Consider the following 72,089-nt stretch of genomic DNA (forward strand, 5'->3'; position numbering starts at 1 on the left):
ATCTGTCAAGAAAGCTCAAGCGCAAGGCCTGCTTTTAACAGGATAATAGTTGAAAAACGTTTTTTAAAAATTCCACTGATTTATCATTTAAAAATACTTTAAAGAAAGTTACGTTTATTTTAAGCTGCGTTAAAAACTTTAATTTTTTTTCAAAAATTAAGATTTTTGTTTAAAATACTTAATTTATGTAATTTAATGTCCTTTTAAAAATGTGATTTTTTTTATTTATTTGAAGTTTTACTAAGTTTTTGGGGGTGATCTCTATTCATATATTTGACAGGTCTTCCTGTCAAATGTATGAATGGAGATTCCCTTCTCTGATTGGCTCCCCATGGCCCACGTGAACCCAGGGATGCTGCGAACCGCCTGCACCTCTGGGATACGTGGGCCGTGCGCACCGGCAGTTTGGAGAGGCCCAGGAACGGAACTCTGCAACTCCGGGAGCCCTCCTGTCCAGACGCAGATTTTTCCAGATCGCAGCCCTCCGCCCGCGCGAGGCCTGCGAATGGAATTTCTGGGCCCTAGTATCAGTAATGCTGACCATGAAACTATTGGATTTTCATGAACCTATCTGCTTCACTAACATCCTTTATGGAAGGAAATCTGCTGCCTTTATCTGGTCTGGCCTATATGTGACTCCAGCAATGTGGTTGACTCTTAACTGCCATCTGAAATGGCCTAGCAAGCCATTCAGTTGTAACAAACGCTACATAAAATAACAATAATGGCCCAGAAATTCGTGTCGGGGGCTTCCCGCGGGTGCAAGCCCCCGACCTACACTTACCTAGCGCACCGGCAGTTGAGGCCTGGGCCTGCGTGGGTTTCCTCTCTGTGGCCCGGTCCATCTCCCGGCGCGCTGTGCTTGCGTGATCCAGTGGCGTAGTTAGTGCGATGCATCCGCTGGGATCACGTGAGCCATGGGCAACCAATCGGAGGAGGGAAAAGCCCATTCATGAGATTGACAGAAAGAACTGTCAAACTTATGAAAACTCCGGCCCCCAAAACAGTAGTTAACCTTCAAATAATTTTTTTTTTTAATTCACACTTTTTAAATAAACTATAAAAAACATTAAATAACTATTTTAAACAATAATTTACATTTTTGAAAAAAATAATTTTATAAAAAAACGGGGCTAAAAATACACTTACCTTACTTTAAAGTATTTAAAAATAATAAACCTGTGGAAAAAATGTTCTAATTTTAATTAATTGACCACTTAATTTTTAAATGAATTGCATACGCCTGGTTTTTAAATGTGTGAAATGTAGAGACTTACATGCACGGAAAAACCTGTAAAAAAAAAAGGAAGTTCAACGCGCACGGGCACGCGCAGTCTCCAGCGCGCACGCATTCTACCTCTGAACCCCTTCATTCAGAGGATCGGAAATGCCGGTTTCCCGCGCATGCGTAGTGCATGCAAGAAACCGGCACTTCCATCGGGTCCATGCGTGAGTACTCCGTGCGTCCTCATGCTTTGGGACCCGAATTTCTGGGCCATTAAGAATAAAACTGGACAGTCCACACAGCATCGACCTCCACATTTACTTTGGACACGGCAATGGCACAGGCACACCCAACCCAGTCAATCAGGCAAAGTCCTCATCACCAGCAACTGGGAACTTGTGTCAAATTGGGAGTGTTGTCATGCAGACTATTCAAGCAACAGCCTGACATAGGCATAATCACAGAATCATGCTTTTCAGCCAATGGCCCAGACTCCTCCATCACCATCCCTGGGTATATCCTGTCCCACGGGCAGGACAGACCCATCAGAGGGGCGGTACCGTCGTATACAATCGGGAGGGAGTGGTCCTGGGAGTCCTCAACATTGACTCAAGACCCCATGAAGTCTCATGGCTTCTGGTCAAGCATGGGCAAGAAAATCTCCTGCTGATTACCACCTACTGCCCTCCCTCAGCTGATGAATCAGTACTCCTCCATGTTGAACATCACTGAGAAGAAGCACTGAGAGTAGCAAGGGCACAGAATGTACTCTGGGTGGGGGACTTCAATGTCCATCGCGTTGTGTGGCACTACCACCGTGCTAAATGGGATACATTCTGAACAGATCTAGCAGCTCAAAATTCGCCATCCACGAGGAGCTGTGGGCCATCAGCAGCAGCAGAATAGTAATCCACCACAATCTGTAAAGTAATGTCCCGGCATAATGCTCATTCCACCATTACCATTAAGCCTGTGGACCAATGCTGGTTCACTGAGGAGTGTATAAGAGCATGCCAGGAGCAGCACCAGGCATACCTAAAAATGACGTGCCAACCTGGGGAAGCTGCAACAGACGACTAAATGCATGTCAAAAAGTGAAAGCAGCATGCTATAGACAGAGCTAAGTGATCCCACAACCAATGGATCAGGTCAAAGCTCTGCAGTCCTGCAACATCCAGTTGTGAATGGTGGTGGACTATTAAATGACTAACACGGAGGAGGCTCCATGAATATCCCTATCCTCAATGATGGCAGTGCCCAGCACACGAGTGCAAAAGACAAGGCTGAAGGGACTGCAACCATCTTCAGCCAGAAGTGCCGAGTGTATGATTCATATCAGCCTACTCCTGACGTCCACACCATTGCAGAAGCCAGTCTTCAGCCAATTCAATTCACTCCACATGATATCAAGAAACGACTGAGTGCACTGGATATAGCAAAATGTATAGGCACCAACAACATCCTGGCTATCGTGCTGAAGACTTGTGCTCTAGAACTAGCTGCACCTCTATCCAAGCTGTTCCAGTACAGCTACAACACTGGCATCTATCTGACATTGTGGAATACTACCCAGGTGTGTCCTATCCACAAAAATCAGGACAATTCCAATCCAGCCAATTACCGCCCAATCAGTCTACTCTCAATCATCGGCAAATTGATGGACGGTGTCATCGACTGTCCTATCAAGCGGCACTTACTCACCAATAATCTGCTCAACAATGCTCAGTTTGGATTCTGCCAGGACAACTCGACTCCAGTCCTCTTTACAGCCTTGGTCCAAACATGGACAAAAGAGCTGAATTCTAGAGGTGAGGTGAGAGTGGCTGCCCTTGACATCAAGGCAGCATTTGACCGAGTGTGGCAGCAAGGAGCCCTAGTAAAACTGAAGTCAATGGGAATCAGGGTGAAAAATCTCCATTGGCTGGATTCATACCTATCACGAAGAATGATGGTTGTGGCTGCTGAAGGTCAATCATCTCAGCCCCAGGACATTGCTGCAGGGGTTCCTCAGGGCAGTACCCTAGGCACAAAAATCTTCAGCTGCTTCATCAATGACATTATCTCAACCATAAGGCCAGAACTGGGGATGTTCGCTGTTGATTGCAGTGTTCAGTTCCATTCACAAATCCCCAGAAAATGAAGCAGTCCATGCTCGTTTGCAGCAAGACCTGGACAACATTCAGGCTTAGGCTGATAAGTTGCAAGTAACATTTGCGAAACACAATACCAGGCAATGAGTATCTCCAGCAACGAGAGTCTAACTAACATCTCTTGACATTCAACGGCATTACCATTGCCAAATACCCCACAATGAACACCCTAGGGGTCACGATTGACCAGAAACTTAACTGGAACAGCCACATAAATACTATGGCTACAAAAGCAGGTCAGAGGCTGAGTATTCTGCGGCGAGTGTCTCACCTCCTGACTCCCCAAATTCTTTCCACCATCTACAAGGCACAAGTTGGGAATGTGATGGAATACTCTCCACTTGCCTGCATGAGTGCAGCTCCAACAACACTCTAGAATCTCGACACCATCCAGGACAAAGCAGCCCTGCTCCTATCTTCTATGTTTCTATGTAATTAGTAAAACTCGATTTTCCTTTAACAAGTTAACTTTCATTTATTAGCCCATACTTTTCCAAGTGCCAATTAATTTTGTCCCGTATTATTGTCTTTAAAGGTTTCCCCACCACCGACCTTAGGCTGACTTGTCTATAATTACAGGGTTTATCCCCTCCCCTTTTTAGAACAGGGAAATTGCATTTACTCTACTCCAATCCTCTGGCACCATCCCCATATCTAAGGAGGGTTGGAAGATAGTGAGCAAAGCCTCGCCAATTTCCAAGCTTACTTCCCTCAGTAAGCTAGCAGGTATCCCATCTGGACCACATCCCAATCATCCCCTTGTATGAGTCAGGCTTCCGGTATTGCCGCTATATCATAATCCCATTTGGTAATTTGTGCCTGCAGCTCACCGACCTTATTGATCACGTTCTGTGTACTTATGCACATGTACTCCAAATCCCAATTTGTAAGCCTCTCATTTCCTTGTCTCTGATACCTCCTGTTTCAGAGCTACTACACAGGATTACATAAGATATACGGTAAAGAAACAGGCCATTTGTCCCAACCAGTCCATGCCGGCGGTTATGCTCCACTCGAGCCTCCTCCCGTCTTTCCTCATCTAAATCTATCAGCATTACTCTCTATTCCCTTCTCACTCAGGTGCTTGTCTAGCCTCACCTTAACTGCATCTAAACTATTCGCTTCAAGCACTCCCTGTGGTAGCGAGTTCCACATTCTCACCACTCTTTGGGTAAAGAAGCTAAATCTGAATTCCCGATTGGATCTCTTGGTGACTAACTTATATGGATGGCCTCTAGTTATGCTCTTCTCCACAAGTCGATCATTCTGTCTGTATCCACTCTGCCAAAATTTTTCATAATTTTAAAGATCGCTATTAGGTCACCCCTCAGCCTTCTTTTTTCAAGAGAAAAGAGACCCAGCCTGTTCATCCTTTCCTGATATATATACCCTGGCATTTCTGGTATCATCCTTGTAACTCTTGCCTGCACCCTCTCCAGTGCCTCTATATCATTTTTATAATATGGCGACCAGAACTGTGCGCAGTATTCTAAGTGTGGTCTCACCAAAATTCGATACAGGTTTAGCATAACTTCCCTACTTTTCAATTCTATACCTCTAGAAATAAACCGTAGTGCTTGGTTTGCTTTTTTATGACTTTGCTAACCGGTGTCGCAACTTTTAGTGATTTGTGTATCTGTACTCCGAGATCCCTTTATTCCTCTACCCCACCTAGACTCACACCCTCCAAGTGAGAAGTTACCTCCTTAAGTTCTTCCTAACAAATGCATTCCTTTTACGACAATTGAATGTCATCCTGTTTATATCAGAAAGCCTGTTACTTTAAGCTACAAAGAAGTTCGACTGTTAACCCTTAACTCCCCAAGATTTCCAACATACCTCTCTCCAGGATGTCTAACATTTCCACCACTTTTTATTTCTTCTTCTAATGCATGATCATATAATGAGCTAGGCTGTTTATACAGTATAATTCTAGTCCATGGTTGCTGAACTATGTTTTAATCTTTTACCCACCATTCATGATTTCCAAAGGTGGATGTCCCCTTTTTAATGTCAGCATTACATCATATCATATACACTCTCAGTCATTTAATGTTAGGGTTTTAAACTACGGAGGTCCTGTCTAAGCTTAACTTGGCTAATATTACTCATCATAACACAAACAAAGAATAGCATAATCCATTGTACAGAACACTACAGCTTATCAAGTAATCATGGACTTAAAATAATTCTGCAGTGCTCCTTTTACAATTATGCATCTTGTGGACAGTTTTGCTAAGTATCATTTACCACTAACTTTCAGTTATTCCAAATTCACAGTTAACTCAAAGGAACTCAACCCTGAAATTTAGAAATCCAAATCTTATGTCCCACTTTATTTTACTTTTACTTCCCTGATAGGTACCAGTGCATTTAGCTCTAAATTGTTTCATTAAAAGGCAGTTTCGCTATGGAGTATATGTGCCTTGATTAAAAGTTGTCTCAATCTCCTGAACCACATTAACCATTTCATGTCATGATGTTGTCAAATAACTGAGCATGTCTGAGACCCGCTCTTCAGTGTATCTTCACCATGCATTTATGCATGCTAGTTGCCTCATACGCAACATATCACCTTTGCACACACACTGGCATCTAAATATTACGCCAAAATTGGCATCAGATACGAGCCATTCCTGGGCTTTTAAGTTATCAGATCAAAAGATTGGAGGTCTTTTCTCATCTCTCCCTTCATGGTCCCAATGTCTTGGGTAGTGGCCAGGCTATCAAATACATTTTCCTCATTGTTCTGTATAGGCAAAGACAAAAACATTTCAAAGAGAAACCTTTCAATGAATGATTCTCACCAACACTTTTCTGACGTTCAATAGAATGTACCTTGATACCAAATTGAAATCTATTCAGGTATCATGTTACTCAGGGATGCACTCACACATCTTTTCTTAACCCCTGTTTGAGTTCCTGAAATTCACCCAGCAAAATGATTTTAGATAAAATCCCATTATATTACGATTTCATCTCATTCATGAGCCCTGGAGAAACTTTAAAGTCCAATACAATATAATCATTACCATTTAACAAATGTTCCCAAATCAATCCAAGTTATCAACACATTTTTGTTCATTCTACTTAAAACTCTTATTGAACTTTTCATTCCTCAAAATATCCCAGAGAGCAATTCAGTCTGCAAGATGAGAGATTTTAGTTACCTTTAACACAACAGTCTCCCCCTAAAACTTCTTCCTTAACACACAGGTTGGACAGAACCATGTAGACCTGTGAGAGTTTTATGAGGTTGCAGGCATTGGGGTGAAGATCGCCAGTGCAGTTGAGGTCAGTGACAGTCGGGGAAATGATGGCTTGATGTTCTGTGGTGGGGTCATGGTCCAGGGTAGGAAGGAGGAGATGTCAGTGAGTTTGTGTTTAGGCTCCACAAGGTATTTTCTTCAAACAACAACAGCGACTCCCGTTTCAGCAGATTTAATGATAATGTCAGGTTTCTACCTGAGAGATTGGACTACTGCAAGTTCACAAGGACATAGATCAGAGTGAGTGAAGCGATGATTTTCTTAAATCACTCCTGCCCTCCAACTTATCCCAGACCTTCAGCCTTTTGATCTTTCCATGCCTTCTTTCCCCTGGCTCGTTATTTGTTAAAAGCTGTTAATCTCGAACAACTTCGATTTCTGAAGAAATCATTGACATGAAACGTTAACTGTTTCTCTTTCCACAAATGCTGCCTGGGCTGCTGAGTGTTTCCAGCATTTTCTGCCCTCTAAGAGGATTAAACAATTCCCACCAACACACGATACAATCAAATGTCGTTCTTTTACTACTCAGAATTTCGGCCTCTGCTGGTAGATACTTGCCATTGCAGGGGTTATACTGATGGAATAAGCATCGCCACCTGCTGGCGGATACTGAACGGTGCAGCTGTTTTGCTGATTCAGTGACCATTCCTATCTGCGTCTAAATAACTGAAATATTTAGCTTTTAGAATTAAAGTCCAAAAACAGTAGCCGAGAAACTCTGATTAGATTCTCATGGTCTCCCGCCATACGCCGGAATCCCCAGGGATAGGTCTAGCGCAGTAAAACAACATTCTGCTGTATTTAGGACTTGGGGTATGTTTACTAACTGGGACATAGTAAAGACATTAACATCGACAAAGGCACACATTTCAAATATAATATTTAATAAATGCATTTTTTATTTTTAAGCTCTATGCACATCACCACTTCAATTATGAGACTGCAGCAGTCTCTGTACATCGAGTATATGCGATGCAGGGACCAGTTACAATAAAGGGAGATAAAACAGACAGACCATTCGTTTGATCCCCTGCGGGTTCTGAACCATTTAAAATAGAGTATGAAAAGTGAAGCGTTTATAAAATGAAGTTCCTATAAACCCTTCATTATTAAGTATAGGTTCTTAATATCTGTTACAGATTTGGTTAATCCACGCATAGCAGTGTCTTACAGTATTAATATAGACAGAGCAATGATCCGAATACGTTCTTTCTGTTTTACAATTTTTAATTAAGCAGAACGCTGACACTTTCAGACAATATACAGAGACAAGCTAAATCTAGTTATTTCAACATATTAATGTGGCGATTGATTCAAATAAAGTGCTGTTTAAACGTGAAGAAAAGCACATTCAGCATGTCCACACTGTTGGAAAAGCTAATGGGCATTCTCTCAGATTTAACACATAATATTTCCCGCTAATCTGTGACACGCCCCGGGACATCGCATCCTGGATTTTGCGTTGAATATTACCTGAAATGAAAAAGAAACACCTTAAGAGAGAGGATGAAACAATTCCCACCAACACACGATACAATCAAATGTCGTTTCTTTACTGCTAAGAATATTCTCTCTTATATATCAGTTCAATTAAACTGTCATGTAAATAATAAAACAAAGGGCAAGGGACTGCACATGGGGGAACAGCAACGCGTAGAAATGCAGTCACTATAGGAGATTCCATAGTTAGGGGGACAGACAGTGTTTCTGTAACCGTCACCGTGAGTCCCGCATGTTGTGTTGCCTCACTGGTGCCAGGGACATCGCGGAGAGGGTGCAGAATATTCTGCCCGGGAAAGGGAGTGAGCCAGAAGTTGTGGTACACTTCGGCGCCAGCGACACTGAGAGGGCAGGTATTGAGGTTCTGCAGTCAGACTGTCAGGAGCTAAGGAGGAAGTAAAAATGTAGGACCTCAAAGGTAGTAATCTGTGGATTATTCCCAGTGCCACGCAATGCGAGAGTAGAAAAAGGAAGAGAGGGAGGATCAATGTGTGGCTTCAGGCATGGTGCAGGAGGGAGGGTGTCAGGTTCTTGGGGCATTGGGATCAGTTCTGGGGCAGGAGACCCCTATTCAAAAAGGACGGGTTGCACCTCAATAGGACTGGGACCAATGTCCTCGTGGGGAGGTTCACTAGTTTAGTTGTGGAGGGTTTAAATTAAATTGGCAGGGGTGTGGGCACCAGCAAACAGAGGTAGAAAAGAGGAATGCAGTGCATAAAGGAGGGAGATTCTTGGATAGCACTAGAGAAGGAAGTAGTACCATATTAGATAGGAGCAGGCTAAGGAGGAATACAAACACATGTGTGGAATGCATGTATGTAAACGAACAAAGTGTAGTGAATAATGTTGGTGAGCTACAAGCACAATTAGCCGTGTGGGAATATGATCTAGTGGCAGTAACGGAAACGTGGCTCATAAATGGTGAGGACTGGATGCTTAATATTCATGGATACAAGGTGTTGAGAAAAGATAGGGAAGGAAAAAAGGGAGCTGGGGTCGCAGTACTGATTAGGGAAGACATTGTAGTTTTGGAAAGATAGGATGTCCTTGAGGGGCAAGGACAGAATCCATTTGTTTAGAGGTGAGAAGCAAAAAGGAGATGATCACGCTATTGGGGGTAATCTATAGGCGCCCAAATAGTGAGAGAGAGAGAGAGGAACAAATCTGCAGGGAAATCACAGAGATTTACAAGAACTAGAGTGGTGATAGTGGGCCCTTTAATTACCAAAATATCGATTGGGATAATATTAGAGTATAGGGAGAGGAGGGGGTGCAATTTCTGAAATGTGTTCAGGAGAACTTCCTTAACCAGTATTTTCTCGGCCCAACTAGGATCTGGTGCTGGGGAATGAAGTGAGCCAAGTGGTCCTAGTGTCTGTAGAAGAACACTTGGGTGAGAGTGATCATGGTATCATAAGGTTTAGATTAGTAATTGGGAAGAGCAAGGAACAATCTAAAGTAGAATTTAAATTGGAAGAGGGCTAACTTCAATGGGATGAGAGAGGATCCAGCCAAAGTGAAATGGAACAAAAGACTGACAGGAAAAACTGTAACAGAACAATGGATGATCTTTAAGGAGGCGATGTGTCAAGTACAGGCTAGGTACATTCCAACAAGAGGGAAAGGTGCGGGAACCAAAGCTAGGGCTCATTGGATGACGAGGAAGATAGAGAATATGGTGAAACCAAAACAGAGGTTGCATGATGCATGTCAGGTGAAGTTTTCAAGTGAGAACCAGGCCAAATACAATAAGTTGAGAGGGGAAGTGAAGAGGAAAATAAGACTGGCAAAGAGAGAATATGAGAATAGAATGGCAGTTAACATAAAAGGGAACCAAAAAATCTTCTACAGGCATGTAAATAGTAAGCGGGTAGTAAGAGGCGGGGTAGGGCCTATTTAGGGACTTCGAAGGTGATATATGCTTAGAGGCGCTGGGCAAGGCTAGTATACTTAATGAGTACCTTGTATCAGTGTTTACTAAGGAAGAGGATGCTGAAAAAATATCGGTAGATGTGGGGATGGTATAGGTAATGGATGGTGTGAAAATTGATAGCTAGAGTATATTTGAAATGCTGGATATGATTATAGTGGATAAGTCGCTTGGTCCGGATGGCTTGCTAAGGGAAGTGGGGATGGAGATAGCGGAAGGGCTTGCCATAATATTCCAATCTTCCATAGATATGTAGGGTAGTGCCAAAGGATTGGAAAGTGGCAAATGTGACACGCTTGTTCAAGAAAGGGTGTAAGGACAATCCTTGTAACTACAGGCTGGTCAGTTTAACATCAGTGGTGGGTAAAGTTTTAGAAGCAATGATCAGGGAAAAAAATTAACGGGCACTTGGAGAGGTTTAAGTTAATTAGGAGAGCCAGCACGGATTTGTAAAAGGCAGATTGTGTTTGACTAATCTAATTGAATTTTTTGATGAAAAAACAAAGAAGGTTGATGAAGGAAATGCAGTGGGTGTTGTCTGTGTGGGTTTTAAGAAAGTTTTGACAAAGTACCACATAAAAGGCTGGTTAACAAAATTGAGGCCCATGGAATAGGAAGGTCAGTGTCAGCTTGGATAAGAAATTGGCTTAAGGACAAGAAACAGCGAGTCTTGGTAAATGGTTGTTTTTGAGACTGGATGATGGTTGACTTTGGTGTTCCCCAAGGTTCAGCGCTAGGACCACTGTTTTTTTATATATATATAATTCAGAGTAACATTTCAAAACAGTGCAGAGAATAACAATCGACTGCAACAGGACATGGATAGGCTAGCAGAATGGGCAGACAAGTGGCAGATGGAATTTAATACAGAGAAGTGTGACGTGCAGCATTTTGGCGGAAAGGATAGGGAGAGGCAATATAGACTTAAATTCTAAAGAGTTTGCAGGAACAGAGGGACCTGGGGGTTCATGGGCATAGATCTTTGAAGGTGGCTGGACATATTGAGAGAGTAGTTAGCAAAGCATATGGGATCTTGGGCTTCTTAAATAGAGGTATTGAGTACAAACGCAGGGAAGGTATGCTCAACCTTTATAAAGCGCTGGTTAGGCCACAACTAGAGTATTGTATCCAGTTCTGATCACCACACTTTAGGAAGGATGTGAAGGCCCTTGAAAGGGTGCAGAGGAGATTTACCAGAATGGTTCCGGGGATGGGGGATCGTAGCTACGGTTAGGTTGGTGATGCTGGGCTGTTCTCTTTGGAGCAAAGGAGGTTCAGGTGATGTTTGATAGGGGTGTACAAGATTATGACGGGTTTGGATAAGGTAGACAGAGAAAGGCTGTTCCCATTGGCTGATGGTACAAGGACTAGGGGACACAGATTTAAGGTTTTGGGCAAGAGATAGAGATGTGAGGAAGAAATTTTACTCAGCGAGTGGTAATGACCTGAAACTCGCTGCCGACGCGGGTGGTGGAAGTGGAGACGATCAATGATTTGAAAAGGAAATTGGATAGGCACTTGAGGGAAATAAACTTGCTGGGCTATGGGGACAGAACGGGGGAATGGGACTGACTGGATTGCTCTACAGAGAGACGCATGGACTCGATGGGCCGAATGGCCTCCTTCTGTGCCGTAATAACTCTATGACTCTAATAAATAAATAACACGTTCTCTCTGCTAGTTTCAGTATCACTAACTGTTGAACGCACTGCCCATCGCCACACAGTAGAATCCACCCGGGACTGGACACTCCCCCAGCACTGGGGTAAAAACAATGGAACAGATAATAAAACATTGCTCTTACCGGCTTGACGTAGATGTAACATTTTCAACCACACAGTCACTGCCCATCGGTGGCGGAATGTCCGGGGTTGTGAACGTGTCACAGTGAACATGGTCATTGTTACCAGGAGTGGAAGGAACCGGTAAACCGGGATCAGTGCGGGTCTGAGAGCTGTACACTGTGGGAGAGACAGATTATGGATTAATGATGGCATTAAAACCCGCATCAGTGTGGGTCACATATATCTGTCAATTTGGTGAAGGGGCTGGACTTTGTTGGTCTGTGAGTGGAAGAGAATTGTTTTCTACCCACACCCCCGTGCTGTGTGTTACCGCTGGGTGACAGCAGACGAGGTGCATCTAATATCCGAGAATCGGGCGGTTCAGTTTGAGCACTGGAATGATTCCTGGTGCGAGTATTAACAAGGAAGATAATCCACACTGAACAGCATCAGGATCTCTTTTCTGGAACATCTCTTTTCTAGAACACTTCATTTCCTGTAATCACGCCATGGACTTAAACCAACCATCGCTCTGTGTCACCGCCGACTGAAAGGGAATTTAAAACAGCGCCTGTCCATTCCTACACAGAGGGCTGGTCAGAGATGTAACTCACCGAGAGTGGAGAGATCACGGCCGGCACTTCTGAGCGTGAGGAGATCATCAGGACCACCGTCCAGCAGCAAGTGACCGCCCTGAGTGTCAGTGACTCCAGTCTCAACATCGTCATAATCGCCCGGAACCGGACCTGGAAGGAAATAGAGATTTCCACTGAAACCAATGCCAGCACTGAGTACTCAGAATGATATTATTATAAATCTATCTATCCGGGCCTTGCAGGGCGGGAGAGTGGACCAATATGGTCTTCTGGTGAAGTGGGGCTAGCTGGGGCAATGATTGGTCTGTGTGGTTTCGAGGTAGCTTAGACTCCGTTTTAAAATCACACATGGTGTCACAGGGTCATAACAGAAGGAGGCCATTCGGTCCATCGAGTCCGTGCCGGCTCCCTGTAGAGCAATCCAGTCAGTCCCATTCCCCCACTCTATCCACGTAGCCCTGCAAGTTTATTTCCCTCAAGTGCCTATCCAGTCTCCCCTTGAAAACATTGAGTGTCTCCGCTTCCACCACTTCCACCGGCAGCGAGTTCCAGGTCCTCACCACTCGCTGCATAAAAAAGTTTTACCTCACATCCCCCCTGTATCTCTTGCCCAAAACCTTAAACCTGTGTCCCCTAGTCCTTGTACCATCAACTAGCGGGAACAGCCTTTCCCCGTCTAGCCTATCCAAACCCGTCATAATCTTGTACACCTCTATCACATCACCCCTCAACTTCCTTAGCTCTAATGAAAACAAATCCAGCTTCTCCAACCTGTCCTCGTAGCTAAGATCCCACTGAATCACCCACCCAACCTGTACATACATTTCACATTTCGCGGCCCATGGAGCCGTGTAAGGAAACACAGTGAGCTGAGTGTTTCCTCCCATTATAGTATTGGGGGAAATCGATATGATTTTGTTTCAAATCCAAAGTATTTCTGCAATGCTTTGTAACTAAAATCATTGTCCAGTACTACGGGTCCTTGGCAGTGTCATTTTTCGGCGAGTAATCTCTAAAAGCTTTAGTTGTTGGTTTTAGGTAGTAGAGTTTGTGAAGTCAAAAAGAGAGAGTTTAGGAAGTGAAAATGTACCCACCCTGAATGCTGGAGGAGTTCCCTTCAGGATTGCCTGATACCGGATCAGAGTCACCCCAAATGTCACTGGTGTAATATTCAATATAATTCAGGGAGTCAATGGAACCCGAAACTGTCAAACACAAAAATGGTGGTTATTGGAGAGATTGATTAGCACGAAGAAGCAGACACCATAATAACTGCATCGTCCCTGTGACAATATCCTGGAATTTGGCACAAGACCCCATTGTGGGAGATCTTTCACTACAAGGGCTGCAGCGGTTCAAGCGAAGGTCCACCTTTACCTTGTCAAGGCAACTAGGGATGAACAATACATGGGCTCAGAACACCATCGCCACAAGGACTGCAGTGGTTCAGGGGGAAGGCCCGCCACCGGAGAGCAACTCGGGATACCGTAAATGTCGGCCCTCGCAGCGAGCAGGCAAACTAATACACAGTACAGCCCGTCAATACAGGTCATATCTCAGGTATCAGAGCAGAGATGATTGTGTATAAAATAGTAGGTTAATAGAGAGTGAGCGGGGTTTCCTGATCCAGATTCTCCCCCACCCCCTTCCTAAACCCCGTCTCTTACAATTTCAGAGACCGCGGTGCCGACAGAAACCGGACCCCGGGATAAGGGCTAGAAAAAAGTGTAAGGAGGATAATATCGGATTATTTCATACTTCTGTTATTTTTAAACAGAGAGATTTGTGTTAACGGTTAAAAACCTCCCTAAAAATTACGCAACACAAAGGTTTCGTCGATTCGATAAGCCCTAGTATCCTAAAACACAATTTGCAAATTAATGTTAAATATCAGAATACAACCTGTTATAATAAGTCTTTTGAAAGAACCAATCAGAGGTAAGGATTTCCTGCGAGGAACGTGTTCCAGATACAGGAATCCAGTCACCGAGAGAAATGGAATCTGGGACAATGGCTCGTGAAAACAGCGAGTATTTATGGGATTGATTAAAGGGAATAAAATGAAACGTTAGTGACAGAGACCCCAAGGCAGCAAACACAGACAATATTATAAAGGATGGGCGATAGTGAATGAATGAAGATGGTTTCAGTCGGTTTGTGACTTCAGGTGATGTTTGAGAGAATATAAAATAAAAGAATACAATCAGCCGATGGGTTTATTATTCCTGGGCTCAGATAGCTGAGCCGTGTGGAGCCGGGTGGGAAATGGAAACAGCGATTCTGCTCGTTATTTACAACCAACCCGAAAACCCGTTCTTTGAGCAATACCGACCAGTGGGAACCTTCCCAAAACCATTGCTCGTCTCACTATACACACGGTCACAGAGGCACTCTCACTGTGATAGGACTCCTTCACATGGGGGCAGTGATCGTGTCCAGTCAGTACATTGACCATTAAAAGGGGTATTTAAGGGGAGGCGATATTTGACCAGTGAAGATTCGGTATCAAACGGAAAATACAGACCTGAACCCTGGGACTGAGCGGAATCCTCGCCGGGTGGAATATTCCCAATCACTTCATCAATTGCTTGGTACAAACCAGCAGGTGACTCTCTGCCGCGAGTGACAGCACCTGTTGGAGGGAGGGCGGGGAGATTAACATTTTCTTTCACTCCACACGCGCTTCACAGGAATTCATCTGCGAATAAATCCAACTAACAGAAATACTGATTGTCAAGGGACAGAATCAGTTAGCGTGTATGTGGAGATGTGATTCCGTGTGTGTGTCTGTGTCTCTGTACAGACACATGTTCAGCTCCAGCAGACTGCGGCCAGTTGTATTGACCTCGGGAAGAGGGAATGAGGGGGTATCAGGAGAAATGAGCTCCAGTTGATCGCTCGGTTACGGGGCCACACGGGAGTTCAGCTGAAGAGAAGCTGGGTGATGTTGAACAATCTCTGCGGACAGCATCAGTTTGGAAGCGCGAGTGAGGAGCTGATGGTTCTTTGGCATGTCCCGTCATTGTGAGAGGAGCCTTGCCGTGTACACAGAGCAGGAGTGTGTTGGATGGGTGAGACATGAATGGAATGCTGTGTTGGGATGTAGAATAATCACCGGAGTTTGCAGAAAGTCCTATAAAACTGTCTCCTCTCAAAATGGTGGACAGAATCCGGTTAGAGAGTTCGAGATTGGGCATCCGGACCCAGAAACTGAAGGGGTGGAACGGATACCCAATGGGTAAAGGAAGAATAACAGACCAATAAATAATTGAGCGCACAGCGCAAACAGTTCAATAAACTTTCTGTCCCATTGTTGCAGCAAATAAATTCTTCAGGAATCTCATGTACCGGCTGATGAACTGGGGCAGTGAATGTGGACACTTCAAATAACTCTCCATTTTAAATGTCCCATTTTACTAATTCTGGCAGCTCATGGAATGGAACAATTCGCCAAAAGCAGATTACGATTTATTGCTAACAAGACCACTTGACACCCGATGGAGAATTGCAATAAACTAGCGACTCGCCAGGTTTTGAAGCGATCTGAAATCAAGTGTTAGTTCAGCGGTAAGATTTGAGCCTTACCTCTTCTTGTTGACTTTCTCTGTATTACCGCCATCAGTGCGATCAGCTCACAGATTAGTAGGACTCCGAGGGTTATGCAGACGGCAACAGAGATGGAGGGGGTTTTACCCCTCTGTCCTTAATCACAAGATTACAGAAAGATTTGACACAGACACACCCGCCTTGTATTTTTAATGATGTTCCAGTCAATTTGAAACCGTTCACATTATCTTCAGAGATTAACAGAACCAAGAAAATGTCAATAACACTAATACCACTAATACAGACGCTAACACTGAAACTAATAATAGTACTAATAATGGTACGTACCTGCAGGTGTGGACGGAGAAGCAGTAGGAAGCAAATCGAGTCCTGTTGAATATATTGTACAAACATTTCATGAAATTCAAACATTAGAATTTTATATTAAAAATATAAACGTTGTTCTTAATTTGCGAAATCCAAGAGTCATGTTCACAGAACGAGGAAACCCCTGCGACCCTTACCGGAACAAATCACACCGGCATCTTCCTTGTGATCACAGTCATGTTGACCTGGCGGTGAGGAACGACAGTCGGACAGAAAGGATTCACTTCCGGTGCACTTCACCTCATCCAGCCAGATAAGACCGGCACCCTGGGCAAATGCGGCCCCTCCTGCGGCCAATAGAGCGGGGCCGCAACCCAGCTGTCTGCAGATAACATTGGCATCGGCCATATCCCAGGAGTCATCACACACCGTGCCCCAGCTGTTATTGGACAATATCTCCACTCTCCCGGAGCAGTTGGTGTTGCCTCCAACCAGGCGCAATGGTTTTCCCGAGTCTATCAAAGAGAATCATTTATTGTTATGTATTTAGTACAAGCCTGGAATACAAGTCAAATAGTTGGTATAATGAAGAGGAGAAAGCACCTGGTGAGCCAGATTCTCGATCGCAGACCCTTGAACTGTGGGACCTCTGCGGCACTTTGGCTTCTGTTGAGAAGAGAAATATGCTGACTGTATTGGAGATCAATGTTTGAAATGACACCCGCCCATTGAGCGGTTCCTTGTGTTACCTGAACAAACAACACCAGCATCCTCCCCGTGATGACAGTCGTGTTCCCCCCACGGGTCTGTCTGACACAGCCAAAGGAAGGACTCGTGTGACTTACACTCCATCTCATCGAGCCAAATGGGTCCGGATCCCGCTCCGAATAACCGAGTGTCATACTCAATAGATATGAGGGGGCCGCACTGTAACTGTTTACAGATCACCTTTGCATCATGTCCATCCAGTTTATCAGAGCACACTGTTCCCCAGGTCTCATTGTAGAACACTTCCACTCTTCCCTCACAGCGATGTTTTCCATTCACCAGCCGCATCTCTTTGTGCTCTGTCAGTGAAACAAGAAATATCCAGGTGGTTCGATTGATAACTCGCTATGTGTTCATACTACACAACAAATGTTGCACCGGTTGTGTTCACTGGTGTCGATAATTATTTCAGAACTGTAACAGAAATACAGCTAGAAATCGAACATATAACAAACACAGGTCATGCTGGAAATACTCAGCAGGTTAGGTAGCATCTGTGGAGAGAGAAACAGAGTTAACGTCCCATCGTCAGAACTTGAAAAAGTTTGAGATGGAACAGGTTTTGAGCAAGTGCAGGAGAGCGAAATTTGGGAGTGGAGGAAAGAGCAAAAGGGAAGACTGGATAAGTTGAGAAAAAAACGTCGAGATAGGAAGAAATCATTCCCGTGGGGCAAGAACAGGCTGAAACGTTGAGTCTGCCAGGGTAGTCCTGTTTGTGGACCTTGGGAAGGAGGTAGAATCGGGCTGTGCGGGATTGGGGGACTATGAGGTTGGAGGCAATTGAGGGAAGATGAGGTCAGTAACCATCTTGGAAACGATGGCTTGATGTTCGGTGGTAGGGTCTTGATACACGGGGAGGTCGGAAGTGGCTTCAGAGACTGGGCGTTCAGCCTCTGCAAGTTAGAGGTCGGTCTGCCAATCAACAACAGTGCCACTCTTGTCAGCAGTTTAATGGCATATAAGGATTAAATCCGAGAGAACGGATCGCTGCAATTTCAGAGGGAGGTAGGTTAGACTGAGTGAGTGGAGCAGAGAAATTGAGACGGCCGTTGTCATACTGGCAGTTCCCAATGAAAAGTTCCAGAGATGGTAATAGGCCAGAGGGAGGGCTACAGGGGGAACGAGAATTCTGAAGATGGGATAAAGGATCCACTGTGTGGGGGGCAGATTCTGGCCAGAGAAGTGGGTGCGGAGGTGAAGGTGATGGAAGAAGAGCTCAGCATTGTGCCGATCTCGAAATTCATTGAGGTAGGGGCTTAAGGGGATGCTGATCATATGGGGTCAGAGAGGGGTAGGTCAGACCAGATAGTGAAAACAAGGCAAGGAGTGAGATTGGAAGTTCGATGTCAGCTCGAGGAACAGCTACTCATCTGTTGATCGGACACTTTACAGCCTTCCATATTCAACATTGTGTTAAACAATTTCAGATCATAACTGCATGAAAATTTTCAGATGGCAGCCATTGCTGATGATTCTGCTATTCCCATTTACACCTCCTCTAGACCCAATCTTTGTTTTTTTACTTGTCCCATTACCATCTCCTTTTGCTTGGTACCATGATCTCTTTTGTCATTCAATCTCTCCTGACTTCCCGTTTCTTCTTTGCTCCCCTCCCAGCTTTCCCACTTTCCCTACTTACTTAAAACCTGTTACATAATTTTCCAGTTCTGATGAAAGGTCATCGACCTGAAACGTTAACTCTGTCTGTGTCTCCACAGATGCTGCCTGACCTGCATAATATTTCCAGCATTTTCTGTTTTTCATTGCAGATTTCCAACGTCCTTACACTTACCCCGCGCTACTGCCGATCAGCTCCAGGGACGCCTGGAATTGGTGTTTCCAGAAGAAGAATCCCGGGCAGCGTATGACGTCACGCCGCCCAGGCGTGCAGCCAGCGCGAAGCCAGGAGCGTGCAGTGCAAGTGAGACACGCCCCTTGAGGTCTCAGTTTCACTGGACACGCCCCCAATGTTTCTGTCAAGCTGCTAACCATTTTTACATGCAAAGCAGCAGTTTAAATAGGCTTTTGGAAGTTTTTTGAAGATTTTGGTAACTTTTATAAACTTTTTAAAATGTTTACATTATTTTGAGTAATCTGAAGTAGTTTTAAACAGAATTAAAGCAATTTAAAGACTTTTAAAAGCCCTAAAAGAATTTTTTTAATTGCATTTATTTATTTAGCAATGTCGTCGTCATACGTGTCTTCACACTGTTCCCTTTGGGGAACTGTATGAAGTGGTGGAAGGATTTATGGCCATGATTGACGCTCATTCCGTGACCGTAACCATCTTTGAACCAGGCATTAGGGCGGTTAGTCCTATGGCGGGAGGGTTTTACGGGCTCCCACAAGCTATACAAGGAGGGGGGGCCACCCACACCCACGGACGCAAATATCCCACTGGATGTCAACCCAGAATTTAGAGCCGGAGCTCCGACTCCACTTGCCGGGATTGTCTGGAGCGGGGTTCGAAACCCTACCCTGATCTGGCCCAGCGGTGGGGATCCTACTGCTATGACAAAGGCCCAATCCGATTAGCAACGTGAAATGGCAGCATAGGGCTCCAGTCACGGGGAGGGAAAAGGCGCAGGAAACGTATGGGTGTCACCTTTTGTGCGGAGTGGGCCTTTTGCGTAGCAGTAAGCATCCCCGCCGCTGGGCCAGAAGGAGTAGGGTTTTGAACCCCACTCCAGACAGTCCCGGCAAGTGGAGTCGGAGTTCCAACTTTAAATTCTGGGTGGACATCCAGCGGGATACTTGCGTCCGTGGGTGTTGGTGCCCCCCCCCCTCAGATGGGTTGTGGGAGCCTGTAAAACCCTCCCGCCATAGGACTAACCACCCTAATGGCTGGTTCAAAGATGGTTACGGTCACGGAATGAGCGTTAATCACGGCCATAAATCCTTCCACCCCTTCATACAGTTCCCCAAAGGGAACAGTGTGAGGATACGTACGATGATGACCTCTTGCACAATGCACCTCCTTGGACCCTCAGTCGCAGATGCGAGGGGGCAAGTCGTGCAATTGTTAAATTTTTCATTTTATTGACATGTAAAATGTTGGCCCAGTAATTCCCTTCCAAATGCGCGAGTACGGTCGGGGTACTTACGCATCTGGCTGGATGAAATGCCGGTTTTCAGCATGCACAGTGCATGTGGGGAAAACCGGCATTTCCTGTCCTCTGAACGAAGGGGTTCAGAGGCAGAATGCGTGCGACTGCACAGGCAGCGCGTGCGCAGTATAATTCGCCACTGTCATTAATGCTTTCAGTGAGGTCAAGTCATTACAACTTACACATGAAAAAAGCATGGGTACAGTTGCTCCAGAGGCTGCGGAGGAAGATATTTATTATCGTGGAGCTTCTGAAAGTATGTATGTCTGTATATATTCCTTTGCGTGTTATGTATATATTCCTTTACTTATGTGTATGAATGTATTATTTAATTATGACTTTCAGAGAAAGTAACTTATTGGAAAATCATAATTAAAAACATACATTCATACACATTAGTAAAGGAATATAAAACATACATACATATACGTAAAGGAATATATGTGGACATACATACATAACTCATTCTCACATTCCATTCACACAGCCACAATTGCTCCTTCTACCTACCGTTCTGAAAACCCTTTAAAAAAGAAAAAATTTTAACTTTAAAACTTACTTAAAATTTCTTAAAATAACTTCCCTCCCTTTCCCAAACAAAAATATTGCATTTCAGAAGCTCCACGATAAAATGTTTCTTCCTCCGCAGCCAATGAACCACTTTACACTTGCTTTTTTCAAGTGTAAATTCTGAGGACTTGCCCTCACGGATTTCATGAATGAAATCTACGAAGTTCACTGCGCAAGCGCTGCCTGTGCAGTCGCACGCGCTCGAGGTCTGGAAATGCCCGGCGTTCCCCGCATGCGCTGTTCATGCTGAACGCCGGCATTTCCAACGGCCAGATGCGTGAGTACCCCGAGCGCACTCACGCCTTTGGCCGCGAATTTCTGGCCCAAAGATTAGTCAACACGGATTTCAAAGGGAAAGGCTTGCTTTGCCAACGTAATAGAATTATTTGAAGAAATTACAGAAAATGTGGACAAGGGTAATGTAGTCGATGTAATATACATGGATTTTAAAAATGCCTTCGATAAGGTAGCACATCGAAGAATCATGACTGACGTCAGATGTTGTGGAGTCTGAGGACAAGTAGCAGAATAGATAGCTAGCTGGTTACAAAACAGAAAATAGAGATTTGGGGTTAAATGTAGTTACTCAGACTGGTGGAAGTTCAGAACTCGTGTTCCACAGGGATCCGTGCAGGGTTTGCTGCTGTTCACCATTTACATAAACGTTTTGGACTCGGGATTTGGAAGTACAATTTTAAAATGTATGGAGGGCACCAAGTTGGGGGCTATAGTTAATACCGAGGAAGATTGAGACAAAATATTAGATAAACTTGCAGAATGGACGTGTAAATGGCAAATGAATTTTAATATAGGGAAGTGTTAGGTGTTAGATGGTGCACTTTGATAGGAGGCATAAATAGGCCACAAAATTCTTGGAAAATAAAAGTTTAACTGTGATAGAGGAACAAAAGATACACTTTAACTAATAATTAAATGTAGCAACAGAAGTTAACAAGCCCACAAAAACACAGAGAAAGCACAGAGCTTCAATTCTAGAGGAATATAATTGAAAAGTAAGGAAATTACGTTAAACTTTTATGGAACACTCTTAGAGTAATGTATACTATACTGGTCACCATGTTACAAAAAGGATATACAAGCACGGGAGAAAGTGCAAAAAATGATTTACAAGAATGATACCAGGATTCAGAGGTTGGAACTATCAAATAAGACTTAACAGGCTGCGGAGCTTTTCTCTAGAAAAGAGAAGGCTAAACGGTGTCCTAATAGAGGTCTTTAATATTATGAAGCGGATAGATAGGGTAGGTATAGAAAAGATGTTTCCAATTGTGGGGCGTCCAAAACTAGGTGTCATAAATATAAAATAGTCACAATTAAATCCAATAGGGAATTGAGGAGAAATCCTCTTTACCCAGAGAGTGATTAGAATGTGGAACTTGCTACCACATAGAGTAGTTGAGGCGAATAGCGTAGATGCCTTTAGGTGAAGCTAGATAAGTACACGAGGGAGAACTGAACAGAAGGATGTGGAGATAGAGTTAGATGAAGTACGGAGTGAGGAGGCACGTGCGGAGCATAAACATCACACACACCAGTTGGGCCAAATGGCCGGTTTGTGTGCTGCAGATTCTATGTAAAATCTCCCGAGTAAAGCCTCGCGTATAACCCTGCAGAAAATGAGCAGATAAAAAGCGCCCTTACCTGAACACACCACCCTCACATCCTCTTTATGAGCACAGTCATGGTTACCCCACGGCGCTGAGGGACATTCCCAGAGAAACGATTCGTTACCCGAACAGCGCAGTTCATCCAACCAAACTGGGCCTGAGCCTGGCCCACAAGCAGCAGCAAGTTCCACGTCCAATGCATTTCCGCAGCCCAGCTGTTTGCAAACCACGTCGGCGTCGGCCAGGTCCCAGGAATCATCACAGACTGAGCCCCAGGTCCCATTGTAATAAACCTCCACTCGCCCAGCACATGGTCTTCCCCCGTCGGACAGTCTTAACTGCACATGTTCTGTTGGAGATCAATACACGAGGATTATACTTCCAATATCTTATCACTCAATCCAACCATTGCTGCTTCACCAGTTTAAGAAAAAAACGTGCTTTTAATGTGTCTGTGACAGGTAAATGATATTATATCCCGGAACATCTGTCTGCACTTACATGTTACATAGAATTATATAGAATGTACAGCACACAGTCAGGCCATTCGGCCCAAATGGTCCAATCCGGTATTTATGCTCCAGATGAGCCTCCTCCCACTCCACTTCCTCTAATCCTTTCAGCATAACAGTCTATTCATTTCTCCATCGTTCGATGTATTGCCTCCAGTTCTCCCGTTTGGTTTCGAATGCTGTGCACATTGTTGTACAGACAATTTAATTTGTTTTTATTAGTTGTTCCACTCACTTTATTTTTAACAGCCCATTTATAATTACTCTTTATAAGTGTATCTGAGGAAGGATGTTCTTGCCATGGAAGGAATTCAGTGAAGATTCACAAGGCTGATCCCTGGGATGGCAGGAATGACGTATGAGGAGAGATTGGGTCGATTGGGCTTATACTCGCTGGAGTTTAGAAGAATGAGAGGGGATCTCATCGAAACTTATAACATTCTGACAGGTCTGGACAAACTAGATGCAGGTAGAATGTTCCCGATGGTCGGAGAGTCCAGAACCTGGGGTCATAGTCTAAGGATAAGGGGTAAGCCATTTAGGACAGAGATGAGGAAGAATTTCTTCACCCAGAGAGTGGTGAACCTGTGGAATTCTCTACCACAGAAGGCGGTTGAGGCCAAGTCTTTAAATATATTCAAGAAGGAGTTAGATATATTTCTTAGAGCTAAAGGTATCAAGGGATATGGGGAGAAGGCAGGTACGGGGTACTGAGTTTGGATGATCAGCCATGATCCCATCGAATGGCGGAGCAGGCTCGAGGGGCCGAATGGCCTACTCCTGCTCCTATCTTCTATGTTTCTATGTATCTGTTCCCTAACCGTTAATGTTACCCGTATTCATTACCTTGGTCTGACATTTACTAGCATCTCCCATTTCTTTTATCTTCAGGCTCACGTTAATTTCGCCAGAATCCTCCCCCGTCTTACTGTTCTCTAAATTTGGCCTCTTGTACATCACCCACTTCCTTCTCCTACAATTGGCGGCCGTTCATTTCGCAGTCTAGGTCCCAAGATCAGGAATTCTCTCCCTTAACCTACTGCCTTTCCTGGTGTAAGACCACCTCTTGAAACATACCCCAACGACCAGGCTTTTAGTCACCTGTCCTATTGCCTTTTTATTTGGCTCTGTGTCAATTTTCTCCCTGTGTAGCACCTTACATAGAAACATAGAAACATAGAAGATAGGAGCAGGAGTAGGCCATTCGGCCACTCAAGCCTGCTCCGCCATTCAATGAGATCATGGCTGATCATGCAAATCCAGTACCCTCCTTCTTGAATATATTTAATGAATTGGCCTCCACTGCCTTCTGTGGTAGAGAATGCCACAGGTTCACCACTCTCTGGGTGAAAAAATTCCTCCTCATCTCTGTCCTAAATTGCTTATCCCTTATCTTTAGACTGTGACCCCTGGTTCTGGACTCCCCGGCCATCAGGAATATCCTTCCTGCATCCAGTCTGTCCAGACCTGTTAGAATTTTATAAGTTTCAATGAGATCCCCTCTCATTCTTATAAACTCCAGCGAGTACAAGCCCAATCGACCCAATCTCTCCTCATATGTCATTCGTGCCATCCCAGGTATCAGTCTGGTGAATTTTTTGCTGCACTCCCTCCATGGCAAGAACATCCTTCCTCAGATAAGGTGACCAAAACTGCACACAATACTCAAGGTGTGGTCTCACCAAGGCCCTGTACAACTGCAGCAAGACATCCTTGTTCTTGTACTCGAATCCTCTCGCTATGAAGGCCAACATACCATTTGCCTTCTTAACCGCCTGCTGCACCTGCATGCTTACCTTCAGCGACTGGTGCACAAGGACACCCACATCTCGTTGCACTTCCCCTTCTCCCAATCTATTGCCATTTAGATAATAGTCTGCCTTCCTGTTTTTGCCACCAATGTGGACAGCCTTGCATTTATCCACATTATACGGCATCTGCCATGCTTCTGCCCAATCACTCAACCTGTCCCAATCATACTAGAGTTTCTCGGCATCGTCCTCACAGCACACACGCCCACCCAGCTTTGTGTCATCTGCAAACTTGGAGATATTACATCTAGTTCCCTTGTCTAGATCATTTATATATTGTGAATAGCTGGGTTCCTAGGACCGATCCCTGCGGTACGCCAGTAGTCACTGCCTGCCACTTGGAAAAAGAGCCGTTTATTCCAACTCTTTGCTTCCTGTCTGCCAACCAGTTCTTTATCCAAGTCAGTATCTTGCCCCCAGTCCCATGTGCCTTAACTTTACACGCTAATCTCTTATGCGGGACCTTATCAAAAGCATTCGGAAAGTCCAAATACACCACATCCACTGGTTCTCCCTTATCTATTCTACCAGTTACATCCTCAAAAAATTCCAGTAGATTAGTCAAGCATGATTTACCTTTTGTAAATCCATGTTGACTTTGTCCGATCCTGTCACTGTTTTCCAAGTGCTCTGCTATTACATCTTTTATAATGGACTCTAGCATTTTCCCCACTACCGATGTCAGGCTTACTGGTCTATAATTCCCCGTTTTCTCTCTACCACTTTTTTGAATAGTGGGGCAACATTAGCTACCCTCCAATCCATGGGAACTGTTCCAGAGCCTGTCGAATTTTGGAAGATGACCAGCAATGCATCTATTATTTCTCGTGCCACTTCCTTAAGTACCCTAGGATGTAGATTATCAGGCCCTGGGGATTTTTCGGCCTTCAATCCCGTCAATTTCCCTAACACCATTTCCCTACAGATACTGATTTATTTCGGTTCCTCCCAATCATTGGACCCTATGTTCCTCGACATCTCTGGGAGGTTATATGTGTCCTCCTTTGTGAAGACAGAACCAGAGTATGTATTTAACTGGTATTAAAAATGTTCTCATCAGATTAGATATTCCACTTGATGGTTCTGTAAAAGTGAACCATTTGTTCACCTGAACACATGACCCCTACGCCGATGCTATCATTGAGAGATGGATTCAATGTGAATGAGCTGCAGTTCCGGAGCTGAGACTCGTTTCCTTCACACTGGACATGATTGACCCACACGGGCCCTTCACTCTCTCCGTACTTTGAAGAGTTATAAGCGGCTATCGCAGAGCCGCAGCCCAGCTGTCTGCAGACCACGTTGGCATCATTTAGGTCCCAGAGGTTGTCCCGCACTCTCCCCCAGCTGCCGTTGTAGTAAATCTCCACTCGCCCGTCACAGCGGCTTCCCCCATTAGTCAGTCTCGGCGGCCAACCTTCATCTACAAAAAGAAACACATTGAGAGCAACGGTTAAACTGAAGCAAAATATCCCATAATTTACGAACTCTCACCCGGACATTTATTATTAATTTTTTTAATTACATTTCTGTAATAATTACCCACAAGCCATGTAGGCAGTTCCTCTCCGCCATTACCTTTTCTCAGTGAATTGAGTTTAGGGAGATGCCGAGCAGCTTCCGGAGAATGACCTGGGGAAAGGGGGTAAAAAGATACTGGGGCGGGCGGCCCAGGCCGGCTATTGATTTGTGTTGTGATCAAAGGCAGGAGCTTGGACTGCTCACAGTTCCTCTTATCCAATATGGAGTGAAACAGACAGAAATTTAAATTGATAGCGCCTTTCAAAACCTCAGAGAATTACTTCTGCTTTATAGTCACTGCAGGACCGGCCGAAGGGTTGATGGGCCTCCACCTGTCTTCAATGTTCCTATGTACCAATGTGTGAAAACGCCGAAGCGAATTTGCACTGAAAACAGCACTGACACAACGGACCAGACGGTAGCGTTGGTGAGCGATCAGTGTGACCCAGGACACCGGGAAAACTGTACAGCCCGTGAAATAATCAGAGGTCCAGCACACTGATGTTTATCATGAGATATTTCAATCACTAGTAATTACATTGCACTCTGTGTAATGAATAATAATCTCAGCTCGTACTAATTATCTAGCAATATATTAACACTTAGAGTTTTCAATGAAAATACAACTGATCACTGCGGAGAATTGCATACTGATTAACATTTTAACCTGATAGCGTTTATAACGGTTTCAAGTATTATCAATTGTTTACAGCACAGGAACAGCCCATTCGGTCCAACAGGTCTCTGCCGGTGTTTATGCTCCATAGGAGCACCCCCTCCTTACTTGATCTAACCCTATTAGCAAATCCTTCCATTCCTTTGTCGCTCCTTTACTTATCTAGCTTCCTCTTAAATGCACCTATGCTGCTCCCCTAAACTATTCATTGTGGTAGCTAGTTCCATGTTCACACCTCTCTCTAAATAAAGAAGTTTCTCCTGAGTTACTTATTGACTTCATTAGTGACAATCTTACATTGTTGGCCCCTAGTTTTGGTCATCCAAACAAATGGAAACACCTTATCTACATCGACCGTATGGAACACCTTCATCATTTTATAATGTTGATTCATATTTTAACTGGTATCATTTATTGTGGTTTCAATACAAGTGCAGATTTACCATTCTATAGCAATGTCCCCATTTTTGTTGTTTGAACGTTTTTGCCAATTCTGGTGGATTCTGGATAATGCTCTGGAATCACCCGGACAGAGATAAACACCTTAACACGAGGCAGTCATTGAGCACACTTGTGCTGCATTGAAACTCTTTGGTTCATTACTAACTCACTTGCGAGAAATCGAGCGACAAACACAACTCAGACTCGCCCAGTGTCAAAGGAAACATCTACAGTTGGTGTATTGCAGTTCAATAGACTGAGTGGACTCACCCGAGCAGATGACACTGGCATCATTTCCATGTGAGCAGCTAAACTGATCCCAGGATGAAACCGGACAATCCCACAATTGGGGCTCGTTCCCCCGGCACCTGTAGTTCTCCTTCCACACTGGGCCAGTTCCCTCCCCAAAGTGAGCTGCTCCCGGGGTTGCGGTGACTGCCCCGCACTGAAGATGCTCACAGACCACGCTGGCGTCTTCGAAACCAAAGTAAACATCACACAGCGTCCCCCACTGCTCTCCGTGGAGCACTTCCACCCGGCCGGAGCATCGGGTGCCCCCAGATACCAGTCTGAGACTTCTGTGACCTAAATAGTAGTAATAACAATAACAAGTAATATTATTAATAACTAATAACGTGGTAATTATCAGAGTTACAATGAAAATACTTTAAGGTGGATTCACAGCTCACAGCTCAACAAAACTAACTATTACTGCTCCCACCATTACTAATTCCATGAAACTTCTGCCACCATTACAACTGCTGCTAATAGCACTACTACTGCTAGTATTACTAGTATACTATTACTGCTGCTGTTACTACTGCTACTATTACTGCGACTACTGCTGTTACGACTACCTGTAATATAGAGTCAGGAGTAGACCATTCAGCCCCTTGAATTTGTTGATCCACTCAATTTGGTCATGGCTGATCTGATCTGTACCTCAGCTCCACTTTCCCTACTTTGCTCCACATCCTTTGATACCCTTACTTAATACAAATCTATTAATCACTGTCTTGAAATTCACAACTGCCTTTTGGGGAGGAAATTCCAGGTTTATGATTTCACTCCTGAATGACCGAGCTCCAACCTTAAGAATGTGCTCTTTGTTCTGGATTCCGACACCAGAGGAGATATTTTCTCCGTATCTACTCATCGAACCTTTTATCATTTTAATCATCTCAATTACATAGCCCTTCAACCTCTATCCTTAAGGGAACACAGACAAAAATTATGAACCCTGTCCGCATAATTTAACCCTGGTATCACTCTGGTGAATCTTCACTGCACCCTCTCCAAGGCCAATATATCTTTCTATGACTCAACACGTACTCCAGAAGGGGTCTGACCAAGGCCCTGTACAATGAAGCACCACTTCCTCGCAATTATATTCCTGTCTCCTTGATATGAAGGCTGACATTTCATTCGCCGTTTTCATTACTTTTTGCACCAGTGCACTAGTTTTAATGTCTGGGCATCCAAACCCATTTGCTCCTCCACAGTTCCAAGTCTCTCACCATTAAGAGCATATTTTGATTGGTCTTTCTTGGATGACTTCACCCTTGCCCACATTGAAGTCCACCTGCCACAGATTCGCTCACTCAATTGATCTGTTTGTGCCCTGTTGTAACTTTCTGATCCCACCTGCACAATTTAGTGCGCCTGATAACTTAATGTCTTCTGCAAACTTGGTCATACAACTCTCTATTCCTTCATTCAAGTCATTACTAAATATGGTAAAAAGCTGAGCCCTCAGTATACTTCCGTAAAGAACTAAACTTTCTTAACCCGCTAACCAGAGCTATGCCTTTTATCTATATTCCCTCTCTCCTACCTCCAAACAATTTCCAACCCACAAGAACATAATAATTGTGAGCAGGAGTAGGCCATAGGGCCCCTCGAGCCAGTTCCGCCATTCAATAAGATCATGGCTGATCATCCATCTCAACTTCACTTTTTAGCCCGATCCCCATATCCCTTGATACATCTAGATTCCAAAATTCTATCTATCTCAGCCTTGAATATGATCAATGACTGAGCATCCACAGCTCTTTAGGGCAGAGAATTCTAAAGATTCACTACCTTCTGAGTGAAGAAATTTCTCCTCATCTCAGTCTTAAATGTTCTACTTTGAGCACTGCCAACATTTTAAAGCAGCCTCTTTATTTTTATCCTATTCAATTGCTCTTCTACCTTGTCCTTCACTGTGACGTTGGTGGCATCCTCTTCTTTAGTGAAGCCAGATGCAAAGTATTCGGCCTAGAAATTCAGTTGGCGCCGCGCCAGGGCTTTAGCGCCGGAAAGTTAGCGCCGGCGCTAAGCCCCCCTGCGCGCGCCAAAAATTCAGTCGCGCCGCGCCCAAACGGCTGCCGGCGCTACTGAAGGGTGTTTGCGCCTGAAAACTGGCGCTACGCGCCGCATTGCGGCGCTATTCCGGCGCTGCGGCGCCCGATGCGGTGCGGCAGGCTCGGGAAGTGCAGGCCTCCTCCTTCAGTTAAGGAGGAGCTGCCTGCACCCGCCCGCTGGCCGGTAAAATCGCCACAAAAATGAGCCCGGCACCTCGGGGAAGTGCCGGGCTCGCAGCCGAGAAGCATCCGGTCCGCGGGGGGGGGGGGGGTGGGGGAGTCCGGGGAGGGAGGTGCGGGCAGGCGGCCGGCGGGAAAGCGGCCGGCCACCGCTCCACCTTTATGCGCCGGCGCAAAGTCGTGTAAGACTCTGTTGCCAGAGTCTTAGTTGCGGCTGCCACGGGCGAGGCGGCCGCAACTGAATTTCAGCGCTGGGGCCCGTCGGCATGGCAACCGGGACGCTGCGCACACCGATGATGTCATCGGTGCCGGCGCAGCGCTACCGGTCTACCGCCGATTCCAGGGCCCCAGGGAATTTTTAAACTGGCCATAACTCCGGCGCTAGGCCCTCCAGCGCCCCAAATGGGGCGCTAGGCCTACTGAATTTCTAGGCCGTCATGTATTAACTAAGCCATGCCCTCTGTCTCCAGAAGAAGAATTTATTTTGATCCCGAATTGGGCCCACGCTTACATTGACTACAATGTTACTATTTATATGTTTAAAAAAATCTTCTGTGTTTCCTTTTATGTTACCAGCTAATCTATACTGATGTGCTCTCTTTGACTCCCTTAGTCCCTTTTTCAGTTCTCACTGTACTTTTTGTATTCAGCTTTGCTCTCCACTAAATTAGGAACCTGTCAGTTATCACAAGCCTCCTTCTTCTGTTTAATTGTAATCTCTATATCTTTAGTCATCCAGGGAGCTCTAGTTTCGGATGCCCTCCCTTTCTCCCTCATAGGTACGTGTCTAGTCTGTACTCGAACTATCTCCTCTGTGGAGGCCTCCCAGTGCTCAGTTACTGTTTAACCGAACAATCATTCTAATCCTGCTGGCTCGGATCCCTTTGGCTCGCGGGATCCTGGGGCTTCCCAAATGCCTCATAATGACGGTCACCACCCGCAATATTGATCCGTGTCCTCTTTCTCTCCCGTGGATAAACACCGTCCAATCCTGGGTCAGTTAGTTTTGAGCCCCTAAGCTTTTCTCGAAGCTGCAGGTTGTTTGCCGAAATAGGTAATGTAATTGCATTGTTACTGAACAATTACTGGGGCTTGGGGACGTCATCGTTTAATGTATCATCGACTCTATAATCACCAATGCTTTTGACCATATCAGCGTCTTCTCTGACTTTAAAGTTACATTTCTGAACTTCACATTGTTATCTTTGGAGCTCTGCGCCGCTCAATTCCATGTTCCTGATAATCTCTGTGCCCGCCTTTTTACAAAGTTATGAAATTACATTTGATTCCTTTTTGCACAATTATTGGAGGTGAACTTGTTCTTGGGCGGAAGCACAAAACGGGAGACTTCACTGGAAAATAAACTCGGGCGGAGTGTAAAGCGGGGCACGATCGCTCTCGTGCAACTTAGGCTCCTGCCTGAGACCGATTTCCACCTTTTTTTGTCTATTTCACTTCTGAATCATTGGATGTTGTATTTCCCATCGTCATTGTTCAGGGTTTTAATTCTTCTGAACCTAGGTATGGGTTTACCCTCTATGAACAGCATCATTTACCTAAAGGACCTGGAATTGCCCAGGTGTTGTTGCCCAACTCCGCTACATCAAAATAATTTGAATAAACCCATCAGTAGGTCCCTTGAAGTGAATCAGTTCAAACAACATCCCTTGTCCCTGGCTTTAGGCAGTTCAAAATCCCAGGTAATAATCCACTTGATTATATTATGGCGCTCTCCCCCAGGCCTGCGCGAATCCCATTGCAAGCCTCATGACAGGTTCTCTTGAATTACCGCGTCAAGCTGCACACACACTCTCCTCGCTTCCCTGAACCATTGGGCCTTATATTTATAACCTGTGTCAGCTGTGGCTCAGTTGGTAGCACTCGCCTCTGAGTCAAAGGTTGTGGGTTCACAGTCGCACTTCAGGGCCTTGAGCACATAAAGATAGGCTGACACTCCAGTGCAGTGCTGAGGGAGAATTGCACTGTCGGAGGTGCAGTCTTTCTGATGAGACGTTAACCAAGGCACCGTCTGCTCAGGTGGATGTAAAAGATCCTGCGGCACTATTTCGAAGAAGAGCAGGGGAGTTATCTCCGGTGTGCTGGCCAATATTTATCCCTCAACTATCATAACAAAAATAGATTATCTGGTCATTATCACATTGCTGTTTGTGGGTGCTCGCTGTGCGCATATTGGCTGCCGCGTTTCCCACATTACAACAGTGACTCCACCTTCAAATCTAAATCACTTTGAGACGTCAGGTGGTCGTGAAAGGTGCTATATAAATACAAGAATTTCTTTCCTTTTATCAAATCCAACTTCCAACAGGTGGGATTTTGCCAGTTTGTATTAGGTTGGCTGAAACCCGGTTAAAATAACATTCTTGTTTTGACATACATTTCTCGATTCTAATTTCGCTGATTTAGGGGAATATTGACTTGGCGCGATGACGTAAAGCTGTGATAGTCAATCTGCAGCTCATTTTACATCTCCCACTATATTTATATCCATTGTTGCCTATAGAAATAAAAATCCAGAGACACGTAAAACGGGGAGCATAATCGTTGTCGCCGATTTCACATTATCGCAAAAATATAAAAATTGGATCTGTAAACTTGGAATTAATTCGTCAGAGCTGGCTCAAGTTGTTTCTGTCCCTTAACAATGATCTGCAATTGTTGAAGCACGTGCTCAGATTTAAACTAACAAAGATCACCATGGGGTCATTTTAACTTTGGGCAATGGCGTGATCCAGGCAACATGGAACTCAACACCAAATATTCACTTCGCCTGATTTTCCTTTTGTATTGAAGTCAATGAAAGGTTAAATCGGTCGACGTATATAATGAATGCCCATTTCCAAACTGCTCATATCCTGGGATGTGAGGTTGTGTATAACTGATTGAACAATTATTCATTCTGCCCCTTTAGACTTCGGAGTTAAACTCTATAGAATAAGTAAATGATGCAAGTTTTTCTATTACTCTATTAACGGATTGTAACACGATGATTCGATATAATTAAAAAGTTACAAATTATTTGCAGCACAGAAACAGGCCATTCGGCCCAACAGGCCCATGCCGGTGTTAATGCTCCACAATAGGCTCCTCCCACCCCTCCTCATCTAACCCCATCAACATATCCTTCTATTCCTTTCTTCCTCCTCTGCTTATGTAGCTTCTGCTTGAATGAATCGATGCTATTCGCCTCAACTACTCCATGTGTAGCGAGTTCCAAATACTCATCAATCTCTGGATAATTACGTTTGCCCTGAATTCCCTTTTGGATTTAATAATGACTATCTTATATTTATGGCCTCTCGTTCTGATCTCAGCCATAAAGTGGAATCATCTTCTCTAACTCTACCCTATCAAACATTCATAATCTTGAAGACCTCTATCAGGTGACCCCTCAGTCTTCTCGTCTACAGAAAGGAGCCCCAGTCTATTCAATCTCTCTTGATAGATATAACCTCTCAGTTCTGGGATCAATCTAGTATATCTTGTTTGCGTCTTCTCCAGTGCCTCTATAACCTTTTTATAATACGGAGATCATAACTGTTCTCAATACTCCAAGTGTGGTCTTACAAAAGTTCTTTACAAGTTTAATATAACTTCTCTGCTTTTCAATTATATCCCTCTAGAAGTGAACCCCAGTGCTTTACTTGCTCTTTTATGGCCTTATTCTCCTGCATCACTACTTTTAGTGATCTCTGTATCCATACTCCCACAGCCCACTGTTCCAGATAGACATTTACTTTCAAGGAGTAAATGGCCTCCTTAATATTCCTACCAAAAGTACCGTCTCGCACTTATCTATAATGAAGTGCATTTGCCAATTAGACTCCCATTCTGCAAGTTCTTTAATGTCTTCCTTTGTTTTGTCACTGTCCTCTGTATTAAAAATGCAGCATAATTTTGTGTCCTCTGCAAATTTTGAAATTGTACTTCCGATTCCAAAGCATTTATGTAAATGGTGAACACTTGAATTCCCAGCACCGCTCCTTGTGGAACTCCTCTTCCCACCATTTGCCAATCTGAGTAACTACAGTTAACCGCTACTCTGTTTGCTCTTTTATAGCCAGCATGCTCTCCATGCATACTTAATCAAGCACTTCAGTGGTTGTGTTTTGTTTTGCCGGGTTATATAAACAAAATAACCAAACTCTGCTGGGTTTTACATTCTTCCTTGAGGTATAACAAGGGTATCAATTGTTTAAAAATATGTTTTTAGCGGAATTTGAGATGGGAATTAAATATAATAATTTAATCAAACGTTGCTGGTTTACTCTGCTCTTTCTAACGGTGCAGTGTTTTCCCCCTAATTCCTTGGCAGAATGTTTATTATGTACAGGGAGTCGTACAATGATTATGTGTAATGGCTCAAATATTGTCATTTTTATATTGAACGGTTTCTCTGTTCGAGAGAAATGGATGTTTATTTTTTTCTCTGGAAATTCTGGCCATTGGTCGCTGTCCCTGTCACAGAAAGCAGTTTCTGGGCTGTGGAAACCTTGTCATTTTTAGGCTTTAGGAGGTGAGTAGTGTTCACTGGTTCAGAAGTTTTAGAAGAAGAAAGCAACAGAGACGCTGTAATGCCTTAGATTGTTGTAAGAAATAGCTAAGTGAAAGGAGAGCAAATTTAATCAAAAGTAAACTTAAGTCTGCCTCTGGAGTAATTGGATTGACCGGAGGACACTGTTGTGAGGTTGAAATCCCGGAAGGGTGAAATATAATTGCAATCAAGTCGTACATAAGAACATAAGAAATAGGAGCAGGAGTAGGCCAATCGGCCCCTCGAGCCTGCTCCGCCATTCAATAAGATCATGGCTGATCTGATCCTAACCGCCAATCTACTATCGCAGAACCATCTCCTGAATCTAACAGAATTAGACACACGAAATAGGAGCAGGATCAGGCTACACAGCCCCTGGGCCTGCTCCGCTACCCACAGGGCCATGTCCGATCCGAACCCAGACTCATGTCCAAATTCCTGCCCGCTCCCCGTAACCCTTAATTCCCTTTACTTCTAGGAAACTGTTTATTTCTGTTTTAAATTTATGTAATGATGTAGCTTCTACAGCTTTTTGGGGCAGCATATTCCATGGACCTACCACCCTCTGAGTGAAGTAGTTCCTCCTCATCTCAGTTCTGAAAGAGCAGCCCCTTATTCTAAGACTATGCCCCCTAGTTCTAGTTTCACCCATCATCGGGAACATCCTCCCCGCATCCACCCGATCCAACCCCTTCACAATCTTATATGTTTCAATAAGATCGCCTCTCATTCTTCTGAACTCCAATGAGTAGAGTCCCAATCTACTCAACCTCTCCTCATATGTCCATCCCCTCATCCCCGGGATTAACCGAGTGAACCTTCTTTGTACTGACTCGAGAGCAAGTATGTCTTTTCTTAAGTATGGACACCAAAACTGTATGCAGTATTCCAGGTGCGGTCTCACCAATACCTTGTACAACTGAAGCAATACCTCCCTATTTTTATATTCTATCCCCCTAGCAATGAAAGCCAACATTCCATTGGCCTTCTTAATCACTTGCTGCACCTGCATACTAACCTTTTGAGTTTCGTGCACCAGGACCCCCAGATCCCTTTGTACTTCAGTACTTTCCAGTTTCTTGCCATTAAGATAATAACTTGTTCTGCGATTTTTCCTGCCAAAGTGCATAACCTCACACTTTCCAGTATTGTATTCCATCTGCCAAATCTCTGCCCACTTACTTAGCCTGTCTATATCCCCTTGCAGGTTTTTTATGTCCTCCTCACTCACTACTTTCCCTCCCATCTTAGTATCATCTGCAAACTTTGATACTTGGCCCCCTCCTCCAAATCGTTAATATAGATTGTAAAGAGTTGGGGACCCAGCACTGACCCCTGAGGAACACCACCAGTTACTGATTGCCAGTCTGAGAATGAACAATTTATCCCAACTCTCTGCCTTCTGTTAGATAGCCAATCCTCTATCCATGCCAGAATATTACCCCCAATCCCGTGATTTTTTTATCTTAAGCAATAATCTTTTGTGTGGCACCTTGTCAAATGCCTTTTGGAAGTCTAAATACAATATGTCCACTGGTTCCCCTTTATCCACCCTATATGTTACTTCCTCAAAGAACTCCAGCAAATTTGTCAAACATGACTTCCCCTTCATAAAACCATGCTGACTTTGTCCTATTAAATTATGATTATCCAAATGTCCTGTTACTGTCTCCTTAATAATGGACAGTAAAATTTTACCTACCACAGATGTTAGGCTAACCGGTCTATAGTTTCCAGCCTTCTGTCTACTGCCGTTTTTTAAATAAGGGTGTTACATTAGCAGTTTTCCAGTCTGCCGGGGCCTTTGCTGAGTCCAGGGAGTTTTGGAAAATTATTACCAATGCATCCACAATCCCTACCGCCACTTCCCTCAAGAACCTAGGATGTAAGCCATCAGTTCCAGGTGATTTATCCCCCTTGAGTCACATTATTTTACCGAGTACCACTTCCTTAGTGATTTTGATTGTGTTTAGCTCCACCGCCCCCCCCCCCCATAGCCCCCTGTTTGTCCAGTGTTGGGATATTCTGAGTGTCCTCTACTGTAAAGACTGATACAAAATATTCATTCAGTGTTTTTGCCATCTCCATATTTCCCACCATTAATTTCCTGGTCTCATCCTCTAAGGGACCAACATTTACTTTAGCCACCCTTTTTCTTTTTTTTAACTATAAAAACTCTTACTATCTGTTTTTTTATTTTTTGCTAATTTACTTTCATAATCTATCTTCCCTTTCTTAATCAATCTTTTTGTTATTTTTTGCTGTCTTTTAAAGTTTTCCCAATCCTCTATCCTCCCACTAGATTTGGCTACCTTATATGCCCTTGTTTTTAGTCGAATACTATCCTTAATTTCTTTACTTAGCCACGGATGGCTATCTTTTCTTTTACACCCTTTTCTTCTCAGTGGAATACTTTTTTTGGAAGTTGTAAAATAACTCCTTAAATGTACACCACTGATCATGTACCGTCTTACCCTTTAATCTATTTTCCCAATCCACTCTACTCAATTCCACTCTCATACCTTCATAGTCTCCTTTATTCAAGCTTAGCACGCTTGTTTGAGGTCCAACCTTCTCACCCTCTAATTGAATATGGAATTCAACCATGTTATGGTCACTCATTCCAAGGGGATCCTTTACTAGGACATTTTTAATTAATCCTGTCTCGTTACACAGGTCCAGATCTAAGGTTGCTTGCCCCCTGGTCGGTTCAGTTACATACTGCTCAAGAAACCCATCCCTAATACACTCAATGAACTCATCCTCAAGGCAGCCCTGCCCAATTTGATTTGTCCAATTAATATGATAGTTAAAATCCCCCATAATTATAGATGTTCCCTTATTACAAGCCTCAACTATTTCCTGATTGATACTCCATCCAACAGAGTTGCAACTGTTCGGAGGCCTATAGGCTATGCCCACTAGTGTTTTTTTCCCCTTATTATTCCTTACCTCCACCCAAACTGTTTCATTATCCTGATCTTTTGACCCAATATCATTTCTCTGTATTACAGTGACTCCTTCCTTTATTAACATAGCCACCCCACCTCCCCTTCCTTCCTGCCTGTCCTTCCTGATCGTTAAATAACCTGGTATGTTTAATTCCCAGGCATTGTCACCCTGCAGCCATGTTTCTGTAGTGGCCACAAGATCATACCCATATGTAGTTATTTGTGCCATTAACTCGTCTATTTTGTTATGAATGCTACGTGCCTTCAGATAGAGAACTTTCAAATATGTTTTGTGACACTTAGTTCCTGCTTTTGCCCTTTTTATTACTTTACCTTTTACTCCATACCTTCTGCCCCTTCCTGACATGCTCTGGTTTTTAATTTCCCCACTGCTACCTAAGTCTATGACCTTCTCTGTTGTCATTTTTATTATTTGCTCTCTAGGAACCTCCCCCCCCCACTAGTAGGTTAAAGCCCTCTCTACAGCCCTAGTTATATGATCCACCAGGACTCTAGTCCCAGCACTGGCCAAGTGAAGCCCGTCCCAACGGAACAGCTCCCTCCTGCCCCAGTACTGGTGCCAGTGTCCCAGGAAGCAAAACCCATTTCTCCCACACCAGTCTTTGAGCCACGCATTTAACTCTCTAATTTTATTTGTCCTAGCCAAATTCGCTCGTGGCTCAGGTACCCTTGAGGTTCTGTTTTTTAATTTGACCCCTAGCTGCTCATACTCCTTTAACAGAACTGGCTTCCTAGTCCTATCTACTTCGTTTGTACCAACATGGACCACGACAACTGGATCCACCCCCTCCCACTGCAAGTTTCTTTCCAGCCCAGAGGAGATGTCCTTAACCCTGGCACCGGGTAGGCAACACAGCCTTCGGGACTCTCGCTCTCGGCTGCAGAGAACTCTATCTATCCCCCTAATAATACTATCCCCTACCACTACAACATTTCTATTTACTCCCCCCTCTTGAATGGCCCCCCATTCCACGGTGCTGTGGCCAGGTTGCTCATCCTCCGTGCAGTCCCTGCTCCTTTCCCCACAGGGAGTAAGAACCTCGAACCTGTTGGACAAGAGCAAGGGCTGCGGCTCCTCCAGCTCTACCTCCTGGATCCCCGTACCTGCCTCACTCATAGTCACACCGTCCTGTCCCTGACCATGGGCTACATCTGAATTAATTAACTTCATAGGTGTGACCACCTCCTGATACACAGAGTCCAGGTACTTTTCCCCCTCCCTGATGTGTCACAGTGTCTGAAGCTCAGACTCCAGCTCATCAACACGGAGCTGGAGTTCCGGTAGCAGCAGACACTTGTCACAGACGAAATCACCGTGAGCCTCAATGGGGTTCACCGGCTCCCACATCTCGCAACAGTAACACATCACCTGCTCCATTCTATGTAATTAATTAAATTTTTTATTGTTAGTTATGGACACCCTCTGCCCGATTTTAGATGCTAGTATCCCCTTTAATTAATTGGATTTAAATTAAATCAATCCCTCTAGTTACACCAGTTAAATGGTTTACCAACAGTCACTCTGCACCAGAAAGGCCTTATTAACTACAACCCACAGAGTTAAAGTTTGAAAAGAGCACCTAACACCCCACTTACCCTAACTCACACTTACCCAAACTCACAGCACACTTTGATGACTCACACTCAGTGCTTGCTCGCACTAGGACTGGTCTTTTTATACTGTTTGTTTGTTTACAGCCAAATGAGTCACCCCTGCTGATTGGTTAGAAAAGTGGTTTTCACCACCTGCTGTGCCAATTTACTCCTACTGCAGTGTAACCTTGTTTTACTCTTCTTAAACCAACAGAATCCCAAATATTTAACTTTTCCCCTTTACTTAAACTGCTTAAGTAATCTTATCAAGAATGATTTAAAGAGAAATAACAATTAAAGAACTCTCACACTTACCCAAACTCACGGCACTCTTTGTTGACTCGCACTCAGTGCTTGCTCGCACTAGGACTGGTCTTTTTCCCACATCACCAGATGTGCAAATATCCAAATCTCTGGGCAATCTCAGTATTATCCGGTGAAAATTATAGGGGGAGAAGTTGTATAACTTAGCACCTCCCGTTAGTGCCAGCAGATGGAGTAATCAGGTGCTAGAGAATTATCGCTGGGGCGAGGAGAATCCAGAGCCGCACGCCAAATCCCACTTGGCTTGGAAGACTTGATGTGGACTCCAATAATTTCTTTGAGCATGGAGTACGATTTTTCACGCAGTCCAAAGCATTATTGCCTGGTGCTCATTCTCCAACTTTTCTAATGACACCGCCCATTCCTGGGCTATAATTAATTTCTAGCCCTCTTTTATTATCACTTCCTCACAGGTTGCTGCTAGCGGAATTTATTTGTATTATTCTTACTTTGAGTTCTAACTTTATCGTTTTAATTAAAGGGTGAGGTGCGACCACAATCAATACTCAAGCAGTGACTGCCCACACAACAGCTGAAGCAGTGAAAACCCAGTGAATTGCTGGTGCAGAGAAATCCGCATCGACAGAAGGAGCAGTGAAAACTACTCATCAGGAGATGCAAGGAAAGCCCACACAACAGGAGATATAAGGAAAGCCCACACAACATGAGATATAAGGAAGCCCACACAACAGGAGGTATAAGGAAAACCCACACAACAGGAGGTATAAGGAAAGCCATTCATCAGGAGATATAAGGAAAGCCCACACAACAGGAGATATAAGGAAAGCCACACAACAGTAGATATAAGGAAAGCCCACACAACATGAGATATAAGGAAAGCCACACAACAGGAGCTTTATTGAAAGGCCCTGAGACCGCTGAGCTCAAGGTGCAGCGATAGCACAAACAACAGCAGGTGCAGTGAGGGCCCGCTCAGCAGCAGGGGCAGCAAATGCTTACATCGTGTCAGCTCTGTGAAACTGCCCTATTCTCTGCACTGATCGAGCCATTTTTGTTTGCACGTGGTTGGAAATTGAACATTTCCGGCTCACAGTCACGTTTCACTGACCTATCTGTAGTGTCCCGGCAAAGTAATAGGATTGAAATATGGTTAGACAAATCAGCCAATGTTAGCAGTGAATTATGACGGCCATTTGCAGAACATTCTGGGCTAGATTTTCAGTTACTTGCGCCAGCAGTTAGCGCCTTAAGAGAAGTGATTTTCGGGCGCTATGCGTGTAGCGCCCAGGCGCAGCGCAGTTTGCGCCCCGCCCCAAATTAAGTTGCCCGTTAGCGCCGGCGCAAAGTTTAGCGGCCGCCCGGATGCGCACGCAGAAAATGACGTCACATCCTCGTGCAACGCCCTTTGGCCGCCCCGAATCCAAACTTCAGTCGGACCACCCCATTGTGCGGCTGGCGTCCAGAGCGTTTGCAAAATGGAACGCAACACACCCTGGGGAGCGCAAATTAAAGGGCACTCCTCCTGCACTATAAACGGCAGTCTGCATGTATTGTGTGGAAGGATGCAGTGTGTTGTTCTGAATGGCGTCTTTATGTTTCCAGACACCACCACCACCACCACCTCCTCCTCCTCCTCCTCCTCCTCCTCCTCCTCCTCCTCCTCTTTTCCCCCCAGACTCTGCCTTTGAAAACAACACATGCACCCTTCCCCTTTAAGAGCTCACTGGCACCAGAGTGTCTGCCGTGTGCTGCGCCCGAGCTCGGGTGTTGCGCTCTGCACCGCCGGCTTAGCGCCTAAAGATAGTAGTGGAACGCCTCTTTTAGCGCTCCACCAACCTCTTAGGGCGAAGCCACTGAATTTCCGGCAACGGGGCGCTACTTTGGGGCGGGCGCTAACTTCGGGCGGGCGCTAAGGTTAGCGCCCCAAAACTGTCTATACTGAAAATCTAGCCCTCTGTCTTTTCACCTGAAAGTGAATAAATTTAATACTAAACGCTGTTTAAAGCCCCCCCCCCCCCGCACCACCACCACCACCACCCCGTACCCCCTTTATCAAAATGTGAATGTTTCTAATCTGTCTCTATCGACTCGAGGCGGCCGCACACTATTTGTTGGTAACCCGTATGTTTCTATAACTATCAGTTTGTACCTGAACAGATAACTCCAACATCCCGCTGGTGTCCGCAGCCAGGGGGACCAATAACAGGCCCTGAGCCTTCTCCAAAGTGAGCATCAAGCGGCGCTGCCACTGCAGAGCCACAGCCCAGCTCGTTACAAACAGCTGCCGCATTCGGTAAGGACCAGGACCCATCACCGCAAACTGTGCTCCAGGTTCCATTGCCGTAAATCTCCAGTCTCCCCGCACAGTGACTGCTTCCATTCACCAGTCTGGGCTTGGCACTTCCTACGAATTATATTGAAATAAACAGAGAGCATTTAAGGCGCTTTATAATAAAATGAGGTGAGAGTTTCTGTAATCTCATCAATAATCCGATTGTCCTGTTTATTTAGTCAGGTGAGACACACCTTAAACATTGGCTTCATTGTGTCAACATGTGAGGGGAAGTGTTGTTGGTATCAATTTCTGTCTTATCGCCGTGTATAATATGAACGTTTTTTAAAGACAGACCCTTCTGTTTTGTGGTTTTCAATTGAACGTTGAAAATTTAATCCAGGGACAGCAACATAATCGGCACTGAGACGGTCAAATGTTGATGAATATAAATCAAAATGTTTCTGTCACAGCGAGAGAACGTGTCTAATTATTGTGGGCAGGTTGGCGTTTAACTCGCTCACACATACGGATCATTCAGAATGATGAGCAGTGAGAGGACTTTAACTGAATCGCGAGATATGAAGTAATCAGATACGGCAAATTCAAGTATGACATGGATAAAGACCTGAAGAAATTCGGACCGAGGGCTCTGTAATATGCAGGAGCAGCAGATGCTCCAGATATCCAGGTATTCCCGGTCCTGTACACCTCTATGTACTTACCTCTGGGGAGAATTGTGCAAAAATACTCTGTCGAGCCTTTGCAATGATGAGTTGCGATTAGACTGCACTCAATATTGGTCCACACTTTGAGTGTAACGCCAATGAGCTTGGGTTTTAAGACTTGATTTAGGACTCCAATCATTTCTTTGAGCAGGGAGCACGAATTTTGCATGTCGTCCAAAGCATTAGTGCCTGGCACTGATTCTCCAACTTTTCTAACGACACCGCCCATTCCTGGGCTACAATTAATTTCTAGCCCTCTTTTATTATCGCTCCCTCACAGATTGTTAATAGCGGAACTTATTTGTATTCTTCTTACTTTGATTTCTAATTTTATCCTTTTAATTAAAGGGTGAGGTAAGACCACAATCATCACTCGAGCAGTGATAACCCAGTCAACAGCTTGTGTAGGGAAATCCGCGTCGACAGAAGGAGCAGTGGAAACCGACTCAACAGGAGATGCAAGGAAAGCCCACACAACAGGAGATATACGGAAAACCACTCAGCAGGAGATATACGGAAAACCACTCAACGGGAGATATAAGGAAAACCACACAACAGGAGCTTTATTGAAAGGCCCTGAGACCGCTGAGCTCAAGGTGCAGCGCCAGCACAGACAATAGCAGCTGCAGTGAGGGCCCGCTCAGCGCAGGGGCAGCAAATGCTTACATCGTGTCAGCTCTGTGAAACTGCCCTATTCTCTGCACTGATCAAGCCATCTTTGTTTGCACGTGGGAGGAAATTGAACATTCCGTCTCACAGTCGCGTTTCACTGACCTATCTGTACTCTCCCGGCAAAGTAAAACGTTTGAAAAATAGCAACTAACTTAAGATTGGACAAATCTGTCAATGTTAGCAGTGAATTACGACGGCCATTTGTAGAACATTCTGTCTTTTCACCTGAAAGTGAAAAACTTTAATACTGTTTAAAGCACCCCCCCCCCCCTCTTTATCAATAAATTAATATTTCTAATTCGTCGCTATCGACTCGAGGCGGCCGCACACTATTTGTTGGTAACCCGTATGTTTCCATAACTATCAGTTTGTACCTGAACAGATTACTCCAACATCCCGCTGGTGGCCGCAGCCAGGCGGACCAATAACAGGCCCTGATCCTTCTCCAAAGTGAGCATCAAGCGGCGCTGCCACTCCAGAACCACATCCCAGCTCGTTACAAACAGCTTCCGCATTCGGTAAGGACCAGGACCCATCACCGCAAACTGTGCTCCAGGTTCCACTCCCGTAAATCTCCAGTCTCCCCGCACAGGGACTGCTTCCATTCACCAGTCTGGGCTTGGTACTTCCTGCGAATTATATTGTAATAAACAGACAGCATTTAAGGCGCTTTATATTAAAATGTGGTGAGAGTTTCTGTAATCTCATCAATAATCCGATTGCCCTGTTTATTTAGTCAGGTGAGACACACCTTAAACACTGGCTTCATTGTGTCAACACGTGAGGGGAAGTGTTGTTATCAATTTCTGTTTTATCGCCGTGTATATTAGGAACTTTTTTAATACAGACCCTTCTATTTTGTGGTTTTCAAATGAATGTTGAAAATGTAATCCAGGGACAGCAACATATTCGGCACTGAGACGGTCAAATGTTGATGAATTTAAATCAAAATGTTTCTGTCACAACGAGAGGACTTGTCTAATTATTGTGGGCAGGTTAGGCGTTTAATTCACTCACACAGACGGATCTTTCAGAATGCGGAGTAGTGAGAGGACTTTAACTGAATCGCGAGATATGAAGTAATCAGATCCTGCAAATTCAAGGATGACATTCGGACCGATGGCTGTGAAATATCCAGGAGCAGCAAATGCTCCAGATATCCAGGTATTCCCGGTCCTGTACACCTCTGTCTACATATTGTGGGAAGAATTGTTCTAAAATAATCTGTGGAGGAAATTAGCGTCCATTCACAAAACGCTATACGGGCATTTTCAGGGACATCCATTTTGCGCACAGCATGATCCCACGAACAGCAAGTGAAGTAAATAGCTAATAAATCTTTTTTGATAGTGACGGGGCGAAAAGTATGTGCCAGGATTCCGGGAGAATTCTCCATTGTTTTACCAGCCGTTCCATGGGTTGGTGTTTATTTGTTAGAACAGTTTATTGATCTTGTCTAGGATTCTGTCCTTATTGCTGTTTCAATAGCTATCCAAATATCAAAAGAACGGGAAATTCAGGCAGCTGCGGGATCTTACTGTGTAGTTTCCTCCCGTGCCGCCCACAGTAACCGCGGACCCATTGCCCAGGCTCCCCGAGGCTGAGAATCCTCCCACCCCCAGCCTCAGATTCACAGTCTGTGGAAAATATCAGACCCCACATCAAACGATGAGCGCAGGCGCGCAGCCGGGCTCACGGGTTGAGATTGGAGAGTTGGATTGAGATTGTGACATTTCCAGTGGGTCAGCTCATTCAATGCGGCTTTGGGGCAAATCACAATGGAAACTTGTTCTGTCTGCATTGTAAATGTGCCGAGTGTCAGGTATTTACTGCTCCCGGTGGGGGTGTTTATTATATATAATAACTTGCTGGAGTGCCCGGCGGTGCCGAGGGATTTTTGAGGGCATGTTGTTATGAAAAATGTAGAAAGAATTTTTATATATATAAATGACTTTGTCTGTCCGTCTGTCTGTGTGGGAAGGAGAGAGAGAGAAAGAGAGAGGGAGAAGGAGAGAGAGAGAAAGGGGGAAGGAGAGAGAGAGAGAGGGGGAGAGAGAGGGGGAAGGAGAGAGAGAGAGACTGGGGGGAGAAGAGAGAGATGGGGAGAGAGAGACGGGGGAGAGAGGGACTGGGGGAAGAGAGAGAGAGAGAGACTGGGGGGAGAGAGAGACTGGGGGAAAGAGAGACAGAGTGAGACGGGGGGAAGGGTATATATAAATGAGTTTGTCTTTCTGTCTGTGTGGGAAGGAGAGAGAGAGAGAGAGGGAGAGAGAGAGGGAAAGAGAGAGGGGGAGGGAGAGAGAGAGAAAGGGGGAAGGAGAGAGAGAGACAGAGACAGAGAGGGAAGGAGAGAGAGAGAGAGAGGGAAGGAGAGAGAGAGAGAGGGAAAGAGAGAGAGAGGGAAGGAGAGAGAGAGAGAGGGAAGGAGAGAGGAAAGGAGAGAGAGAGAGAGAGGGGTAGAAGGAGAGAGAGAGAGAGGGAAGGAGAGAGAGAGAAGGAAGGAGAGAGAGAGAGAGGGAAGGCGAGAGAGAGAGAGGGAAGGAGAGAGAGAGAGAGGGAGAAGGAGAGAGAGAGAGAGAGGGAGAAGGAGAGAGAGAGAGAGAGGGAAGGAGAGAGAGAGAGGGAAGGAGAGAGGGGGAGGGAGAGAGAGAGAGAGAAAGGGAAGGAGAGAGAGAAACAGAGACAGAGAGGGAAGGAGAGAGAGAGAGAGAGAGGGAAGGAGAGAGAGAGGGAAGGAGAGAGAGAGAGAGGGAAGGAGAGAGAGGAAAGGAGAGAGAGAGAGAGGGAGAAGGAGAGAGAGAGAGAGGGAAGGAGAGAGAGAGAGAGGGAAGGAGAGAGAGAGGAAGGAGAGAGAGAGAGAGAGAGGGAGAAGGAGAGAGAGAGAGGCAGAAGGAGAGAGAGAGGGGGAAGGAGAGAGAGAGAGGGAAGGAGAGAGAGAGAGAGGGAAGGAGAGAGAGAGAGAGGGAAGGAGAGAGAGAGAGAAGGAGAGAGAGAGAGAGTGAAGGAGAGAGAGAGAGAGGGAAGGAGAGAGAGAGAGAGAGAGGGAAGGAGAGAGAGAGAGGGAAGGAGAGAGAGAGAGAGGGAAGGAGAGAGAGAGGAAAGGAGACAGAGAGAGAGAGGGAAGGAGAGAGAGAGAGAAGGAGAGAGAGAGAGAGAGAGAGAGGGAAGGAGAGAGAGAGGGAAGGAGAGAGAGAGAGAGGGAAGGAGAGAGAGAGAGAGAGGGAAGGAGAGAGAGAGAGAAGGAGACAGAGAGAGAGAGGGAAGGAGAGAGAGAGAGAGAGGGAAGGAGAGAGAGAGAGAGAGGGTAGGAGAGAGAGAGAGAGGGAAGGAGAGAGAGAGAAAGGGGAAGGAGAGAGAGAGAGAGGGGGGAGAGAGAGAGGAAAAGAGAGAGGGGGAATGAGAGAGAGAGAGGGGGAAGGAGAGAGAGAGACAGAGAAAGAGAGGGAAGGAGAGAGAGAGAGAGAAGGAGAGAGAGATGGGGGAGGAGAGAGAGAGGGGGGAGGAGAGAGAGAGGGGGAAGGAGAGAGAGAGCCGCCACTCCGCCGGTCGATGTGTTGTGGGCCGACCCCTGATGAGCGCCCAATCAGCTGAGCCCGAACCCCCATGTGCAGTGTAGCGCCTCAGGCCCAGCCAGGCTCTCGGGCTGCGACTTACCTCAGCTGAGCACCTGCTTCGGGGGAGAGAGAGAGAGAGAGAGAGGGGGGGAAGGAGAGAGAGAGAGAGAGAGAGAGGGGGGGAAGCAGAGAGAGAGGGGGGAAGGAGAGAGGGGGGGAAGGAGAGAGAGAGAGAGGTGAAAGGAGAGAGAGTGAGGGAAGGAGAGAGAGAGAGAGAGGGAAGGAGAGAGAGAAAGAGAGAGGGAAGGAGAGAGAGAGAGAGATAGAAGGAGAGAGAGAGAGAGAGGGAAGGAGAGAGAGAGAGAGAGGGGGGGAAGGAGAGAGAGAGAGAGGGGGGAAGGAGAGAGAGAGAGACGGGGGGAGAAGAGAGAGATGGGGAGAGAGGGAAAGAGAGAGAGAGAGAGAGGGAAAGAGAGAGCGAGAGAGGGAAGGAAAGAGAGACAGAGAGAGAGAGGGAAGGAGAGAGAGAGAGAGGGAAGGAGAGAGAGACAGAGAGGGAAGGAGAGAGAGAGAGAGAGAAGGAGAGAGAGATAGGGGAGGAGAGAGAGAGAGGGGGGGAGGAGAGAGAGGGGGGAATGGAGAGAGGGGGAAGGAGAGAGAGAGAGAGCGGGGGGAAGGAGAGAGAGAGAGAGAGAGAAGGAGAGAGAGAGAGAGAGGGAAGGAGAGAGAGAGAGGGGGGAAGGAGAGAGAGAGAGAGAGAGGGGGGAAGGAGAGAGAGAGAGAGGCTCTCTCTCATCTGGCTGTGAATGAACTGAAAGAGAAAGCAAGAAGGGCTTTCTATGCCATTAAAAAATCAATCCAAATAGAAATCCCAATTAGCATTTGGCTCAAAATCTTTAAATCAGTAATTGAACCAATTGCACTCTATGGCAGTGAGGTGTGGGGACCGCTAACACAACAAGAATTTGCAAAATGGGACAAACACCCAATTGAGATCCTACATGCAGAAATCTGTAAAAGTATCCTCCGGACTCAAAGCAAAACCGTAAACAATGCATGCAGGGCAGAACTAGGCCAATATCCATTAATAATCACTATCCAAAAAAGAGCCACCAAATTTTGGAAACACCTAAAACTGAGCAAACCCCACTGCTATCATTACGAAGCCCTGAAATGCCAAGAGAGGAACATACAGAAGAATACCCTCAGTCAACTAGTCCTGGGACTCAGTGAAGTAACTACTAACACTACGAACAATAACCAGCCCCAGGACAGTGACAGCGTAACACAAAGAATTTGACCCAACACAATCGTCACTAAGCAAAAGGAAAAATATCTGTCATATTGGGCAGAAACAACAAAAACCCAAAACAAACTCAATTGCTACTTGGCCCTAAACAGACAATACAACATGGCTGATTACCTGACCATGGTAAAGGATAGCAAACTGAGAAAAACCTTGACAATGTACAGACTTAGTGAACATAGCCTAGCGATCGAAAAAGGTAGACACAGGCAGACCCGGCTACCAAGAGAGGACAGGATATGCTCTCACTGCAGTCAGGGAGTGGTGGAGACAGAGATGCACTTCCTCACAGCTTGCAGAAAATATCAGGGCATAAGGGAGAATTTCTACCAAAATTCACAAAAATATGCCCGGAATTCAGAAATTTGAATGACGACCAAAAACTCCCATACCTACTAGGGGAAGAGAGAATTTGTGTAACCTTAGCGGCACACTATGTTACAGCTTGCCATAAACAGAGGGACAACCACTAAATATAAGAAAAGAGTATATAAAAATTATATGAATGTATATTTATACACTCAGGGATATATCTGTTTATACACTGTATGGATAGATCTGTATTTTTGTGTTCAACCATGAATGTTTTTCGATGCTTTGGCAACATAAGATGTACCTTGTCATGCCAATAAAGCGATTTGAATTGAATTGAATTGAGAGGGGGGAAGGAGAGAGAGAGAGAGAGAGAGGGGGAAGGAGAGAGAGAGAGAGGGAGAGGTGAAAGGAGAGAGAGAGAGAGGGAAGGAGAGAGAGAGAGAGGGGGGAAGCAGAGGGAGAGAGAGAGAGAGAGAGAGGGGGGAAGGAGAGAGAGAGCCGGCCCTCCGCCGGTCGATGTGTTGCAGGCCGACCCCTGATGAGTGCCCAATCAGCTGAGCCCGAACCCCCATAGTGCCTCAGGCCCGGCCGGGCTCTCGGGCCGTGACTCACCTCAGCTGAGCTCCCGCTTTGGGAGAGAGAGAGAGAGAGAGAGAGAGGGGGGGAAGGAGAGAGAGAGAGAGGGAAGGAGAGAGAGAGAGAAATTCCTGAATCAATACTAATGAATCAACAATTTCCTCACCTCCATTACCATTTTTTTAGCTTCAGGCCCGGCTGGTCTTTAATGGCTGCCACTCACCTCAGCTCCCGCTCGGCAGTTTGAAGGATTAGGCCCCGCCCACAAACGCCATGAAACGCCCCCTGTGCCCCCGTAGGGTTGGTCAACCATCACGTCACTCAACGCTAATGAGTGGTAGGATTGGTCAACCGCTAATAAGCGGTTTTTGTCCGTTTTTTAAAGTTTTTTGTATACTGTCCGAACAATTTTTGTCTGACCGAAAAGTAAATATGCCTATGACACTCCCCTAATCATAAGCTTTCTTTTGATATAACATATGTGTAGGTACGCTCTATACCTTTTGAGTGATGCCCGGACATATACACAGACAGACACACAGACAGACAGTCAGACAGACACCACGATCCTGTTATATATATATAGATATATATAGAGATGGTAATATTATTAAAACACAAACAGTGATACTAATATTAATAATATAGCATTAATAATAACCAGGGAATGCTGGAATAATAATATCTCACTTTTCCGGGGATGGACACCTGCTGATTATTTTACTTCCTTTTTTTCCGTAAACCATCAGAGGCAGCGGGAGATGAGAGGCAGAAGAAAGATTTTTACCTGCACAGATGACACCGGCATCCAAGGAGTGTGACCAGGAGAGGTGATTCCATTCATCTGAATCACACTCCCGCAGAGCGGCCTCTGTCCCGCCGCACACAACATAATAGGCCACAACGGTTCCGGACCCTTCCCCAAAGTGAGCCTCGCCTGGTGCTGACAGCGCGGCCCCACAGCCCAGCTCCCGGCACACAACAGTGGCATCCCGCATGTCCCAGAAATCATCAAACACAGTCCCCCACTGTCCTCTGTAGTGAATCTCCAGTCTCCCAGTGCACAGACTGCCCCCATTCACCAGTCTCAGGTTCACCGTCTCTGTAAAATATCAGAAATAACATCAAGTGGGTAGAGTGTGGTGGCACCACTAGGTTAAGCTAGCTAACTGTATATAAATCCCTTTAACGATGTTCTAACACCAGCCTTAACCTGTACCATTCAGTTGGGCATTACTGGGTTTTGTATACAGAGTTTGCATGTACGGGGCGTGGCCCCTTTAAGTGCGTGGGCAAACGCGATGATGTCACGTCGCATTTCACGTGACTGCCCCAAACGCGGGCAAATGAAATGATGTCACATCGCACATCACGTGACCGCCCAAATGCGGGCAAATGCGATGACGTCACATCGCACATCACGTGACCGCCCCAAGCACGGGAAAACGCGATGACATCATGACGCAATCCACGGGGCTGCTGAGGCAGTCCTCATGGCATCCCCGTTCGGTGAGGACCTGCTCCATGGCTCTCCTGCATCGATCTTTGTTGTTTTCTGGAATTCGTCAAATCCTACATTAAAGACCTGTTTGATTGTTCTCCTGAGTCGACCTGAGTTATTAGTTAGGAATACATCAATTCCAACTAGAGTGTATTAAACCCGCAGCCTCCCAGCGCACGGACCGCCCCCATTCAGCAGGCAAGAGGGACCATGTGAGTTATCAGTTGGAATGTCAGACTGTGCCCAAACCCTGAATAAAACCCGGAGTAAATATTAAACATGGCAAAAGGGAGAGGGAAATACTAATAGAAACATATAGAAACATAGAAACATAGGAGATAGGAGCAGTCGGCCATTCGGCCCCTCGAGCCTGCTCCGCCATTCAATGCGATCATGGCTGATCATCCAAATTCAGTACCCGGTCCCTGCTTTCTCCTCATACCCCTTGATCCCTTTAGCCTTAAGAAATATATCCAACTCCTTCTTGAATATATTTAATGTATTGGCCTCTACTGTCTTCCGTGGTAGAGAATTCCATAGGTTCACCACTCTCTGGGTGAAGAAATTCCTCCTCATTTCTGTCCTAAATGGCCTACCCCTTATCCTTAGACTGTGACCCCTGGTTCTGGACTCCCCCGCCATCGGGAACATCCTTCCTACATCCAGTCTGTCCAGTCCTGTTAGAATTTTATAAGTTTCAATGAGATCCCCTCTCATTCTTCTAAACTCCTGCGAGTACAAGCCCAATCGACCCAATCTCCCCTCATACGTCAGTCCTGGCGGTGTAAACGAGCAGGGAACCGGGAGTCAGCGGGAAGTTCCCAGCACCAGAGCGGCTCCCACGGGGACCGTGTGGGCGATTGGCTCAGAATACATTCCAGCCTCCAGAGATCGGGAGATGGGCGTGGCTGCCATGGTCAGCTGTCCACCATGCTAGATACTAGATGCAGGAAGGATGTTCCCGATGGCGGGGAGTCCAGAACCAGGGGTCACAGTCTAAGGATAAGGGGTAAGCCATTTAGGACTGAAATGAGGAGGAATTTCTTCATCCAGAGAGTGGTAAACCTATAGAATTCTCTACCACAGAAGGCAGTTGAGGCCAATATTTTAAATATATTCAAGAAAGAGTTAGATATATTTCTTAAGGCTAAAGGGATCAAGGAATATGGAGAGAAGGCAGGGACAGGGTACTGAGTTTGGATGATCAGCCATGATCTCATTGAATGGCGGAGCAGGCTCGAGGGGCCGAATGGCCTACTCCTGCTCCTATCTTCTATGTTTCTATGTTTCTATGCTCAGTACCGATTGGCCGAACATAGTGAGAGCTCAACCCCAGTCAGGGTTGGAAAAAATTCCCCCCAATCCCCGGAGCCAATTGAGGAAGAGGCGGGGCTCTTAATGTCAGCACTGATTGGTGATGTAGAAAGTGAGAGCTGCTGTGGGGCCGGCAGCCGTGTCAGTGGAGCCGGCCCTTCACACTCTGCCCTTCAGGGGCCCCGTTTATTCTCGCTCAGCATGAAGGCAGCAGCCGCCTCTCAGCCGGAATTAGAGATCTTTAGTAACAGTCCGCGGGAAACACTCTTCCCGTCCGAGGGACACGCGAGGAGCGGGTTAATCGGTGATCAAGAAGGCCCTGAAATTGTCACCCAGCCATAATATTCAATGGGATGGATCAGAGCAGAGAGATACCAGATAATGTGAAAATAAAAGGCGATTACCTGACGGATCAGCCTGACTGTTCCCAGGTTTGCCTGAAATGAGACATTGAGAATTAGAGTTCGCTGTGGCAAGAAATTATTAAAACTATCAGAAATAAAAGTCACAAATACAATGAACTGTGGGGTAAGAATTCCTGTCAATTTACGAAAGAACTGATACCGGGGTCTGTGATTTCATCTGTTCTTCATTCCGTATAAAACCGCAAATACAATCTATGCAGCAAGCTGACATTTGTAAAGTGCCTGCAGTTTATCGAGAATTTTTCACACAAAAACACATACTGACACCTGGGCACACTCTCTCCTTGTGGTGACGGTGCTCGGGCCCCAGTTATTACCAGTGTGTAGGTGCCCAGAGAAGGCGGTGGTGATGGGCCTGCTCCTTGTAGAATCATAGAATGATACAGCACAGATGGAGGGCATTCGGCCCATATTGCCTGTGCTGGCTCTTTGAAAGGGCGAACCAATTATTCCCATTCCCCTGACCACTTCCCGCCCTGCAAATAGGGGGTGACCATTTATTCCTCGTGTGTAGTTGCCCTGAGCAGGCGGTGGTGATGGGCCCGCTCTTTGACCCGGCGCTCTCAGAATGATGTTAGGTAGTGAATTATAGGGCTCCGATCCAAAGTTCATGAACGAATAGAAATATAATTTAAATTAAATTATAGATTATATTATTGTCTGATGAATTTCAGTGCCTTTTAATTTTAAACCTATGTTTTCCACTTGGAAATTTCAAAGTTTCCATAAAGGTGTAATTGGAAGTTTCTGCTACTCATTTTATTTCTAAATTCCTCAAACACAACAAAATGAATCGTTTGTCAGGCGGGTTCACGCCTCCTATCTCCGTGCTGGCTGTTCCTCATTAAGTTCCTACTGAGCGAATTCTCTCGTCAACTGTCCTCGCCGATTGGTCCGTCATTTCACCCGTTAATGATGCTCGGTTAATAGTCCTCTCGTTTACTGGTTAAATTGTGCTGCTTTTTAAAATGCAGACAGTGTGTGACCTGCTCCCAACCCCGCTGATGATATTGTGACCCACAGATCTCCAGGTCTCTTTCTATTCTAAATGTTATATACTAGCGGCAGTGGGTTGACCAGCTGCCAATCCCCCGATGATATGTTGTCCTCCAGATCTCTTTCTATTCTAAATGTTAGATACTAGAGACAGTGTGGTCGCCTGTTCCGATTCCCCCTGATGCTATTTTGCCCTCCAGATCACTTCCTATTCTCTCGGTTATATATTACAGGCAACGTGACACCGATTCCTGTCCTCAGCTGCGCTTGTCGAGAATTCTTCAATATGAGCAGTTTCGAAACAGAATCTCTCTGGTCTCAATCTGGCCCGGGTTCTGCACTGTTGACAGCGCGTTACAAGCTTCCACTCCAGGAGAGCCTCAGCAGTCCTTACCACCACTCTCCTGATAATAGTCAGTGTCCTGCAAATTCCTCTTTTATTGTTATCCATTGACAGACTAGTGGGAATAATCTTTCAGTATTTACTCAAAAAAGTTAACAGCCTCAACGCTTCTGCTAGAGTTGGTGTTTTTAAATTACAAAATAGAGTCAATACAAAGTGTTTATAAGAAGATTCTTCTCATGACAGATTATTAGGTGTGTCAAGAATCAAAATAATTATTTTCTATTAAACTATTTCAAGTCCGATTTGAACAGCTTTCGCAATTAAATGAGGCCCTGTTGGATTTAGGAAGCAAATGAATTGAAAAACATTAATTGTAGGTTAAAAGCTCCAGTAAAACACCAGAGGGAGCGCACGCCAAACAATCCAGACTCTGAGCGTTAATAGCGCAAACAGTAATTTATAACAAAATACCTCCATACCCCTTAACTAGTGCCTGGATAAACGTTACCATGGCTGGAAAATAACCAAAGACGTATCGAATATTGACAAGAACAGGACAAAGTGCTCTGATCGCTATCTGCCGAAGTTAAATATACAAACGAATTCAGGATTTGTCACACAAAACTACCAGAGCATGGGACATGTGGAAGGAGATTGAGAAACAACTCCCTATAACTCATTAAACACTACATGACGTTGTATATAAAGTATGGGATACATGGAAGGAGATTGAGAAACATCTCATTAAACACTACATGATTCTGTAGAAGAAGTATGGAGCATGTGGAAAGAGACGGAGAAACATTTTTATTATTACTGTTCATATAAATGTTTAAAATAGAAAACTTAATTTAAGATAAAAAGCTCAGAGTTTTGACGATCATCACTAACTAAACAAAAATACTCAGACTACAAATCCCAGGGAGATATAGGATCTTTCAATAGCATTATTTTTGACGAGTGTACTTGATAAGAACTCAATTAATAATGATTACTAACTGAAGCAATAGTGGTTCCACCTCTAGATAATATTTAACTTTACAATATTTATAGTCCTTGTCCAACAATTCAATGCTAAACAAATTATAAAAGCAAAATTAGGTCAATTTTCTGTACCACATGGTGTCAGAAAGCACTTCTACTGAGAAATATCTGTGACAGAAATGTGTGTGGGGGTTCAGTCGGCAGTATGAGTAGCTTTGACTGGTGTTCTGCAGTCAGTGAGTTCATTACTCCCCAGACTCCGAGACACTCTATTCTAACAGTGAACGCGCTTTACTTCTAACAGGCTCAGTTTAAATAATCAGATTAGATTTTCAACTCCAGTCTGCTCTGTCTGTGCAAGTGCCGCAGGTGAAAGGAGATTGAGAAACCAGTCCCGACATCTCATTAAACTGTACAGGACACAATTAAAATTCAAGAAAACAACATTTACTTTGCACATCGTCCCAATGTGTTCAATAGTAAAGAACAAGAATTATACTAATGAGGCACATATTATAAGAATAAAAAGGGTATCCACAGATAAAATAAACAACAACACACAGTAAAATCCCCAGAGATTGAGGAAATTTCAGTGACATCTTCTTTTGGGATGCTGTACTTGAAATACTAATAATTAATGCTAATTTAAATCATATTGGTTGCACCTCTAGTTAATATGTTGTTATATAATATTATAGACCTTGTACAACACTCTAACACGGAACAAACTATTTGTTAGTTCCAGTCTCTGCAAAACACGGGGGACAGACAGCACTTCTTCTGAGAAATATGTAGTCTACATGGACTTTAGTAAGGCTTTTGACAAAGTCCCGCATGGGAGACTGGTCAAGAAGGTAAGTGCCCATGGGATCCAGGGCAACTTGCACATTGGATCCAAAATTGGCTTAGTGGCAGGGGGCAGAGGGTGATGGTCGAAGGTTGTTTTTGTGACTGGAAGCCTGTGTCCAGTGGTGTAACGCAGGGATCGGTGCTGGGTCCTTTGCTGTTTGTAGCGTACATTAATGATTTAGATATGAATGTAGGAGGTATGATCAGTAAGTTCGCAGATGACACGAAAATTAGTGGAGTGGTAAATAGTGAGGAGGGAAGCCTCAGGCTACAGGACGATATAGATGGGTTGGTTAGATGGGTAGAACAGTGGCAAATAGAATTTAACCCTGAAAAGTGTGAGGTGATGCATTTTGGGAGGACTAACAAGGCAAGGGAATACGCAATGAATGGTAGGACCCAATGGTAGGACCCTAGGAAGGACAGAGGATCAGAGGGACCTTGGTGTGCATGTACATAGATCCCTGAAGGCAGCAGGCAGGTATATAAGGTGGTTAAAAAGTCATATGGGATACTTGCCTTCATTAACCAAGGCAGAGAATATAAGAGCAGGGAAGTTATAATGGAGCTGAACAAAACGCTAGTTAGGCCACAGCTGGAATACTGTGTGCAGTTCTGGTCGCCACACTATAGGAAGGATGTCATTGCATTGGAGAGGGTGCAGAGGAGATTCACCAGGATGTTTCCTGGGCTGGAGCGCTTCAGCTATGAAGAGAGACTGGACAGACTGGGGTTGTTTCCCTTAGAGCAGAGAAGGTTGAGGGGGCACCTGATTGAGGTGTACAAAATTATATGGGGCATAGATAGGGTAGATAGAAAGGAACTATTCCCCTTAGTAGAGGGGTCAATAACCAGGGGGCATAGTTTCAAGATAAGGGGCAGGAAGTTTAGAGGGGATTTGAGGAAAAACTTTTTCACCCAGAGGGTGGTTGGCATCGGGAACGCACTGCCTGAAAGGGTGGTAGAGGCAGGAACCCTCACAACATTTAAGAAGCATTTAGATGAGCACTTGAAACGCCATAGCATACAAGGCTACGGACCAAGTGCTGGAAAATGGGATTAGAATAGACAAGGCTTGATGGACGACGCGGACATGATCGGCCGAAGGGCCTCTTTCTGTGCTGTATAACTGACTATATCTGTGACAGAAATGTGTGTATCGGCAGTAGGCGCAGCATTGACTGGTGTTCCACACTCAGTGAGTTCACTTAAACCGCGGACTCCGATACACTCTATTCTAACAGTGACCGCGCTCTACTTCTAACAGGCTCAGTTTGAAACCCCGACTGGAATATCAACTCCAGTCTGCTCTGTCTGTACGAGAGCAGCAGAGAACAAAATAAAACAAACTGGCGCGGTATTTGTGTTCGATTTCGGTTTTAAATCTAAATTTGACACAAATCTACTCTGAAAATTAAAATAAGTTTTAATCAGATGCAATATATAATACACATGTTTACTGTCACCGACAGAATTGAACAATTGTTCCCTATTTGAAGGCGATGGAACTTTAAAATCAAACAAACAACCCAAAATATGTATTAAATGAAAAATCTACAAATTAAATAAACCATTTCTATATTCACTTCATACGATCCCAATGATTGACAAATTTGAATCAAATATGCCCATTATCTGTCAATTGATTTTGATCAGCACGCGGTTTCTGAAAATGATTCAGGGAGTGATATACAATTCATTTTTTTCTCAGTTCTATGATTTGCAGAACATGTTCTTTAAATTATGTACAAAACAGGATTCTAGTGTTCAATCAGTTTTATAACATCAAATAAAATGAATCACGGTAACATATTTTGTTAAACGTACAATGTATCTGATAACAGTGCAAGAATATTTCCCTGTCTGTAAACCAGACTTTGTTAATGATAGAGATTAATAAATATCACCAAACACATGATGGAAACAGAGAGAAACTGAATGAAGTCATCGACCAACAAATTCAGCAAAAAGTATCGAGCAGTTGGAAGGAGATTGAGAAACCAGTCCGGATATCTCATTAAACATTACATGACATTGTATAAAAACATGGGGCATGTGGAAGGAGACTGAGAAACGGTAATTATTACACTGTTAATATAAATGTATGACATAGAATGATTAATTTCAGAAAAAGGTTAATAATTTTCAATATCATTAATGACTAAACAACAATACGCACACTCACAGAGAGTGTGGAGATTTCAGTAACATACTTATGGAGAGTAAAATTACTTGTGATTAAACTGATAATTAATGCGAATTGAAACAATATTGGCTCCACGTCTAGTTGGTATTTAACTTAACAATATTTAAATTCCTTCTCCAACGATCTAATACTGAATGAACTATTAAAAATAATTCAGTTCACTGTACCACACGGGGTTGGACCGTGCAGCTTTGACTGGTGTTCGACACTCAGTGAGTTCACTTATACCCCAGACACCGATACCAGTGACAGCGCTCTACTTCCAACAGGCTCGGTTTATGTAATCCGATTAGAATTTCAACTCCAGTCTGCTCTGTCTGTGCGGGGGCTGCAGGGGATAAAATGAAACAAACAGCTGCGGTAGTTTCTTAGATTTCGGTTTTAAAGCTAATTTTCACTCAAGGCTCAGCTGGGAATTTAAAATAAGTGCTATTCAGATGTAAAATAGTCTTACATCTGAATACAATGACATCGACAGAAATGGGTAAAGGTTCCCTATTTGAAGTTGATGGAATTTAACATGAAACAACCAACCCAAAATGTGTTTTAAAAGAGAATTCTTCAAATTGCACAAAGCATTTCAATATTCACTTCAAGCGATCCCAGTGAATGACAATTTGAATAAAATATGCCCGTTTTCTTCAAACTGAATTTGATCAGCGCACGATTGTGAAAATGATCCTGGGAGTGATATACATTTCATGGTTTTTTTCTCCGTTCTATAATTTACAGAACATGTTCTTTAAATTATCTACAGAACAGTATTTAATATCCGATCAGGTATATAAAATACAATACATTTAACCACAGAAATATATTTCGTTAAGCTCATTAACTGGCATTCCCTGTCAGTAAACCAGCATTTATTATTGATGAAGATTAATAAATATAACCAAAAACACACACTGGTAACAGAGAGAAACTGAACGGAGTCACCGACCAAAAACCTCAGCAAAAAAATATCGAGCATTTGGAAGGAGCTTGAGAAACAAGTCCGAATATCTCATTAAATTCTACATGACTCTGTATGAAAGGTATGGGGCATGTGGACGGAGGCTGAGAAAGCATAATTATTACAGGACACTACATATAAATGTATGAAATAGAAACAATAATTTAATATTAACATTTCATAATTTTGAAGACAATCACTAACTAAATATCAGCGCTCATACAGCAAATTCTCCAAAGTTATCCGATTAGATTTTCAACTCCAGTCTGCTCTGTCTGTACAAGAGCCACAGGTGGATGGCGATGGAGAAACCGGTCCCGATATCCCATTAATCTCTACATGACACGATTAAAATTCAAGAAAACAACATTTACTTTCCACATCACCTCAATGTGCTCAGTAGTAAAGACCAATAATTATATTAATGAGGCACATGTAATAATAATAATCAGCGATGACTCACAGTTCAGAAGCTGCAGCAGAAACAGGGTCAGGAAGGTCCGCAGCATCGTCCCCGGAGCCGGTTACAGCGACGGGACCTGAACATTAACCGAATGTTGTTCGCAGATACAGAGCGGGCCCCCCAGCACCTTCCGACACCCCGACTGAACTGGGACTTAATTATTTGATTACAGTTTGTACAAAAACCAACGTTTCATTAAAAATAACCAATAGATTTTGACAGGAGTTAACCGTGAATTGCAGTCTGATAATATACACCAATGAGAAGGAACCTGCCCATTAACAGGTGCAAAGAGCCCAGGTTCCATCCACTGCCGTTTACCTGCGTGAGTCTGATAAACAAAATGAGTCACCGACCCCGCATCCGGATCACAGCATCATACAGAACAGAAGGAGGCCATTCAGCCTGTGCCGGCTCTTTGAAAGAGCTGTTCAATTTAGTCCAACATTTCCAGCTTTTTACCTATAACCCTATAATCCTTTCTAAAGTGTGGTGAGCAGAATTGTATCCAATACTCCAGCTGAGGTATAACCAGAAATTTGTAAAGTTTTAGCATTATTGCCTAGTTTTTTTATATTCAATGCCCCTATTTACAAAGCCAAGTATACCACAGGCTTCTTTAACCACCCTCTGAACTTGCCCAGTCACTTTCAAAGATTTGTGAATATAAACCCAGTTCCCTCTGTTCTTGCACCCCCTCAAAATAGTACCATTTAGATTATACTGTCTCTCCATATTGTTCCTTCCAAAGTGCAACATTTCACACTTAGCCACATTAAATTGTATCTTCCATGCGTCTGCCCATTTCACCAGTATATCTATGTCTTCCTGAATGCTCACTATTTAATCAGTTGCCAAATGTTATATCGCCTGCAATATTCGAAATTCTATTCCCTATAAACAAGTCCAAGTCATTTATATATTACAAGAAAAGCAATGGTCCTAATACCCACCCCCCCCCGGGGACCCCATTTCATAATTCTATCCAGTCAGGGGAAAATCCCTGCACCACTACTCTCTGCCTTCTATTCCTTAGCCAATGTCCTACGCAAGTTACCACCATCCCTTTAATATCATGAGCTTCTATTTTCCGAATAAATCTTCTGTCAGATACTTTATTAAATGGCTTTTGAAAGTCCATATATACAACATGTACTGCAGTACCTTCATCAACCATCTATGTTACTTCATCAAATTACTCAATCAGGTTAGTCAGACACGAATTACCTTTAATTAATACATGCTGCCTCTCTGTTCTCAACCTATCCTTCTCCAAGTGAGAATTAATTGTGTGCTTGACAATGGCCTCTAGTAGTTTTTTCCAACCACCACTGACGTTAGACTGACTGGTCTGTAGTTTCCTGGTTTATCCCTCTCCGCTTTTTTGAACAGGTGTGTGACATTTGCAATCCTCCAGCCCTCTGGCACCGCTCCAACATCCATGGAGATTGACAGATTGTGGTCAAAGCGTCTATTATCTCCTTCCTAGCTTCCCCTAGCAACCTAGGTTTCATCTCATCTGGACCGGGTGACTTGTTAACTTTGTGTGATGCCAATATGTTTAGCACATCCTTTCTATTTTTTTCATCCTATCCAATATCTCCACACCCCACTCCTCTACTCCGACTTTAACGTCATCCTCTTCTTTTGTGAAGACAGATGCAAAGTATTCATTCAGTGCCTCAGTCGTGCCCTCTGCCTCCACAAGAATATTTTCTTTTTTGCCCCTAATCAACCTCACCATTCCTTAAACAATCCTTTCACTTTATATAAGTTTAGAAAGGAGTTTCGGGTTTCCTTTAATGTTACACGCTAATCTTTTCTCATGCTCTCCCTTTGTACTTATATCCTTTTTCAATTGCCCTCTGCAGTCTCTGTATTCTGCCTGGATTTTAATTGTATTCTGTTCCTTACTTTTGTCATATACCTCAGTTCCCTGTTTTATTTTAATCTCTATTTCGGTTGTCATCAGGGAAATTTAGCTTTGGATGCCCCACTTTTCCTCTTTATGGAGGTATGTTTGTATCTGAACTATTTCCGCCATGAAGTCCTGCCATTGCCACTTTACTCTTTTCCTGCCCAATCGATGTTTTAGTCCAAATGTGCAAGATACCTTCTCAAATCACTGAAATTGGCTCTCTTACAGTTGATTAATTTCACCTTTGATTTTCCTTTGTACCATATTCATAACCACTTTAAACATAATTATATTATGATCACTATTATCCAGATGTTCTCCCTCTGAATCACACTGCACTTGCCCTACTTCGTTTCCCAGAACTAGATCGATTACTGTTTAATTCATCAGAAATGTAACAGCTCATTTTCTGTTGATTAACTCTAAACTAATAGATACAGGCCTAGAAATTCAGTATAGCCACTTTTGGGGCGGTAAAGTCGGGCGGCCGCTAAAGTTTGCGCCCGGCACAAAGTGGAGGCCACTTCGCCGATATTCAGTAGCTTTGGCCAAGGAGTTTGCTCAAGCGCTAAAACTGGCGATGCACGGCTATCTTTAGGCGCTAAGCCGGTGGTGCAGGGTGATACCGCCGAGGCCGGGCGCAGCGCAGGTGCAGTCATTTCTTGATTGACAGCAGACACCCTGGCGCCGGCCAGCTCTTAAAGGGGGAAGGGTCGAGTTCGTCTGCTGCCACGCCCTGGATACTGCAGCCCTCCAGCTAGGCCTAAACACTGCTGCTGGAGAGAAATAGCGCCAGGAAGGATGCAGAGGGCCTGTGAGCGAGCGCAGCGCTTCTCTGCCCATGATTTAAAGGTGCTGGTTAGGGCTTTGGAGAGGAGACGCCATATCTTGTTCCCGGACAGTGGCAAGAAGCCTGCCACCAGGGTGTACAGGAGAGCCTGGAGGGATATCGCCCAGAGGGTCACGGCCACCTGCGAAGTCCCCAGGACTGGTGTCCAATGCCGGAAAAAGTTTAACGACCTCACTCGGATTGTCAGGGTGAGTACCCTTTCCAGTGTCCTCCTCATCCTTGCATGTGCACCTCACATTATGGGCAAAGGGACCTCAAAGCCCTAATGGCCAGCCCTCATCCAGCAGCTATGGCACTGGCATGAACATCAATTGCACTTTCTGCACTTTACACACTGGCCAAGCTATTCGACCATGGGAGGCAGTGCATACAGCAACAGGGCACCACACTGGCCAAGCTATTCGACCATGGGAGGCAGTGCATACAGCAACAGGGCACCACACTGGCCAAGCTATTCGACCATGGGAGGCAGTGCATACAGCAACAGGGCACCACACTGGCCAAGCTATTCGAGCATGGGAGGCAGTGCACACAACAACAGGGCACCACACTGTACTTAGAGGCCGTCCTTTCTCTTGCAGGCCAAGCTGGCCCAGAATCTGAGGAGCCGGACTGTCACCGGGGGAGGCCGTCCCCAGTTCCAGCAGCTCAGTGACCTGGAGGAGCGCGTGGGTCGACTCATGGGTGGCCGGCTGATTGGCCCCGTTTCATGTGGAGATGCCGACCCTGTGCTGGGCCCCAATGGTAAGGACATGACCTTTTGGACCTCTCTCGTTCCTCTTGCGCTTCAGATCTACATCCTTTGCCACTGTCCGACCAATGCGCTGAATGCCACCACTCATGCCTCCCTCGCTGATGCCCTGTCCTCACTCTAAAGCTACTCTTGTGCCTTCCTGCTTTCAGCTGGTGAGGAAGAGGTCCCTGAAGCTGCCAGTGACAGTCCCTCGGAAGAGGAGGACGAGGAGGAGCAAGAGGAAGGCGGCCCATCGGGGGAACCCTCATCCGCACCAGGGGATGGTGATGGAGGGGACGCGTCTTTCCTGGAGGAGAGCCAGGGGGAAGTGTTGCAGGGGGGTGTAGCTCCTGTGCCCAGTGGCGTCGAGCCACGCGGGAAGGGTCGGGCAGCTCGGCGGCCTTCTCCCCAGAGGGGGGAAGTGTTGCAGGGCAGTGTGGCTCCTGTGCCCAGTGGCGTCCAGCCACGCGGGAAGGGTCGGGCAGCTCGGCTGCCTTCTCCCCAGAGGGGGGAAGTGTTGCAGGGGAGTGTAGCTCCTGTGCCCAGTGGCGTCCAGCCACGTGGGAAAGGTCGGGCAGCTCGGCTGCCTTCTCCCCAGAGGGAGAGTCCGGCCTCCAGTCCGGAGACGGTCCTCGCCCAGGAGGTGCGCCTCCTCGATCAAATGTCTGCGGACTCGGATCGCCGGCACACCGAGTTCATCGGGGTTGTGGCACGGTTGCCCGAGGCCATCGAGTCCCTGGCTCATAGTGTGTCCGATTTCGGGGCCTCACAGGCCAGGGGTTTCGAACAACTCGGGGCAGCACAGGCCAGGGGTCTCGAACAATTCGGGGCAGCACAGGACGTGAGTCGGGCCGAATTGAGGGCAGCACAGGACGCGAGTCGGGCTGAATTCAGGGCAGCACAGGACGCGAGTCGGGATGACTTCAGGGCAGCACAGGCAGCGAGTGGCCAGTTGATCAGTGGTGCCATGCAGTCACTGGCTGGTCTGATGCGGGCACAGACCAGGGCAGTACGGGCACTCACTGCTGCCACACTCGCTGTGTCAGGCAGGCATCGCCAGGGCACCTGCCACGCTGCAGCTGCACAGCGGTCTGGCCTTCAGCAGATTGCTGCGCTTGCTGCAGTGCCAGCCCGGCCGAGTGCCAGTGTCTCAGGCGAGCAGTGAGCGCCTGGCATCAGCCAGCTTGCCCCCATTGCTGCAGCCACCACTGCCACTCCCCCAGCGAAGCTGCCACGAGCTGCTGGAGAGACTGATGCTGCCCAGCCACAGCTGCAGCAGTCAGCAGCCGGCCCCTCGAGGGCCAGAGCTCGCCTAGGCCGACCCCCAAGGGCATCTGCCATCACGCAATGTGCCCCTCAGGAGCCTTCCCACAGCCTTGCAGCACCCACAGGGCCCAGGTTGAGGCGGAGCAGCAGGTCGGCCAGGGGCCGGAAAAGGCTGGACAAGGACTCGCCCTCTCGGCACACAAAGTAGAGTGTGTTGCCAAATGTTTTTTTATATGGGGGTGGTTGTGTTGTCTATGGGGGGGGGGGGGGTTGTTTTGGTAAGGCCGAGGATGAAGGCCATTTGGATGGAAAAGTTTTGTTATTCCTCCCCAGGTTGTGGGAGTGAGTCATGTGTTTGACTGCTTTTTGGGGGTGTTGTCTGTTTTTGGGTTTCATGTGGGAAGGGCCCTGAGTTTGTTCAATAAAGCTTTTTCTTTATTCAGCTTGTCCATGTTTGATGTTTGAAGTGGTTGTTGCGTTAACCGGCTGAGGGCTTGCGGAGCGGCTGCATTCATGTCCCTTCATTGCCACAAGGCATTCCCTGACAGGGGGCCTAGAAGTGTCGTTCAATAAGCCGCCGACGGACGGCCCTTGGACCTTGTGGCTCCCTTCTGGCTGGTACTCCTCCTCCTCCTCCTCCTCATGGTCCTCCTGCTCCTCCTCCTGAGGTGGTGGTCCAACGTGAGGTGGCAGTGCCTGAGTCCTGCGGATAGCCAGGTTGTGCAGCATGCAGCAAATGACAACGAACTGGGAGACTCTATCCGGCGAATACTGCAGAGATCCGCCGAAGCGATCCAGGCAGCGGAACCATTGCTTGAGGACGCCAATCGTTTGCTCTATGATGTTCCTTGTGGCTTGATGGCTTTCATTGTATGCCTCCTCAGCAGGGGTCCTGGGCGCGCGGAGCGGGGTCATGAGCCATGTACACAAAGGATAGCCGTTGTCCCCGATAAGCCATCCTCTTGGGGGAGGCTGTGCCTGGAACATGTCAGCCACAGTAGTCTGGCGCAGGATAAATGCATCGTGGCTGCTGCCTGGAAAGCGGGCATTGACAGCTAGGATGCGCTGCCTGTTGTCACGCACCAGCTGTACATTGAGGGAATGGTAGCCCTTCCGGTTGCGGTAATCCTCGGCATTGTCGATAGGTGCCCGCAAAGCCACATGCGTGCAGTCAATGGCGCCCTGCACCATGGGGAAGTCCGCGATCCTCGCAAATCCGACTGCACGCTGCTCCTGTCTCTCCAGGGTCATGGGGAAGGAGATGAATTGGTGTCTCCTTGTGAAAAGGGCATCGGTGACCTGCCGGATGCAGCGATGCATGGCGAACTGGGATATGTTAGCTATGTCCCCAGCAGTGGCTTGGAAGGAGCCGCTTGCATAAAAGTTCAGAGCCACCGTGACCTTCACTTCCACCGACAGAGACGTCCTGCACATCAGCTGTGGACGCAGATCTCTGTGAAGCAGCTGGCAGATCTCTGCAACCACCTCCCTTCTGAAGCACAGCCTCTTAACACACTGCGCGGCAGTCATGATGAGATAGGACACCTGCTGGCGGTATTCCCTGAGTGGGTAAGGCCTACGCTGCTGATGCCTGATGCCCCCTCTGCGTCTAGGCATGGCTGCCCCTCTCACACAGCGTCTGCGAGCCTTTTGCACATAATGCTGGAACTGAGGGTTGGAACCCCATGCAGCCCCCATAATATACTTGCAAACAATGAAATCACAATGAGGCAAATTTCCAAGCTCTGGCCAGAAGCCAAAAATACCTCTCCTATGTTGGGCCAAATCAGTAAGGTCTCTTCCTTGGTCTCTGTCCAGAAATCCGTTGCACAAAAGTTATTGCAGCAAAATGGCTGGCCTTTATAGTTCAGTGTAAGTGCCCTTTAATTAGCACTCCCCGAGGCCCGCAGGGCCTCTGCTGCGTTCCACTTCACAGTTCTTAGCACCGCCACGCCCACATTGGGCGGGCGCGACTGAAGTTCCAGTTTGGGGCGCACAAAGGGCGTTGCACGACAAAATGACGTCATAAGCTGCGCGCGCAGCTGAGCGCGCGCAAACACTTTGCGCCGGTGCTAAATGTCTACTGAAGTTGGGCGTAGGCGCAGATCGCCCTGCACCTGGCCACTAAGTGCCTAGCGCTCGAGATCTACTCCTTCTAAGGCGCTAACGGCTGGCGCACGCAACTGAATTTCTAGGCCATAGTGTTTGTACCATCTAGTATATGGTCCCTCTTTATAACTGTAATATTATCCTTGATCAAATCTACGACCCCTCCTTTCTTTTCCCCTTCCCTATCCCTCCTTACTACATTATAGCCATGAATGTTTAGTTCACATTCCTGCCCATGTTTAAGCCAGATTTCCATCATAGTGAATTCATCATAACCCCATGTGGCAACTTGCATCTGTAGCTCGTCAACTTTATTTGTAGAAGACCTTGCACTAACACACAGGCATTCCAACACCATGCTAGTTGGCTTTGTATTTGTTCTCCATTTACTTACTGCTCTTACTAAATTATGTTTGTTCTGTTGCTGTTTGTCCCTCCTAGATTTATATCCGAAATTAGTTTAAACCCTCACCCAGGGCACTAGTTAAACTCTCCCACTTTTTGTGTTGTAGTCCCACCTCCATTGACTTGTGGCCAACCCACGCTATTTTCCCTTGATTGACCTTGTTAAGCCCGCCCAGCAGGCTTAGCAGGCCAATTAAGGGACACCTAGTTACTGGTGACGTCAGTGATTGACATTTCATCTGTCAGGAGCATTTGACAGATGAAAAATCAGCGTTTGACAGCTCTGTGAAGCTGTCAAACACTGACAATCTGTCTTCTAACTTGAGTCCTTCTACTCAGACTCAGTTAGAGATCTCTCCAGACCAGAAAGCAGAGGCTGCAGCTTTTGACAGTTCAGCGGCCATTCTGCTTTCTGTGCCGATGAACTGAGGGACTCCCGAGAACTGAAGGAAGGAAGCCTGCAGGAGAAAGTAAAGGTAAGTAAAACTTATTAAAACACTTGACACTTACCTCACACACTTACCTCTGCACACATGCACCCATCACTCACCTGCACAATGGACATCTTGCCCCCTCCAACCCCTGCAGATCGATGGTCCACCTCTCTAACTTGGCGTGGTTCGGAGATGTCGGACAGCCCACACTTCAGGACTAAAAATAGGGATTAGGCAAAAAATTGGCACTAATCCCCTTCCCGCCTCGGGTAGGCGGCTCCCAGCACAGGTCAGGTACCCGCCTCCTGGGACATTGGCACGGAGGTTGGGTGGGGCGGGATGGGTTCCTGCCCCCCCGATTCTGCAATTTTCCCACCACTCCCGCCTCCAAAGGGCTTTGAAAATCGAGCCCTACCTGTTTGACCTCAACCCTTTTCCCACCAATACCTTTGGTTCCAATATGGACCACGACTTCTCCTGTTCCCCTTCCCCTCACAGAATATCCTGCACCCGTTCAATGATATGCTTTACCTCGGCACCAGGGACGCAATACACCATTGGGACCACATTTCTGTGGTTGCAGAAACGCCTGTCTATTCCCCTGACAATCACATCCTCAATAGCTCCCCAGAGCTACACTCTCTTGTGCCCCACTGTGCAGCCGAGACTCCCACAGTGCTTGCATTTGCTTTTGACTGCAAGCCTCCGAGTTAACTTCACCCGGACTGTTATTCAACACTGAATACTGGATTGTGAGTGAAAATATGAGTCAATCAGGGAAACACGGACGTAAAATCGCATGGGAGATAATTTTGGACTCAGACCAACTTTACTGATCATTATTATTGATATTATCATTTTATTACATATAAAGAAGAGTGAATCTGCTCACTTTATGATCTGCTGCAGCACTTTGCCCAGCACGGAAGTAAACGGAACAGGATTGAATGATAAAACACCGACAATCAGATGGATTCAATTAATGCCTTTCCCAAGAGCGGTTCATAATGGAGCGGCGCTCACTTTTTTAAGCTGACTTCACCGATACAGAGAGGAGAATGCGAGATCCATGAACACGCCGAGCCGGGAGATTCCCGAGTCGTGCTGATCACCATTCCCGCTGGCGGTCGACACCAGCCGGGCTAGAGCTGGACCGATAACCCCATTCTGACAGGGCCAGGGCAGGAACAGGTCACCCCACACCTTAGAGCAGCAGTAACTTTGAATTATTACATATTGAGTTAATTATATGTAACATGTTAACATGAAATCATTCTCCATTCCGTATAAATACCGTGATTGTTATTCACCCACTAGAATTCCCTTCGTCCCTTACACGCACTAAAGGCCCCAGAATGGTTCCAGTGGCTCCCCCCGGTACTGCAGCTCTAATGATCTCACCTGAACAGAGTTGAGGGCTCGATTTTGCCATTGGGGCTGGATTTTGCCAGGCCCGAGGAGGCGGGAATGGAGGCGTGTGGGGTGTGAAAATTGCAAAAAGTGGCGGGCGGGCCCGATCCCGCCTCCAAGCAATTTTCCCAAATGCGAGCTTTCTGATCCCGTCTCTGCCCCGCCTCCAAGAGGTGGGATAGGCACTTAAGGCCCTTAATAACCACTAAATTGCCTCTATAATCCCATTTTGAGAGGCCTTTCCGATTTTAACACATTTCCCACGTGATTCACATCTCCTCTGAAACACCACAGTGAAACCTGGCGGGAGCAGAATTGGATTGCTGACTATCAGCTGCAGCTCCACCATTAACAAGGAGATTTGATCAGTTATCATTTGCAGGTGGCAGGACTGTGTTGTCTTAATTCTGGGGGAACTTTTAGCAGGCATAACCATAGCTGTGGAAGTTTGGAGCCTGACACCCATCTCCAGTGCGACCTCCTGGGAAACTCCTCTCCCCACCTTGACTGAGCACTTCCTCAACTGAGGCATATACCAGAAGCATGGGAACTATTTATTTCGTTTCCTCCTAGATATCAGATTCGGATGAAGACCAGCCGTGGCAGAAGCAAAACCATGAACAACAGCACCACCAACCGCAGCAGCAACAACAGGAGCGCCAAGCTGATGCTTACCCATCTGAAGCTGCACAGGCCAGAAGGCACCAGCGCATGACCACATCTTGGCCAGATTTGCTTAGCCTAGCCAATCAAGCACTTTTGCCTCGCAGATTCTTACCAGAGCATCGACAATGGCCAAGAACCAGAGGATTCCTAGCACTCTGACCACCATACTGACTTAGTAATCCTAAGCCCTCAATGTGGAAGACCCATTTGTGAAATGACACACGCCACAACTGCAACAGTTGCCATCAGAATTTTAATTTACAATAACCAACTGATGGCATTTTAAAAATAAACACAACATTTCACCCAAGTGACTATCCTTGTGACTATTTGTGCTGTATCTTTCTCTTATGCATGCTCCTACGTGTTGCTTCCCCTGTGGCTTCAGCAGATGTGGAGGCCCCTCGCTCATTTTCTTGCTGCTCCTGTCTCGACACCTTTGGTGGGCATCCTCTGAGGTTGCGAACCTGTGAGGGCTCAGCATCAGTCTGCTGCTCCTGTGGCTGTGCAGGGGTTGAGACGCCGACCTCAGTTGGGTGGGGACTCTGGTGGGGCTCTGACCGAGGACTCTGCAGTGGCATGGAAGTGTGAGCGCTTGGAGAGGAGCCCCCACTTCCTTGATGTCGGCCACCAACTTCCCTCTCATGGGGCAGGTCCCCCTCAGTGCTTGCAAGTGGCTTGAGAGCACCTTGCTGCACATCAGGGGGGCCATGGGGACCCGTATCTGCACTGGCAGTCCTATTCAGAAGGACTTCCATGAAGATCTGGTTTCTCTGTTCAATAGCTGACCATCACTCCTCCAGAGATGTCAGTCTATTCTGAACACTCACCATGTTTTCCTCACTCTGGCGACTTACTGCCTCCATGGCCGTAGCCAGCCTTTCCACAGAGGTTGCCATCCTTTCCTTGGTGCTGTGTTCATGCGCCAATGATTCCGCAAAGGCTCTGTTCATGTTCACGATGGACTCCTCCATTCGCTCCACACTCGCAGCGACCCTGGAGACAAAACCTGCCAGAGACTCCTGCATCTGTTCCTGGAGTTCCAGCATCGTTGTTCTTCTGGATGGACCCAGAGGCAGAGGGTCAACATGCAGCTGAGCCAAGCTGGGAGAGTCCTGCGCCCTCCGACTAGGACTCTCCACTGCTGTCCCTGCTGATGCTCACTTGTGAGCTGTGATACACCAGGTGACAATATTACTCTATCTCGTGATGGACCCACCGAGGTGTGAGTGTCTGCACTGGTGCTGGGCTGGCTGAATTCTGCAGATGCTGCGCCTTCAGAGGCTGCAGCTTCCTCTGTGGAGTCTGGAGACTCAGGCTGTTCCTCCTGGCTAGTGGGGACGGGGGCTTGTGATGGTCCTGTGGCGGAGTAAAGGAAAGAGTCAGAGATGTGAGGCCAAGGTTACATGCACATTGCATCTTGCAGCTGATCATAAGTCCATCTGCTAGAACTTCAGAATCATTATCAGTGACTCATGCAATGTCAATGAGAGAGATGAAAAACTATTCTGTCACCAGCTTTCTCTGATGCACCCGTCTGTCCGTCCCCCACTTGCATGACTTTGATGGCCACGGATAAGGGGTGTCCACCTGCTCCTCTGGGCTCCAGGTCTTGCAGCAGCACTGCGCAGATGTCACCCACTACCTCTTGCGAAAGTCTGAGCCTCCTTTGGCACTGCTGCTCAGTCATGTTGAGGTAGCTGCTCCTCTGTCATGTTGAGGTAGCTGCTCCTCTGTCTGTAGACCCTGTTTGGGGAGTATCTCCTGCGCTGACAGGCTTCAACACGCTGGTGCCTTCTGGCCTGTGCAGCTTCAGGTGGGTGAGCAGCAGCTTGGAGCTCCTGCTGTTGCTCCTGCAGTTGGGGCTACTGTTGTTCAGGGTTCTGCTGCTGCCATGGCTGGACGTCATCTGAATCTGATGTCCAGGAGGAAAGGAAATAAATGGTTCCCATTCCTCTGGTATATATCTCAGTTGAGGAAGCGTTCATTCAAGGTGGGGTAAGGGGTTTCCCAGGAGGTCACACTGGAAATGGTTTCTGGCTCCAAACTTCCACAACAATGAGTAGGCCTGTTAAAAGTTCCCCCAGACCTGAGACAACAAAGTTCTGCCACCTGCAAATGATGATTGGTGAAAACTCCTTTTTAATGGTGGAGCTGCAGCTGTTAGTAAGCAATTCACTTGTGCTGCTGCCAGGTTTCACTGGCGTGTTTCAGAGGAGGCATACAGCATGTGGGAAAACTGTTAAAATCAGAAAGTCCTCTCAAAATGGGATTATAGAGGCACTTAACTGGTTGTTAAGGGCCTGAAGGGCCTATCCTGCCTTTTGGAGGCAGGATGGAGACATGGTCAGAAAATTCGCATGTGGGAAACTTGCTCGGAGGTGGGATGGAGGCAGGATCGGGCCCGCCCGCCAGTTTTTGTGATTTTAACACCTCACATGCCTCCAATCCTGCCTCCTTGGGCCTGGCAAAATCGAGCCCAACGTTTCCGGTCGATAATCTTTCATCAGAGCTAGAAAATGGAGTACATGTAACAGTTTTTAAGCAAGTACAGAGCAAGGGAAAGGGTGAGGGGAGGAAAGAACAAAAGGGAAGGTCTGTGCTAGGGTGGAACACAGGGGTGATTAAATTACTAAATGGATGATGGTGCGAGGCAAAAGTGGGTCATAATGGGACAGGTAAAGAAACAAAAGTGGGTCTAGAGGAGCTGAAAATGACAAAAGCAGAATCATTACCAGCAACTGCTGTGCAGCAAAATGGGAGCTGTGGTTATGACCTGAAAATGTTGAAGTCAGTGTTGAGTCCTGTAGGCTCTGAAGTGCCTAATTGAAAGATGTGATGCTGTTCCTCGTGCTTCTGTTGAGCTTCATTGGAACAATGTCAGAGGCCAAGGACAGAGAGGTCAGAATGGAATTGGGTTGGAGAATTAAGATATCAGGTGACCGGAAGCTCAGGATCATGCATGTGGACTGAATGGAGGTGTTCCACAAAGCAATCACCCAATCTGCGTTTGGTCTCCCTTAGGTAGAGGAGTCAGTATCGTGAGCAAAAAATACAGTATATTAAATTGAAATAAATAAAAGTAAATTCTAGGCACTACAATTTAGGAAGGATGTGAAGACTTTAGGGAAGGTACAGGACAGAGTTACTAGAATGGGTCCAGCGCTGAGGGATTACAGTTACGTGGATAGACTGGAGAAGCTTGGGTTGTTCTACTTCGAACAGAGAAGGCTAAGAGGAGTTTTGATAGAGTAAATAAAGAGAAACTGTTCCCAATGGCAGAAGTTTCGATTACCAGAGGGCACAGATTTAAGCTGATTGGCAAAAGAATCATGGGTGATGACATGAATCTTGTCATTCGTGTGGAAATGACTTATGAAATAATACTGGGCGGCCTGCTGGTGGCGCTGTCCAGGGAGGGTATAAATACTCGGGCATGGGCCCAGCTTGCTCAGGACATTCTTTAACAGGAACTAGTGAAGGACACAACTAGATCTCCATGTTGAAAAACAGTTGATTAAAGCCTTGTTTAACGCTTAGACCAAGTG

General features: G+C 45.8%; 1 protein-coding gene across 1 annotated transcript; it reads right to left on the reverse strand.

The window, feature by feature from the left end:
• Positions 1-11,877: 11,877 nt before the first annotated feature.
• Positions 11,878-59,056, reverse strand: LOC147097994 (scavenger receptor cysteine-rich domain-containing protein DMBT1-like). The gene is made up of 17 exons (XM_085970797.1): positions 58,751-59,056; positions 51,934-51,966; positions 49,502-49,816; positions 43,338-43,592; positions 41,441-41,695; positions 27,635-27,949; positions 25,835-26,149; positions 22,438-22,752; positions 17,080-17,397; positions 16,943-16,996; positions 16,528-16,845; positions 16,352-16,393; positions 16,043-16,159; positions 14,982-15,089; positions 13,552-13,662; positions 12,476-12,607; positions 11,878-12,038 (listed from the first exon to the last, which is right to left on the reverse strand). The coding sequence occupies exons 1-17, from the start codon at positions 58,794-58,796 to the stop codon at positions 11,878-11,880; spliced, it is 3,210 nt and encodes a 1,069-aa protein (XP_085826923.1). The 5' UTR covers positions 58,797-59,056.
• Positions 59,057-72,089: the final 13,033 nt, after the last annotated feature.

This window comes from Somniosus microcephalus, chromosome 30 (genome assembly GCF_052327205.1).
Source record: "Somniosus microcephalus isolate GS21.2 chromosome 30, FLI_Smic_1.0, whole genome shotgun sequence".
NCBI lineage: Eukaryota > Metazoa > Chordata > Chondrichthyes > Squaliformes > Somniosidae > Somniosus > Somniosus microcephalus.

Bases quoted from the DNA above. Each gene is read 5' to 3' on its own strand.
- LOC147097994 (XM_085970797.1), bottom strand. From the start codon at position 58,796: ATGCTGCGGACCTTCCTGACCCTGTTTCTGCTGCAGCTTCTGAACT. The intron at 51,967-58,750 runs GTGAGTCATCGC...GTCTCATTTCAG, and splicing joins TCTGCTGCAGCTTCTGAACT to GCAAACCTGGGAACAGTCAG. The intron at 16,997-17,079 runs GTAACACAAGGA...TCTTCTCAACAG, and splicing joins TGCTGGTGTTGTTTGTTCAG to AAGCCAAAGTGCCGCAGAGG.